We start from the raw sequence: 72,089 nt of genomic DNA on the forward strand, positions 1-72,089 counted from the left end.
TGATTTCAATCAAGTGACGTCATTTACATATAAGTAGAGTAAAAACAATATTCTGAATGTTTATATAAGGTGGTGTTAATATCCCTCTGAGGAATGGGACTAAGAAAGGGTGAACTGTTATTTCTTTATTTTTGGTTTAATAAATTTATTTATTTATTTATTTATTGGCTGTGTTGGGTCTTCATTGCTGCACGAGGGCTTTCTTTAGTTGCGGCGAGTGGGGGCTACTCTTCATTGTGGTTCATGGGCTCCTCATTGCGGTGGTTTCTCTTGTTGAAGAGCACAGGCTCTAGGCGCATGGGCTTCAGTATTTGTGGCACATGGGCTCAATAGTTGTGGCTCACGGACTCTAGAGCACAGGCTCAATAGTTGTGGCGCACAGGCTTAGCTGCTCCGTGGCCTGTGGGATCTTCCTGGGGCAAGGATTGAACTCGTGTCCCCTGCATTGGCAGGCAGATTCTTAACCACTGCACCACCTAGGAAGTCCCTGAACTTTCATTTCTTTATCCTGAGTCCATATTATTTTTAGAATTAAAAAAAAAAAAAAGATCCCAAATGCCATGATTGTACAAATAGAAAACATTGATTTGAGGCTGTGGACTATTCAAGAAACTCTTCCAAATGAGTATTACTCATAATTAGTGTGATGAATGGATTATATTGATTTAGAGCAATACTGATGTGAAGTACATTGTAATTCTGATTTTATGGGACTAAGCTAGAAACTCTTGGTTTTTATGATATTTTAAGATTATCCCATACCAAAGGGGGAAAGGTGGGGGGAGGGATAAATTAAGAATTTGGAATTAACAGATACACACGACTATATATAAAACAGATAATCAACAAGGACCTACTGTAGAGCACAGGCAACTCTACTCAATGTTCTGTAATAACCTATATGGGAAAAGAATCTGAAAAAGAATGGATATATATATATATATATATAACTGAACCACTTTGCTGTACACCTGAAACTAACACAACACTGTAAATCAACTTTACTCTAACATAAAATAAAAATTAAATAAAAAAAAAAAAGGTTATCCCAGTAATTGCTATGGTGAATGCTAATGGCCAAAGACTATCTCTACATCTCAGTTCCTTTTGGATTCATGAACTCATATAGGTTCAAAGTTCAAGTGTGTTGATGAATCCTGACTCACCTGAAATTTGAACAGAAAACACTGGTGATTCAGAGATGGGTCAATACTAAACACCAATTAAGTCTAAATGACTAAAGTATTTTAAATCATAAAGACGACAGCAAACGTCTACGAATAAAGCACTTTTAAAAAACCATTTCTGGGATGGCCATAGGTAAATAGAGAAAAACCTTCTTAACTAAAATGTCATTGGGGGCCGATAAATGATTACTTATACTCTGGTTAATGGATATTTAGCAAGGAACAAGGAGTGTGAGCACCATAACTGTGGCAACCATTCCATTTCAGCTCCATGACTTGCAGATAGGCGGCCCCTACATTGTGACACAGGGGTTGCATGCCTTTACCCTAAATCGAGACAGCTAGAGCACTGCATCCTCCCCTTGAGGCCACCTGTGTGATATAACAGACCCCCAGATCTTGTTTCTGTGGTTCATGGATCTTGATTGTCAACCTAGACAGGGATGACGAGGCCCAAGAAAATGCTCTTCTGATAGGAGACTCGAGAGTGACAAATCACAGAAATGCCACATAGCCTGAAAAAAGTCATCTTGGTTCGGAGACAATAGTGCTTCAAATACTCTATGGATATTTGTCCATGTCTCCTGCATTTAAATTCAGACAATGTGGTCACCATATCCAAAATGGTTTCCAAGGGAAACCTTCAAGGCACTGGATCTAGGCCTAAAGCCCCTACTTCCCAAAGAGACTCTGGACACTCTTAACCTTCTTCAAGCCTGATTTTCATTTTCATGCAGTGGTCAGAGGTCCAACCTTTCAAGTCTATCATGGTCCCATGGATCTGAACCTAAAGCTCAGGACACTGGGACAATTTCATCATTTCTTTAGCAGTTCGAATTCACATAAAGTAATCTTGGGAGCCCTTCTGGTCAGTGAGTCTTCCAATCCTACCATGGCTCCCGTACGCACGTTCTGTACTGAAAGATGTTATCAAAATCTACCATGCCCCTCTGAGTTGGTATAGCAGTCTCACCCCAGAAAAAAACAAAAAACAAAAAACAAAACTGTCCCTCTTGGACATTGCTTGGAAGAATTTTCAACCATGCCAAAGCTGAAGCTGTGAGTGCAAGTGGCAAAGACATGCTAGGTAGTCTGGGAACATGGTTTTGGCCTTGGAGCCTCCATTACAAGGCCTACATGGGCCCAGGCCATAATTTTAAAATAGTGTGGAGATGTGTGGGGGTGAGCAGGGAGGCAGATGGTGGGAGAAGTAGATTACACTGCCAGGAAGAGGCACCTTTTCCTGTTCAAATGGGGTGAATGGGAGCAACTGTGATGCCAAGATATATAAATATGGATTGAAAAATCAGTAGAAATATGTTTCCTTTTTCAAAACTATTGTTCCACCATCTTTCTGTATAACCAATGGCAAGCTCAAAAAATCTCCACGTGTCGCAAATCGTTTCTAATTTCTCTATACTTGGTTGCTTGGATCAACAAAGAGGACATTGAGAAATTTAATTTTCAGCAGGAAACTTCATACATAACAAAAAAATAGTGAGGTGGGGAGCAGAGAGAGGAACACAATGGCGTGGGTGCGTTGACCCCTCGGCATCAAACAATAAAGCAAACAAAGGCCCTTGGAGCTGGTCTGCCTCTGGCAAACAGCCATTGTTGTCTTTGAAACCCTCAGTGACATTGTTGAAATCATCTTCAAAAACAGGAAACTCTGCGATTTTGATTTTCTGGCAACCTCATCCTTTCTTGGGAACTGGCAACCTGACCGTGAGCTATTAACTCTGATTCACACTAAATGATGGAGGCAAAAACACAAATATTTCCTTTTCACTTAAATCTCCGCGTTTTCAGAAACAGCGATGAAGCTAAATCACTTCTGCTCATTAAACATGCCCAAGAAACATTCCTGAAAGGAGGCCCGTATAGAGGCCTGGCATGCCTTTGGCTCTAGTTTCCATTTGTCGCTAGAATGGAGAGGAAAATCCACCTTGATGAAAGTGGAAATTCAGTGGGTGATGAGAGCTGTACTAGGTTATCAATCATTCCAAGAGGCATTTCTGCTTTGTCAGAACAAGACAGCAGATAGGTATAGAAATATAGTGGAATATCTATTTCTTCACCTTTACATCGAGGAAGTTGACCTAGAACGGGGGTTGACAAACTTTCTGCAAAGGGCCTGATGGTAAATATGTTCAGTTTTGTTGGCCAGACGGCCTCTGTTGCAACTACTCCACTCTGCCCTTGTATCACAAGAGGAGCCACAGACAGCACATAAACAAATGGGCATGGCTATGTTCCAATAAAACTTTATTTACAAACATAAGTGGCGGCAGGCTGGATTTGGTCTCTGAGCCATAGCTTGCTGACCCCTGATCTAGATGATTATATTGATACTTCATTCTCTCTGTTAAAGTGTACTTTTGAGAGACAGAAGTTAAAACACCAGCATGCTCTCTTTCTCCCTGGCCCTGACTTCTTTTCCAAACTCTCCTGGCCCTAGAGGAAGGAACTCTCTTTCCCTCTCTTTCTCCATACCATCTACCCATTGCAGTCTGACTACTCCCTACACAGCCCTTCAGAAACTACCAAGCAAAGACCTCTGGTGACCTATGGATGGTCAAAGCTGGGGGTGGCCATCCAAGCCTCAACCTCCTTGACCTCTCTGAGGTCTTTGAATTGACCGACTTCTCCATAACTCTTAGAACTCCATCCTCTCTAGGACTCTGGACGCAGCTCTCTGGCTTGTCCTCCCCCCTCTGGCTGCTGCGTCATGGTCTGTAGTGCTGCTTCCTCTTCCTCCATCCCTGCCAGGGTCAGCCTTAGCCGTTTTCCGACTAATGCTCCCTGACATCTATCAACCATCTCCTCTCTCGTGGTATTGCCTTGAGGTCTCTTAGATAACTGCACCTTCACCTACCCCCATCCCCAAGCTGAGAATCATGGAGTCATCCTTGACCCCTCTCCTTTGACCTGCAAGCTGGTATATTCCCACTTCACATATTGCCTCTTCCCTCCCCACTTCCTGAGTCAGTCCCCTGTCATGGCATGGATGTAAATGCCCTCAGCTGTCAATCACCCTCCACCGAAGGACTCAGTCATTCAGAGGACTGAACGAAACTCTGAAAAACGGAAATCAGAAGCCAGTGAAAAAAACAACTTTTTACTTGAAAAGAGTAGAGTATTGGCGTGTAGGGAGGTGATATCCCAGATCACTGGACAGCTTTCATGGACTGTAGGCACTTGTCCCTTCATGAGCCCTTCCTCAACGAAAATATATTAAAAATTATATTTTATGGCTATGTTGGTATGAAGGCAAGTACAACCCAGGCTGGATTATATTCATTTTTTTCCCTTCGATTTTTAGAAGAAACTGAAATGATTTTATGGGCCCTCAGCTCTGTGCCTAATGGAGAAAATCGCTCCTGGGGATGTTTGTCAGATATTGATAAAAGCACAAAAGTTCTTTTTAAAAAACCTAATCACATTAGATATTTCCTGTTTTAAACTGTTTATCCTTCTTTTAAAGAAAAATGTAATGAATGTCTGCCAACAGGAAAAGAAATGTTGATGTGAATATCGGGATTATATTCATTCACACACTCAGATACTGATATCAGGATGAGAAAATCATTTTTCTAATATTTTAAAATAATTTATTAATGATGGATGTAAATCAACATTCTGATGATGCCATAAGTTATTTTTTTCCAGCTTTATAACTGACAAATAAAAATTGTATATATTAAGGAGCACAATATGATGTTTTTTTTGTTTTTTTTTTATTTTTATTTTTTTTATTTTTTGGGGGGTACACCAGGTTCAATCATCTGTTTTTATACACATATCCCTGTATTCCCTCCCTTCCTTGTGATGTTTTGATATACATATACATTGTGAAATGATTACCACATCAAGCTAATTAATATTTCCATCACCACACATAGTTACCATTGTGGTTTTTTTCCTTTGTTTTTCATGTTGAAAACAACTGAGATCTACCCAGCAGGTTGTAAGTATACAATACAGTATTATTAACTACGGTCACCATGCTGTACATTAAGTCCTCAGAACTTATTCATCCTACATAACTGAAACTCTGTACCATTTGACCAGCATCTCCTCCTCTCTCCTGATACCTAGCCCCTGGCAGCCACCATTCTATTCTACTCTCTGCTTCTATAAATCTAACTTTTTAGATTCCGTATAGAAATGAGATCATACAGTATTTATCTTTCTGTGTCTGGCTTATCTCACTTAACATTACATCCTCTAGTTTCATTCATGTTGTCGCAAATGGCACAATTTCTTTTAAGGCTGAGTAATATTCATACATATATCACATATTGTTTATCCATTCGTCCATTGATGGACATTTAAATTGTTTCCATTTCTTGGCTACTCTGAATAGTGCTGCAATGAACATGGGGTGCAAATATCTCTTCCAGAGCCTGATTTCATTTCCTTTGGCTGGATCATATGTAAGGTCTATGTTTAATTTTTTGAGGAATCTCTCTACTGTTTCCATAATGGCTGCACCAATTTACATTCCCACCAACAGTGCTAAGGGTTCCCTGAGAAAATAAATATTGATATACTGTATTCATGCTTTAATAATAAAATGAAAGCCAGCTATCACCTCTTTCAGCAACCACTAGAGAAGGCATCAATCTCCAACAAAAACTTGAGCTTTTCCATTCTATACATCACTTGAATTTGTTGCATCTTATTCTGATTTATTCAATTACTTCATTGTTTCATCAGCCAACGTTGATTAAGCGCAAACCTTATGCCAGGAACTGTACTAGGTCTGGCAATGCAGCTGTAAGTACTGTACCTTCTATTTTAACTGTGACATTTAACACTGTATTAATAGATCTCCCATTAGATTATTCAGAAGTTGCCATTAGCACAGTCACCTCAATTGTCCATAATAATAAAGACAAGAAGTGGCTCTGATAATGCAGAAGTGATTTAGACTTTGCCTTAAAAGGCATTTTCTGGATTCCTAGTGGGATGGAGGAGGGTGGGATTACAAGGAAGGCGCCTTGCTAATGATTAGGTTTGTAGGGCAACCTCAATTCCATTCGGCGAGAGCAGGGAAGATGCAGGTTTTAGGCCCGAGCTTCTCAAACAAAGGGGTTTTTGAAACACAGGAGATTATTCATTTTATACTAAGACAACACAGACCTATTGGGGATCTGAGGCAACTTGTTGTCTTTAAACCTTGGAGCTCACGCCCTTCATTAAACGTGTGACATGTGGAACGAGTTGAGTTTTTGCATTTAGAATCTCTGTCTCCCAGGAGAAGCAGATGGCCCTGTAAGGAAGGTCTTGGCATAAAGGGTACACATGTCACATGTCAGCTCCCTCATTCGCTGGAGACAATCCCACCTGTAACATCAACAGTTGACTCACATGTACTTTGGAACCAACAGCTGCACAGCTGTCTGTCTTATCTGGGCCAGCGGCACGGCGTGCAGGGAGGAATAACAGCAAAGAAATTAGTTTGACTAAGATGCCTGAGCTAGACACAGCTTACCATAGACCAAGGTGTCTCCATCTCAGCCCCAGTGACATCTGGGCTGGGTCATTCTTTGAGGGGGACTGTCCTGTGCACTTTAGGATGTTTAACAGCATCCCTGTGCCCTACCCACTAGATGCCCCCACTCCCAGAGGTGACACCCAAAGGAGCCTCCAGACACCGCCAGGTGTCCCCTGGAGGGCAAAATCGGCCCCAGTTGGGAACCATTGCCCTGGTGATCTGCTAGATTGTCCTGAGAATCAAATGACAGAGAGTAAGTGAAAGTGAAAGTATCTGGTAGCTCCTAATGCCCCAACCCAGGGGTTCTTGGTGCAGCCGGCCCATTTCTGTCCCTGGGGAGATTTTAACTGTCCTGAGGCCCAGGCCACATGCCAACACAGTTAATCAGAAACTCGGCAGGTAGGGCGGAGCCAGCAGTGTGCCTTGGCATTCCCCCAGTGAGTCCACGGATGCCAGTATGGGCACCCTCTGCTCTAAGCAGATGTGCCATTCTCAGGACCGGGCAGGTTAACTCTGGCATTTGATGGAAAGGCCCAAGCCTGTGTCCCTGTATGGATATACAGCACTTATGCACCTACAGAGGAAGACTGCATTTGCTGATGGTCCATGATAGGCCAGCCATGTGGTGAGTGCTGGAGAAGCAAAGTTGACCAAGACCGTTCTTGTCCTCTAGGGAATTCTAATCTACTAGCTGGAGAGACTCCTGAAAAGCCCATTGAGAAGGGCCCTAATGGAGTTTGCACAGAGGAGCACACAGAAGAGGGGCATCAATGGGGGAGGGGTGTCAGGCAGAGGAGGCATTTATCCTTAAACAGCCAGAGCCTAAAATGTGCGGCTGCATTCCAGTAAAAACTTTTGCCAAGGGGGTGTGATAAATTAGGAGTTTAGGATTCACAGATACACACTACTATATAAAATAGATAAATGACAACAACTTACTGTATAGCACAGGGAACTATTCAGTATCTTCTAATAACCTATAATGGAAAAGAATCAGAAAAAATATACACACACACACTGACTCAGTTATACGTATATATGCAAAACTGAATCAATTTGTGGTATACCTGAAACTAACACAACATTGTAAATCAACTATACCTCAATAAAAAGTTGTCTTGGGGGGAAAAAAAAAAAGAGAGAGAGACGGTAAAAAAAATAATAATAATAATAAAGCAAAATACAACTTTTGCCAAGAGTTTAAGAATTGGAAAAAATGCTGAAATTTAAATGAACATGAAACACTCAAGCACCTAGAGGATTATTGGGAGTGAAACCTCCATCTCCTGCACTACCAGCCTCGTTTCATAAACCAGCAATGTTTGATTGGCCATCCAAGCTTAAATCACTAATTCAGGCTACAGAGCATGGATGTTCCCAGTCTTTAGCCCAATAGGCACATCTAAGACCTCTAGATGTTCTCAAAACAAGTGGTAGATTTTTTCTAACATTTCTTATTAAAAATTTCAAACATAATACCAGGTGGAAAACATTTTGTAGAGACACTCATGTTCCCACCACCTCGAGTCCACCGTTGACATTTTGCTATACTTGCTTATCCATCCATCCGTCTGTCCCTCTGTCCGTCTACTAACCCAAGCTGTACATTTCCTTAAGTTCATTCTCAGTGAGCACAATAAAAGAGCGAACAATTTAAAAAGCCATTCCTAATTTGTCAGCCAGGATTATTATTATTCGTTGGCCAATTCACATAACTGTGTGGAGAACGGTGTTGGGGGTGGGAGGGGTCAGGCCTTGAGTTGTTAGAAACCAAGTCACTAAATTACTATACTTACTCTAATAACTCTTGAGAAATAGCCTTTAAATTTGTTTAAACATTTCCTGTGGTCTTTGCAGATAACCTCCAGTGGGAAAAAAAAAATTGAAGTGACCGTGTTCATCCTAAACACTTTGGTTAGTTCACAAAACCTATGTGAAAAATGCATTTTCAAGTGTTTCAGCTTTCTTAAGCCAGCGTTGCCTCAAATACACTTCCTCCCTTTACAAAGGCTTAAAGATTTGCATATTGAGTTTTTTCTTTCTGAGAGACATCTCACAAATACTCCAGCTGAGAAAAGAGTTAAATTGACCCATTTGAGAGCTGAGAAGAATTTTTTCAGGGTTTTCTAGCCTGGACACTTGGAGCTCTTAAAAAAAGGCTTTGCGCCTGTCAAACACTGCAGAATCCTTTTTTGTTTGTTTCTAGGTGGTTGTGCCAAAGAAGTAGCTCTGTAATCCTCATTTGTCTCCACCTGACATTTCATCCTGCTTTGTGGCAGAAAATTGTTTCTTGATTTGACATTCTTTTAAAGAAAAAATGAGCTGGCATTGAATTCTTAGCTGAATACCACTCGGTGGTGTGTGTGTGTGTTTCCGATTACAGAACAAGCCTGGAATACCACTTTCAGCCAAACTCCTTAATGAGGCATTTGTAAATTGTATTTCTCCAGATGGGCTATAAAATAGTAAGAATGGTTGCACAAAGCACTCAGCAAGATTTGTCTTCTTTCTTAACTGTTACACATCTGTAGCTTGAAATAGAGGGAAACCTGAGGCTATCACGGCTTAAAATTGCCCAAGATGCCTCACTGGCTAATTGGGGCATCAAGTGGATGGTAGGGAAATGAGGCGAGCTGGTGGTGTTTAGTGTCAGGAGACTGGGATTCCCTTTGGCTTACTAAGAACTCCCGGATATAAAGGCGGGCTGACGTGAAGGGGGAAGATGGCTTCCGGCCCAGCGGTGGAAATGATCTTGTTGAGATAAATCTTGACATCAAGGTGTGGAGGTTGAGTTTCAGGCTGGGGCAGAACTTTCCAGGGTGTCACTGTGCCTGTGCCTAAGGCGGGAACCCATGCTGGGGTGGGGTGGGGGTTGGCTGGGATAAGCAAGGGAGAGTCCGAGTGGTAGCAGCGGACAGTGACGAAGGAGGCACAGGCACAGTCTCGGGGACCCACATGGAGATGGGGAAAGAGCTGCAGACATGATCATTTCTGATCTGAGGCTAGGGACCCTCATGTTTCCGAGCCCATCATTTCAGGCACAACAGACACTTTATCCAGTGGAGTATAAAAGGCCTGGATAGATTCAAATTCATCCTTAGTATTGCTGGTCTAGAAGGTGGAAAAGGATTTTGAGAGTTCCTTAGCGGAGGAAATGGGCTTACGTTTGCAGCGAAGGGGCCTCAGGTTGGTTGCTTCTTCCTGCATGACGTGAGACGGTGGGGGGCACCCTTGGCCGCCAGAGCCCTGGGGCTGTGCTCTCAGGGCTCCAGTGAAGCTGAGGGCAAGGGGTCAGCATGGGTGGAGGAAGGGCTCCTCAGTGGAAGAGAAGGTGAAAGGGACATGCCCAGCAGACAGCCAGGGAGACGGGTGTGCTTTGGGTGCCCCTGTTTGTTTCCTGTTCTTTGTTTCCTCCTGAAGCGATGCAGTTCATATGATGGTGAACTCATCACCAGGCTGAAGCAAACCCGAGTTGCAAACAGACAGAGAGCACGTCTCCTAGAACATTCTGCCTGTTCCAAGCCCCTGCGAGCCATTGCTTGGGCAAGTCTTCAATTCTGTAGATTCGCTAGAGAATCATGTCACTTCCGGAGTGAGTGAATGAAGTAGGAAAGGACCAAATGAAGAGCCCTGGGTCTGCGGCAGGTTCTCCATCCTGGTACTCAAGCCCTCCCAAGATTTGTGAATCATTTCTAAAACTAGAGAATTTCTCAAAGCAGAGAATTAATATATCCTTAAAGATACCTTAAAGCAACCAGTCCTCAAATTAGGTGATTATTTTTACCCATCCCATTGTCATGCTGGACATCCTTCATAATCTTTTGACCCCTATTTTCACGAACTTGAACGTCCAGAAATTGTTGCTTAAGACGTCCCTGGAACGTACCTTGATCCTGTGTTTATTATTATTTTTTTTAATTTATTTGGCTGCACTGGGTCTTAGTTGCAGCATGGGGGATCTAGTTGCCTGAACAGGGAGCAAACCCGGACCCCCTGCGTTGGGAGCGCGGAGTCTTAACCACTGGACCACCAGGGAAGTCCCAATAATGTGTTTAAAAAGCCGTCTAACATGAAAAATGCCCACAGAGCAAAGTGGAGGTGAGAAAGGGTAAAGCAGCAGAAAATAGAGAAAGCAAATGAACAACTCTTGAAAGAGACTGGAGAGCCATTGAATAGGCATCATCAAATACACAGCAGTTTCAAAAAGGGAAATTCAGAAGTTGCTGAACCTATTTGCTCAGCTATCGGCAGTACTGGCTGGGAGTGGAGCTTGGTTCAGAGCACTGGGGAATAAAAAGATTCAGTCCCCAAGAAAGCCAAGACTGACAGCTGATAAAAACCAAAACTGTAGGAAGGATCAAAATGAAGTGATCCTGACCAGCAAGCCTGTGCTCTCAAAGGAAAAATTTGCAATCTTGAATTTAATATCATTTTAACCACCAGAGCCAGATTCATCAAGAATGTACATAAAGAACAAAACAAAATCTTATGTTGACTTTTTTTAAAGAATGTTATCCAAGAACGTTTTCTGTTCCCATTCAAGTTAAAAAGCTTTATTGTTGCTATCTGTTCTCTTCTTTATTTCTAAATCCTCGTAGACACATTATTTGTATTGCACGTTTATGTGTTTACTATGGATGTTAAGAAAGACTACCATTCATTCTGTCAGCTTGCTGCTTGAGAAATGGTTCACAATAACAAATCCTTGAGGTTTGAAGAGCAGCTATGGTTAGTTTAAGAGCTCTTGGTCCCACCTGATTTCAGCCTGCAGGGCTCTTCCAAGTTACTGGAGTGTCTATTTCCTTTGTAAATTAAGATGCTTTTCCCTCTGGTGATTATTGGGGCTGACTGGTTTTGCTCTGTACTTCCCTGGAGGACCCTGTCTTTTCTTTGGCTAACCTTCTGTTGCCCTTCCTTATTTGTAGATCACTGAGGGAGACAGGTTTCCTTTGAATGTCATTACACTTTGTAATTAGTCAGGAAGCTAAACAAGAATACCAAAATGTCCCTTTCCCATCACGGAGCCAGCACTGTTTTGCTTTTCTATCCTGAACCCCAAGCAGGGAGTGGCCCGGATATAACAGCCCTTCTAGGCGAAGACTGATTAATTTCACTGGGGAAGTGAAATTCACACAGTGCTCTCAGAAGCTCTTGACCTGTCTGTCTCAGGACTCAGCCAGCTTTTCTTTCCAATTGCCATGTTTAATGCCTTCGTCCTGTATAGCCCTGTCAATCCTCAGCTTCCTCCTCAAAGCAAACCACAGGACTGTGGATTCACTGTAGCGACAGCAATGCTTCTGAGAGGCAAAACTCAGAAACACCCAGGCTCTGGGTCAAACAGACTCAGGTTCAAGGGGAAGCCTGAATAACATACACTTTTCTTTCTTTTTTTTTTTTTTTAAGTCAGGTGGTGAGGTATAACTTACATATGGTAAAACTCACCAAGGCCTGGTATTTGGAATCTCACTTTTCTATAATCCTTAGAGGCAACTGCACCACATTCTGAGTCAGGAAGCATAGACCCTACTCCCAGCCGCCCCACCCCCACCCCCAATAGCTCTCACCTCTGCAAGGTTTCTTTTGTAAAATATAAGAGTTGAACTAGGTGATGGTAAGGCCCCCTCTACATTTTAAGAAGTCGATAGTTTTATGTTTTAAAGGACCCCAAAACCAAACCAAACCAATAAACATGTCTTCCCCAAAGATCTTTTAAGAATCGCATGAGCGACGGTTGCTACTGAAAGAACGAAGCTCCTAGAGCTCAAAGTTTTATTTTTACAGTTGGCTGCTGGGAGACTTACTAAGCATGTCGGAGCAAAGAGTTCCCACCCCGTGCTTTTAAACTAACCCACAGCCCTACTCCCCCACCTCAGTCACCCCAGTCCTCCAGTCAGTAGAGGCGATGGGAACAGGAAATCGAGTTTCTCAGAAAGTTCAGGCTGCCTTGGATGGGTGCCAGATGGCGCTGGAGTCAAAGTGCCGAAGGCAGACAGAAGGTTCTCTTCCTCTGGTTACAGAAACTCTCTCCTTACTTTCCACCCTTAAACCTTCCTAAGCTTAAATGCGAAAACCTTTCTGCAGCTTGGGAAGGAGTCCAGCATCCTTTGGTTATGGACTGGGGGCTCTGTTCCACCCATTTCTGAGCAAAACATTTTGGCTTGGCTGAACCTTGTTTGCTCTGCCTGTCTCTCCTCCCCCAAAACCAAACAAACGCTTAGAATTAGCGAAGCACACACGTTCCCGGGTCCGGGTTCACATCCGGAACTGAAATGGGACACTGACTAACACAGTGCGGCCAACTTTGAATTTTGGGAGAGTGTCCCCCCCCATTTAAAACTCTCTGGCTTGATTCCCACAGTTGGCGGAGGAGACGACCACAGCCCCCATCGCTCCTCTCTCCTCCAGGTGGACACAAAAGCTTAATACCTGTGGGCAGCTCCAATGGAGAAATCACATTCCCTGACTCCTGGCCATTCACGGCTGCCTCGGTTTTGTTGGGTTTGGTTTGGTTTTTAAGTCTTATTGGAAAGCTGATTTCCATGGAATCTTGTGTGACTGACTGAGAAAACCACACCGGAATCTGCATTCAGCCCAGTTTATGGAAGCCGGTCCCAATCTGTGCTGCACCGTTAGCATGGCATCTGATGACCCTTTACCTTCTTCTATTATTTCTAAATTGCACGTGTTAACTTCTAACATACTATAAAATTTTTAATTGTTTATAAAAAAGGAAAATGAGAATCAAAATGATCAGAAGAGTCAATTACTCCTCAGTAAAGCTGAAAAATACAAAATGGCCATCTCCTCTCATTAGAATATAAGGGCATGAGAGCTGGGATTCATGTCTGTTTCCTTTATTACTGTACCAGCAGTGCCTAGAACAGTGCCTGGGACCTAGTGTTGAATTGATTAGACAAGGAGGTTCTTAGATGGAGGTGGCTTTAATGCCCTGGCAGCCTATGTAAACAAACCAAAATCTAAGCCTGTAAAGGCCTCAAGATTACCAAATTGAAACCCAAAGACAACCAATCCCAAACAGCCAACTAGGCTTGAAGCTACAACCAATCAATCATTTCCTTATTTCGCTTCTGCCTTTTCTACATAAAAGTCTCTCCCTGAGCTCCCGTCAGTGGAGGGCTCCTAACCACTTCTGGTTTGATGCTGACCAATTCAAACCGATTTTTGCTCAGACTCAGTTTATCTCAGTTTATCTTTTAACACTAGTAAAGGCTCAATCGATCTTTGCTGAATGATTGAATAAGTGAATTAATTAATAACCTCTCACAGAATCTTCTCAAAGAGATTTTTTTCACCAAATCCTTAAATAAATCAATACAAGTATTTACTGAGTCTATGATGTGAGTCAAACAAAAAAATAGAATAAAGAGAGTAAGAATGTGTCAACTGACTTATCTATCCAGTGAAGTAATAAAACTAAGCTTCAAAAAATAAACTACATGAAACACCACTCAGGAACAAAAAGAAATGCAATATTGACATCTGCAACATCATGGCTCTCAAAATAATTATGCTGAGTAGAAGAGGCTGGGTTTAAAAGAGTATCTACTGTATGATTTAATTTATATAAAATTAGTCTATAATATACAATTAATAGTAACAGAAAATGGGGTCAGTGGTTGCCTAGATACTGAGAGCGGAGGAGAAGGGATTACAAACAGGCATCAGGAAATGTTTAGGGATGATGGAGATGTTCAGTATCTTGATTGTGGAGATGGTTTTACAGGTCTGTGTATAAATCAAAACTTATCATATTGCACATTTTAAATATATGCCATTTAGTATATGTCAATTACTCCTCAATAAAGCTGGAAAATGCAAAAAGAGTTCATTCTAACACACCAATCAAGAACTATCCTGAGTAATTAATTCAACAGAATTAACCCAATAGGCACTCAATGAACTGGTATTAATGAAGTACATTTATGCTTGTCATGATACATCTAGGTTTCTATTTCAGAAGCAAAGGCGCCATCACTATGACCCATAGACCTTTTGCTTTATAACTTGCATCTCCATCTCCACCTCCACCAGAAGAACTGTCTTGCATTTTAACACTCATTCAACAAGTATTTGTTGTACTATTTTGTTCATGAATTCTTTTTCAATCTCCTCTGATCTCTTTTGAACTCTGATCCTGTCTCCCAAGCTGCTAGGTACCCACCTTCCAACTCCCATTCTCCTCTCCAGAAGCTTATCTTAAAATCTAGTGATCTTAAAATATAGGATTTTCTCTTCCAACCTACAAATCATTGATAAAACAATGAAGAATATCAGGACTGGGAAAGAAGATGAAGAATTTCCCAGGTTGTTTCCTAAGAAAGCAATCTCTGTCACTGAAATCCTGGACCTTTGCCTCAAGTTGGAGTCTCACCAGAAGAGGCTCGATTTAAAAAGAATGTCTGATACAGATGGCCAACAAACACATGAAAAGATGCTCAACATCACTAATCATCAGAGAAATGCAAGTCAAAGCCACAATGAGGTATCCCCTCACACCAGTCAGAATGGCCATCATCACAAAATCTGGAAACAACAAATGTTGGAGAGGGTGTGGAGAAAAGGGAACTCTCCTGCATTGTTGGTGGGAATGTAAGCTGGTACAGCCACTATGGAAAACAGTTTGGAGGTTCCTTAAAAAACTACAAATAGAACTACCATATGATCCAGTAATCCCACTCCTGGGCATATACTCAAAGAAAACCATAATCCCAAAAGAAACATGTACCATAATGTTTATTGCAGCACTTTTTACAATAGCCAGGACATGGAAGCAACCTAAATGCCCATCAACAAACGAATGGATAAAGAAGATGTGGCATATATATACAATGGAATATTACTCAGCTACAAAAAGGGATGAGATGGAGCTATATGTCATGAGGTGGATAGACCTAGAGTCTGTCATACAGAGTGAAGTAAGTCAGAAAGAGAAAGACAAATATTCTATGCTAACTCACATATACGGAATCTAAAAATGGTACTGATGAACTCAGTGACAGGAACAAGGACACAGATGCAGAGAATGGACTGGAGAACTCGAGGTTTGGGGGTGGGCGGGGGGTGAAGGGGAAGCTGAGACGAAGCGAGAGAATAGCACAGACATATATATAGTACCAACTGTTAAATAGACAGCCAGTGGGAAGTTGTATAACAAAGGGAGTCCAATTCGAGGATGGAAGATGCCTTAGAGGACTGGGATGGGGAGGGTGGGGGGCATCGAGGGAGGTTGGGGGGGGAGTTGAGGGAGGGAGGGAATACGGGGATATGTGTATAAAAACAGATGATTGAACTTGGTGTACCCCCCAAAAATAAATAAATAAATAAATAAATAAAAATAAAAGTAACACACTAACAAAAAAAATAAAAAATAAAAAGAATGTCTGTTCCCAACTGGTTCTCCTCTTGTTTTGCACTCAACCAATAAACTTGCATCAGCTCAGGGAGAAGGGATATGGCTTAAGTAGGAATAACCACTTAAAGTGAAAAGAAACATGAGATGTTGATCTTTGCGTGACACAAACCTCCATCACTTTTCTGCTGGACATTCTTTCTTGCTAAGCTTCCCCACTTTTACAGATGGTGCAGTCAGTTGTGTCTAGGCCGTTCCCATACGCACTAAGGTTTACTAGTTCATGTACATGCCCTGGTCATCTCATGACCTGGCATACCAGTGAGCTGGTTTCTTTTTCAGATACTCTTGCACCACATTTTCATCTCCCCCACATCCTCACTTTTAAAAAATTCTATGTGAAATCATCTTTCCCCAGTGGGGTTAGTTAAGGGGTGACTGCTAAGGAACAACAAATGCTCTAGACTCTAGAGTCCCGGGTCCTGGGTTTGAGTCCTGGCCTTGTAACATTTGAGACTTCAGGGTTTCTGATGACTCTTAGAGCCTCAGTTTATTTATCTGTAAAATGAGGCTGTAATACTAACCTGCATTTTATTAAACTACAAGGATTTTATTGCTACCAACCCATGTTTTACTAAAACAGTAAGAATGAATTGCACCCTACACTGAGTAAAGTCTAACTAATGGGTTCCTTTCAGTCTCGCTGGTGGTGTGAATTCAGACATTTGCCTTCCGGAAAATCCTAAATTCTTAACTGCATCAGTAGTTTGTTTTTGTTTGTTTTCTTGGGGTTTCCCCCCCTTCTTTCCACTTGGACAGTTACTAAGCCTAAGGGGGTCTTGGTTGGAGAGAGATATAAATCTCAGCTGTTAATGGCTTTTACTGCTACTGATCTAATTACACAAAGGCCTCTGGGGCCTGCCAGGCACTTCATTACTTGTATCTAAGACAGTGGGGAAGTCTGGTGGTTTCCTTGGAAATACCCAAGTTCAGAGATTTAGGTCATGGGTTTTCTGCAACTTTCCTATAGGGAATCAAACTTGTGTCCAAGTGATTGAAGATCTTGCCTTCAAGTCTGCTTTTGCCTCGCTCTAATCAGTTATTAGTAGCCTAATTAGTGCTTTATGGCTGTGGTCCAGATTAAATTGCTTTGTGGATAAAATGATTTCTTATATATATTTTTTAAATTTATTTTTTAACTGAAGTCTAGTTGAATTACAATGTGTTAATTACTGCTGTACAGCAAAGCGACTCAGTTATACATATATATACATTCTTCTTCATATTCTTTTCCATTATGGTTTATTCAGAGTATTGAATATACTTCCCTGTGCTCTACAGTAGAATCTTGCTGTTTACCCATTCTCTATATAATAGCTTATATCTGCTAACCCCAACCTCCCACTCCATCCCTCCCCTACCACCCCTCCCACTTGGCAACCGCCAGTCTATTCTCTATGTGCCTATATGTATTCTTACATCAAAATCAATCAATCTCTCTTTCTTTGCCTTTTTTTTTTTTTAATAAAATGGCCCACATTCATAATCTCCAGGAGATGGTAAGGGTGACTCTTATGACCTGCTGTACTGTATAATCTGTGCACCTTTGCACTGTTGAAAAAGAAGATTCTTGTAATGAGGTGGATAGACCTAGAGTCTGTCATACAGAGTGAAGTAAGTCAGAAAGAGAAAGACAAATATTCTATGCTAACTCATATATCCGGAATCTAAAAGTGGTACTGATGAACTCAGTGACAAGACAAGAACAAGGACGCAGATGCAGAGAATGGACTGGAGAACTCGAGGTTTGCGGGGGTGGGGGGTGAAGGGGAAGCTGAGACGAAGTGAGAGAGTAGCATAGACATATATATACTACCAACTGTAAAATAGCCAGTGGGAAGCTGCTGTATAACAAAGGGAGTGCAACTCAAGGATGGATGATGCCTTAGAGGACTGGGACGGGGAGGGTGGGGGGGAGTCGAGGGAGGGTGGGGGGGGGAGTCAAGGGAGGGAGGGAATATGGGGATATGTGTATAAAAACAGATGATTGAACTTGGCGTACCTCAAAAAAATAAAGAAAGAAAGAAAGAAAAGAAAAAAAAATTAAAAATTAAAAAAAGAAGATTCTTGAAAAGGCCAAAGTGAGAGGCTGGAACCAACTTCCTTTCCGGCCAACCCAGGCTCTTTCCTAACTTCGGCCAGTCAAGACCCTTTTCTGGCTCCCAGACCCACTCCTAGCACCCATGGTTTCATGTCAGTAAGGTTTTCTTTTTACAAACATAGAATTTTAAATTACGAGGGTGAGTCAAAAATTATCCGCACTCTGGCTGTAGAATTTATTTTAACTTTTAGAAAAGACAAATACATCATTTTTGGACATAATCTCCTTGCTTTTCAATACACTTTGTCCATCTGTCCACAAGTTTTCATATTCCCTCATTAAAAAATGTTTTAGGCTGAGCTGCAAGCCACAAATGCACCACTGTCTTCACTTCTTTATCAGAAGTGAATCTTCATCCTCGTAGGGCTGCTTTCAGGGGACCAAACAGGTGAAAGTCCGACGGAGCAAGATCGGGACTACAGGGAGGATGCTTTAACATCTCAAAACGAAGTGTTTGCAGAGTGTCAACAGTGTGGGCAGAAGTGTGCTGACGTGCATTGTCATGTAAGATCACAGTGCCCTTGGATAGCAGTCCTCTGTGTTTAATCCGAAGTTCTGGCTTCAGCACAAATTTTTCAAAACCTAAGTCTGTCATGGATTATTTCATAGGCAGAGCCATGGCTGATTTGCAAATGATTTGCCACATAATCCACTGTCACTCATCTATTTGACAGAATCATTTCACATGTACACTTAGTGTTGCCATCAGCCATGGACGTGGACAGGCATCTGGCTCCTTCTTGATGGCTAACACTTGTGTGACCTTCCTTGAACTTGTCTATCCATTCATACACACTTGGTGACAAAACATTTTCTCCATACTGCGCACAGTCTTTGATAAATAACGGCACCAGGTACACCCTCAGACCACAAAAAGCGAATCACTGCATGCTGCTCTTCTTTCGTGCACATCACAAGTGGGGCATCCATTTTTGTTTGCGCCACAGTTACAAATGAACTGGTGTAACACGTTCACACCTGCACAGCAGTGACTGGGGAGACAGTAGCCTTGAATGGAAATCGCTGATAAGATAGTGCGGCCAACAGAAGTTTTAATATAACCGGAGTGCAGATAATTATTGACTCACCCTCATATTTTTGCAATCTAATCAAACCTTCATAAACAACCATTCATGTACAAGTTCTGAAAGTCTTCTTTGGCAGCAGAAGTATACTCAACCACTTTATATTTGCAAACGCCCACCAGTGGACGCAAGAGCCGAGCTCAGAGAGATGGGAAGGAATGGAAAACTCATTAGCTGCCTATTGAATTCAAAGGAAAACACGCATTTCCCCCAGATGTGCAGGGCTGAGGAATGCTATTCCTTTTCATGTGTCAGCACCCAATGCTCTTGCTTATTATAAGACTGGAAACACACAGGGTATCCTCTTATTCTCTGGAGGGGAGGAAAAGAGAACAGGTGGGATGAAAGGTGGGAGAGGAAAAAGGAAGGACCCCCTACAGTGCACTGGAAGGGACCCGCGGCATCCCTTGAAGATAAGGTCCCACACTGAGAATGATGAGTGTGAAGCTGGGAATCTGCTGACTTGGTAAACAGCTGACTCATCCCCCCTGAATTGGGTAGATTTGATAATTGCTCTTGTCTAGTTGCCCAGCACTGTTTAGCGAATCATGGAGACCCATGGGGCATTATCACTCACTTCCTGTTACCCCACAGGAATCTTCACACTCTCTCTCTGTATGTGACCCACAGGCCCATTCTTTATCAGTGAAGGGGTGAGAAAGCTGTTTGACAGAAACACTCCAGACTCCCCTTTCCTCTGATTTTCTACAATTCCAACATCTCAGATAGGCTGTGGCATGGAGCCAGGGAACACAGCATGGATGAGCCCACAGAGCAACCCGGAAGGAGAAGAGAGAGGGGTTGTTGGGAAAAGAGGAAAATCCTGCCTGGGCAGGCTGAGCTCTGTCTACACAACAAAGTGACTGGCTAAAAAGGGAAAGAGGCATTCAGTTAAAAGCTTGTTACTCCCAGTGTTCACTGCAGCACTATTCACAATAGCCAAGACATGGAAGCAACCTAAATGTCTATCAACAGACGAATGGATGAAGAAGAGGTGGTACATATATACAATGGAATACTACTCAGCCATAAAAAACAACAAAATAATGCCATTTGCAGCAACATGGATGGACCTAGAGATGATCATACTCAGTGAAGTCAGAGAAAGACAAATATCATATGATATCATTTATATGTGAATCTAAAAAGAAAGATACAAATGAACTTGTTTACAAAAGAGAAATAGACCCACAGACATAGAAAACAAACTTATGGTTACCAAAGGGGAAAGAGGGGGAGGGATAAATTAGGAGTTGGGGATTAACAGATATACACTACTATATATAAAACAGATAAACAACAAGGATCTACTGTATAGCACAGGGAGCTATACTCAATATTTTATAATAACCTATTAGGGAAAAGAATCTGAAAAAGTGTATATATGTGTGTGTATATATACACACACATATACATATATACACACACACATATATGCATATCTGAATCACTGTACTGTACACCTGAAACTAATACAACATTGTAAATCAACTATACAGCAGTAAAACAAAACCACCCAAAAAAGCCTGTTACTGTGTTTACTTCACACCAAATCCCTGATTTGAATGGCTTCCATTCCCTTCTATGGACCAGTTTTTGACTGAATCGATCCATTCTGGTTTGTTGCAGAAACAACTTCATAGCAGAATTTGTGTAAGGAGTCAGACTGTGGAAATTTGATCCCCAAGCCATTATGGAATCATGAGATGAGAAGAACGAGAGTTGCAACAGTTTATAGCAGGTCTAAAGCAAAACTGGAAAGAATCAACACTGAAAATAGGAGCCTTAACTGGTACCCAAGTCTCAGTTTATCCTGATCTTACTCAGGTTAAAATGTAGATTGAACTCACAATTTGAGAATCCCTGGGAACCAGTCCTGTTCCAAGGAATTTTCCACTTCAGGTAAACAAGCTGTCGTTCAGGGAGGGTTGGGGGCTGTTGTTTCCTTTCAAGTTACTCTTGATCTTTTATCAAGGCCAAGAGCAGAGCAGTGGTGACCCTAAAGCAAAGCAAACACAAGAGCGTGATACTGGAACATGTTCCCACCCAGCAGCCCAGGCCTGCAGTCAGTATCTGTGGTCCTCAATCCCCACCCTCCCTTGCTAATCCATCACCTCTACCGGCTCCTAGATTGAATCTCCTAATCTAGACGTCCAGCCCAAGGCCTCTTTCCCAAACTTATCAGAAGGATGACATCTCAAAAATGATCCTATATATGGATCCTATTATACTGTAACATTCTTATTATGAAGCATCAGATCACCCCACTCCCTGCCATTAGCCATCCATTGGCTGAGAATCAGTTGGTGCCAGGACAAGGCCCGTGGGCTTCTTCCCCATTGTTCGCACCCCGTGGCCACCCAGCCATCCACATAGGTCTTCTCTCCTCCCCTGCAGTGCAGTGAGCAGTCTCTTGCCCTCCTCCCACTTCCAGGGCCCTTGCACTTGCTGCCCTTCAGTCTGGCAGTCTGGGACACTTTGGCCCCCAATTTTTCTCATGGCTGGCTCACTCCGGTCATTTTGTCCCAGCATAGGCTCTCCTTCTCGAAGCAAGGCTTTCCCAGACCACTCAAGACAAATCTACCACTCCTCCAATTCCTTCCTTCTCCATCTATTTATCACATTTATTGATATTATCTTCATTCCCTGGTTGACCTGCTGATTGTCTGTCTTAGAATTTATTCTCCCAAGGGCACAGATCTTGCCTGGTTTTTCAAGCTATATTTATTGAACAAATAAATATCAACACACACAGGCCAGCCATCTCCCACTGACTCCCCACCCAGGATTTAACTTGTAGGTTTTCCACTTCTAGAAACTTCCATACCCACTCCATTCCCTCCCCCCCCCCACACACATACACACACCTCTCTCACACCACCTCACCCTACCCCACCGTCCCACTCTCTAGGAGTCCTGGATATATCTAGCTTCACACTTAGCACAAGGAATTGCAGTCTCTCTCCCAAATTCCTCGAGCTTCCTTTGAATGTCTGATGCATATGTGAATCTCTGGCATATGCTAGGCCCACGTGCTCAATAAATACTTGTTGGATGTATACATAAACTAATGAATTAACCAAAGGGGCTTATGAGCACAGCTGGTGGCTTATTTTTATATAGGGTTTTACTGGGAATCAGCAAACTTTTTCCGGGCAGGCCTAGATGGTGAATATTGTAGGGTTTGCAGGCCATACAATCTCTGCTGCAGCTACTGCACTCTGCCCTTGCAGCAGGAAAGCAGCCATAGGCAATATGTAAATGAATGAGCAGGGTTGTGGGCCAAGAAATCTTCATTTACAAAAATAGGTGGTGGGTCGGATTTAGCACCTCCCTGGCTAAGACCCTTAAACGTATTGCCTTGTTTCGCCCTAAAACACCTTGAGGTAGATATTATAATTCTTTCCTTCTTGGAGAGGAAGAAATTGAGACTCAGAGGGGTTGAATAACTTGCTCCAAGTGGTAGAGCGGACCTGTCCTCTCCAGAGCGAAAAGACTCAAGAAATAATCTAGAAAGAAGGAGGTGCTCATTATCTGGAGAACACTGAGGAATCAAAGATGATCAGCAAAGTGCTTTCTTAAGAACAATTAGGATCAACAGGAAAGTTTAAAATGAAAGATTGTGGGGTTTTTTTCTTTTTTTTCTTTTGGATATTTAGAGATCTGGGACATTCAAATGATTTGAAGGAAAAAACCATTTCTGACATGATGTAGATTTGGAGACAGTCTTGGGCTCTTGCCTGGCACAAAATGCTAAGATGTCCTGAGCTGTCTGTGCCCGGAAGCCTGGAGGGGCTGGGGGGTTCAGGGAAAGGCAGTGGCCAGCTCATATTGAGAGCCTGCCCTGCACACTTCAGTGTCACCTGATTCTCAGCATTCCCCTGCATTCGCATCAGCATGGGGACCCTTCATTAGCAAGAAAAGGGAACCAGTGCAGACCTCTGTGTGGGCCACAACAACCTGCCTGTGGGAGCATATTAATTTGGATCTGCCAGAGAAAGTGACTGGATTTGACCTTAAAGAGATTTCCGTCACGATTCTTTTCTACCGTTTTTTGGCATCCTATAAAAATTATAAAATATGAAAATAAAAACATGAAAAGTCTCTTAATCTTAAAACATAAAACATAAAGAAGTCAAGTTTGGATTTATACATTCAGTTGGGTATAACTTTAGAATCCTCTCCCTTGGAACACAGAAATAAACACTGTCTACCTAAGCCAGGGCATGAGATGGTAACAATTCTGTAGGGTCCACTTTGACATTGGTTCCTATCTATTGACTAGAGGGAAGGAAGGGAGGGAAAGAGAAAGAGCTTGGTTCTGCTACCCATGGTTCTGTGGCCTCAGGCAAGTTGCTTGACCTTTCTGTGCCTCAGTTTCCACTTTGTAAAATGGATACAATGATACTTCGACTTCAAAAGGCTTTTATGAGGACTAAACAGAACCTGTAATCCGAGATGTCCTTCTTATATGAGAGGCAGTTCTCCTGGTCATTACAAACCGTTGATGAGAGTAATTGTGAAATCATAAAATTGTTAGAGTTACAATGGACCTCAGATTCTAATACCTTTTTTTAAAAATAAGGAAACTGGGCCCAGAACACATTAGTGACACATAGCATTTAGACACAAAGCTGAACTGCCTTTACATAGACCAAAACCTTTAAGATGTTTAAAAAAATGTTTTCAGGGACTTACCTGGTGGCACAGTGGTTAAGAATCTGCCTGCCAATCCAGGGGACACGGGTTAGAGCTCTGGTCTGGGAAAATCCCACATGCCTTGGAGCAACTAAGCCCGTGTGCCACAACTACTGAGCCCATATGCAACAACTACTGAAGCCTGCATGCCTAGAGCCTGTGCTCCACAAGAGAAGCCACCGTACTGAGAAGCCCGTGCACCACAACGAAGAGTACCTCCCACTTGCCACAACTCGAGAAAGCCCACGCACAACAATGAAGACCCAACACGGCCAAAAATAAATAAATCTTTAAAAAAATGTTTTCAACTCTGTATTGAAACTCCCGTACTTTTGATTAATTCAGTAACATAAAAATATGCCTTACATGTGTAACTTTTTACATATAGCTTCTCTACACATGTTTCCAGTAAAATGGTACATATTTGAGTGAAAAGATCAGTTGGTGTTTTAGAGTTTATTGTAGAGCATTCCAGCTTGTCACTAGACCAAGACGGATGGATTAAAAATGATCCCTTGGAAAAATCTCATCCAACTGATTATTGCTGTGTGATTATAAGTTTGTACAATCTTTCTGAAGGTTTCTCCCCCCTCCTCAATATCTATTAAATTAAAAGTGAGTAAACTTTTTGAACGAGTGGTTTCACTCCTTGTAATATATCCTACAGAATTCCTTGCATAAGTGTACATAATCCAGTACAAGAATGTTTACTGTAGCATTATCAGCTTTCCATAACATTAAAATATCCTTCAAGACACCGCATTTTAAAACGATGCTTACTCTCCCATTTTGTTATACTATCATTTATCTGAGTAATGTCCTTTGCTTGGGTATTCAAGTTATTTCAAACTTTCTCTTGCTACAATTGGATACTACGAATAATATTCTCGTGGGGAATCTTCATGCAGAACAGCTTCTCTGAAGGGAGAAAGATGGTGAGGAGATGAATATCTTATGCTAGAACACACACCACATCACTCAGAGAATGAAAGAGACAACACAATTAGTGAGTTCATTGAAACCCACTGCCCACTGCATGGTGTCCCCTGATAACAGAGAGGGTAGCCCCAGGGCATGGAAAGCCACTCCTCGGGAAGACAGCAAGCATCCCAGGATTGGCTGGGAGTCCCTCCAGCGCTGATCTGCCAGAGGCTGATTCTGTGGTGATCTGTGGAGAGAAAAGTGTGGCCCCGGCTCTGATTTTTAAACTACCCAGCGATGAGCACATACGGAGAATTTACTGTGCAGAAACCCCCTATGTTCTTTGTTCAGGGTACAGGAGAAGGAAACAGAGTCAGGGTGAGGGGAAAGAGCAGAGAGATCTCCTCTTGGTAATTGTCACACAACATCCCAACTGAACGATTCTAAAGAGGTGAGTGGAGATGAGCACGGCAAATCAAAGGAAGCCTCTCTTTCCACCTTGTGAACAAGTTCATGTTCCTTAGAATTGAATCCATGAGTCGACCTTGGTAATGGTGGTGCTGGGAACTGAACCACGTGTAGCAAAATAAATGTACAATTCATTCAGAACAGACACAAATGAATTGAATGTAATCACTGACATTGTAGTGTAAGTTATTTTTAGGGGGAAAGATGATCATTTTGACCTACACTGTATCAACTGCCCCCTCACTGTGCCATTAACAGCTATGTCAGCCCCCATAGCCCCACTGGGGGAAACGGATACAGGTTATTGGAAGACCAAAGTGTGCGGAAAAGGTCAAAATTTTGGACAATATTGACTAGGTAGTTAACTACTTTATTGAGTCAACAATTCATTCATTGGAGAGAGTTTATACTATCTCTGTGCCAGTTTAGAGGTAAAACAGAGAGAGGTGAAGAAAGAATTTTTAAACTCAATGTCATTCTTTACATCAATCATAAAAATAACAATTTTCAACAGAAATTATACGGTACTCCAGTTTTTAGCAGAAAGGACTGACAGCAGGTGCTTTCGGATAGTGAATTTCTCCTTCCTCTTCTGTTTTTGTTTGGTTGTCGTGGACATCTGTTTGGGGGGCAATTCTGAGTGTATTTGCTACAAGGAGCTGTGTCTGACTTCTTAGCCCAATGTTCTTCCAAGTAGCAAGGGCGGGGAAGGGTGGCTCTACTGAATGTGAATTAGGCAAAAGCACATTCCTTAAAATGAGATTCCACCACAAAGAGATTTATTGGAGACGGACTCCAAACACAGGGTAAGGCATCAGGTGGCATATTTTCATTGTGTTCAAATGAGTCTTCAAATTTGAAAGCCTACCTCACGCCTTATCATTTTGGAAAACACGCCATGAATGACTTTTGGACCCATCCAAGGGAGGCTAGAGGGAGATGAAAACAGTGAAAACTGGTATCTAATGGTCTGAGACGGCTCACAGAGGAGTGAGTTATTCAGAAAACAAAGCATATTTTCTGAGCAAGTAGTGCTTCCTGCACTTGACTCTGAAGCAGCTACTTCATCTTTCCAGATCTGAGTTTCCTCATTAAAATGGAAGACAAAAATTCCTGCCTTCAGGATGGCTGTGTGTGTGGCCAGTGTCAGCTCCGTGATGGCTGCCCAGTAGGGGGAACCTACTTCTTCCTGCTCCCTCTCTGTGCCTCTTCCAGGCCCAGCTCCTAGCAGCCCCCAAATGGCTTTGCTCCTGTCTGTGTTGCCCCGAAAGCCCTCCTCAGTGTGGTCAATGGGAAACTTGGGGAAGCCGCTCAGTGTGTGCCTCAGTGCAAACACACCTCGCTGGCTTATTAGATCACTCTGATAATGGGCCAGAGTGCTTCCTTATGTCTTTAGTTGTACATCAGTTAGTTGTGAGTTTGGTGTGTTTGTGAGAGGAGGTGAGCTCAAGCTCCTTCTACTCCACCATCTGGCTCCGGGATCAGGAAATAATATTACTGAACTGAGATGGAGAGTGGACCTCACTTAGTGGGTGAAAGGCTATGAATGGTTGGGGAGAGCCATTCCAAGAAGATGCGGCTATGGCTTTCCCCCTGGAAATTGCCGAGAACTACAGAACAATGGTTCCAAGGTATCTGGAATCTGTCAAAGACCAGTCACTATGAATGATCTGACAAGAGTGATATTTACTTCTACCATGAGCTTGTGCCAGAGAGAAGGCCCCGAAGGTTTAAATTCCAGGCTGTGAAAGGCAAGTATAATGTGCAATTAATTGAGGCAATAGATGCAACTTTCCCTCAATAAATGGACCTCTTATATCTTCAGCATGAACTTCATCCAGAAGCAATGCAGACATGGGAAGATGCCATGCTAGTTGCCCCCACCTGGGCCCTACATCCCATCATACCAGGTGAGGATCCTGCCTTCCCTATGTTTCCCAGGCAAGATGCCCAAAGGTGAAACTGTCCTACATTCCTCTGCAAAAAGAACTTGGTAGCCACATTCCCTGGAGTCTACAAAGGAGGCAACATGGAATAAGTTGCTGGCCTCCAAAGCCTGCCCCAAATGCTGCAACCCTCCAAACCTGAAGTTAAAGGGAACAAGGCAGGTCTGTTCTCTTTTTGCCTTTTTTTTACTTCCTTATCCACTGTGTCCCAGCGTGAAAACCCAGCCTGTGGTTTCCCTTCCAGTATGGTCAGTGGGCAGAGCGCTAAGGACAGGGCTTTGTGATGGAGCCAAAGTCTGGGGGAAGGGTCCAGAATGCCACCCGCTGTGATGAAAACAGCCAGAGGTCACAATAGTCAGGGGCCACTCTTGAGAATGGTGCATTTTGCAATGGGGGAAAAGAACTTGTCTCTTCAAGACATTTCCGTTGGAAGAGAATAAGCCACCTCATCACTGAATCAATCAAATGTCAAGAAATACTTCTAGTAAAGATTCTCAACTGTTTCAAGGATTTGCGATTTGAGAGATATCCTTGGGAATACAAGCTTACATCTGATGCCTGCCTTGGAGCACTTAGATTCCAACGGAGAAATAAGAAACCAAATCCTGAAGTTTACAGAGGAAAGGAGCTAGCAGGGCAGACTTTGATTGCTAGGAGAGTGGTCCCCCCAGTATTTTGTATGGCCCGGTGGTTAAGGGAGTTGAAAACCTGAAATTTCATCCACAGTCCATACCTTCCAAGTATGGAGTTAAAAACTGTCAAGCCATGCAACTTTCCTGGTCCAGATTTTTAAACGTCTAACATAAGCAAGACATCTGAAGTTCCTCCAAATAATTTTGTTTGAGAAAAACCTTGTGACTCTTAGTTGTGTCAGCTCAAAGGAGAGAGATTTCCAAGAAAATGAGAGGAACTCTCAGAGGTACGGATATGAGGGAAGGAGATGGGCAAGTCCTACAGACCAGGGTGGATGATGGTGGGGAAGCAGATTGGAAAAGATGCTGGGCAGAGATGGTGCAGAGCCCTGAACTCGGGAAACAAATGATACCGTGTCTCGGCGATGTGCAGCGTTTCCTGGGCTTCCAGTGCTTTCCTTCCCTGTAGTGACTCACCTGTTTCTGTAGCTTTTATTCTGCCATCGTGAATATACATCCATTCTGTCTAATCAAAATAGCTACCATTGATCAAGCAATTTATAGCGTCGGGCACCATTCTATGGGTCTTCCTTAACTCTCACAAGGACCACATGGTGTATGTTGTACTCATTCTCTCATTCAAGATGAGAAAACCGAGGCACAGTGATGTTAATTAACTTAGTCAAAGTCACACAGCTAGTAAGTGGTCCAACCCGAATTTGAACCCGCACTGTGTGATGATAGAGCCCCACCTCTATCCTCTAACCTGAAAGATCCCTTTGCTGAAAAAAAAATCTAGATTTTCAAGTATTCATCCAATGAGATATCCAGGAAGTCTATGGTTTGTCACAGTAGCCCTCGCTCTCAGAAGGATACAATATAGGCAGGTGCAAATGTCTCCCATCAGGCTTGAGATGTTTCCCAATTCCTTGGCTGACCTGCCAGGCAAATCTGCTGCAGAAACAGTTTTCATGGCATTTGTGACAAAGTTACACGATAAGAAGGACAGAAATCAAATTCCTTCTTTTCATGGGCCACACTGGCTTTTGTAGCTCCTGGCTGTGCAGTGACAACTAATATCACACCACGGGGCTGCCCTGGTGGGAAGCCCTTTTCAGCCCTTATAATCCCAAGACAAGCAAAGAGAATTCACGAAAACAAAGGAGATGCTGCATATTCGATCATATTATACATAAAAGATATTTCTGCAATTTAAATTTAAAAAGCTTGATCGTGTCTGCAAGAGCCAGTGCAAGTATCCCATTCTTCTTCCCACATCTGTGTCACTGTGCCATAGAGGTCATTCACTTGTGTAACGTGGAGGAACCAAGAGTGCCGCTTCCTCATTGTCGCACAAGGTACTGCAGCCCCTCAGCTGTTATGAAACAGCGCTGAGCTTCACAACAGGAAGTACAATCCATGGCCAGTAAATAAAGCCCTTCCTTCCCTTTTAGCAGGCCTCAGAACTTCCTTATCCTCAGTTCCAAATCCTTTTACAGATGTTGACTTAGGAGTTCAGATTTTCCTCTCCCTCTCTGAGCTCCTCTAGGGGCCAAACAGTATGAATCGGGCTTCTGTCATTTACCCCTCCTTTTAGGTGAGAAGTAGCACAGGGACAAGCAATATTATCTGCATTGTTCCCACGGAAAGCCTGACATCATAGAGAAAAAGCCCACTTGACCGTACCCGTCTTTCTTCTGTAAATATTTTGAGTAGGACTTTATCAACAGCACTTTGCCCTTGAGTTGGAATTTCCCTTTTAATTACCCCCGGCACGCCCTGTTCAAAATCAAACCAGAGAGCCTGAAGCAGGCAGGAGTATTTTGTGTATAAATCTTTGCAAACATAATAGAAAGTGTTAAAAGAGCTCTGTAAATAGCTGTTCCAGCTCAGCAACCACAATTCATGCCAGGCAAGCAGGGAAAAAAATACTAATGTGTCTGTGATTATACATGAGAAGAAGGGAAGAGGTTCCTGAAAAAGCGTGCAGCTAATGAACATTTCATCCCTATATCCAAGAATGTGCCACTGCTCCAGAGTTTCTATGGATACGTGCATTGGTTTCCTATCGCTGCTATAACAAGTGACCACGAACTTAGCGGCTTAAAATAACACAAGTTTTTTTTATCACACAGTTCTATAGATCAGAAGTCTGGCATGGATCTCACTGAGCTAAGATCAAGGTGTTGGCCATGCTGTGTTACATTCTGGAGGCTCTCCGTGAGAATCCACTTCCTTGCCTCTTCCAGCTTCTAAAGCTGCTTGCACTCCTTGGCTGGCGGCCCCCTTCCTCTGTCTTTAAAGCTGACCCTCCCAGGCCAAGTCCTTTTCATGCTGCCACCTCTCTAGTTCTCTCTTCCATAGTCACATCTTCCTTTTTCACTTTTAAGGACCCTTGTGATTACATTGGACCACCCAAGTACTCCAGCACTGTCATCCCATTTTAAGTTCATCTGATTAGCAACCTTAATTCCACCTGAGACTAAATTCCCCTTTGCCTTGTCACATACCATGCTCACAGATTCCAGGGTTTAGGACATGGACATCTTTGCAGAGCCAGTATTTTCTCTATCACAACAGGCAGTATTTTTTTTTAATATATTTTTTTCTTAGTAGCATAACACTTATTCTCTTTTTATTGTGACAAGACCCTCCTATTTCTAGGAATTCAAAAATAGGAAAGTGTTCTTTGAAGATACACGAAGTAATGAAAATAATAGCCACTCAATTACTCATTATATCAGGTAATATACTTACTCTACATTCGTTTGTTTTCTGAATTCTTACTAGAGCCCTGTAAAAGAGACAGTGCAGATGATAATATTCTCATGTACAGTTGAAAAATATCTGAGGTTCAGAAAGATTCAGGTTCCCTCAGCTATTGAAGTCACACTGGCTTCCAATCAGCCATGAAAGACACTTTTCCCTGCCTGGAGATTGAGAAATCTCCAGGCCCTCACCCAGGGAGGCCTGCCCCACCCCCACCTCCATCCCCACCCTGGGAGCCACACCCTCTTCTCTCATCTTTAAGTTAAGCCCACCTGCTTAACAGTCTCAGGAAGAAAATCCAGGGCTGTGATAGCTGGGTTGCCCCACAGCCTCATCCTTGAGACACTGCAATGGACTGAGATTTGGTAACAAAAAAAAAAAGGGCGTTTGCCTTCACTATTTGCTTCCCCAAGGCTGGGAGGCTGTTACAGGCTGGACCTGATATTGACCAGGAAACTACTCTTTGTTTCCCTGGGTGGCTTATCCAGCTCATAGAAAACATTCTAGTAACTGATAAGAGAAGTGCACTTCTACTTGCCACTCCTCTAGGTCAAGTTCAAACAAAAAAGACCGGTGAGAATTCCCAGAGTGAAGTCCAACCTTCTGGGCCATTGCTTGGCGGCTCAGAGCATTCCATTTGTCCTTACTGAGAGCGTTAGGGAGAGTCCAACTGTCCTGAGGGGAATAATCATCGTCTCCAGTGGTGACAAGTCTTAACTATAGAAGTAGTAAGGCAGCCTACAAGATTTTGGCAAATGCCGAGAAAGCCAAAGTCAGCTATCTACCACCCACTCAATACCCCATCCTCACATCCCCCACCAGGTCCTACTGAATACAGACCAAGTGGTCCAAAGTCTCAGATTGAGATGAAGCCCCATGTAGCTATGAAACCTTAGGTGCACCAGAACTGCTTTTGCCTCTCCAAGAATAATGGGAACTGTTTAGCCTTTGTCCACTTAGAGATGTGAATTTAATTTTTTCTTATTATCACTGTTACCATTTTCCTCTGAGAAGAAACTGAGCTCACAAAAAGACTTGGGGGGGCTTAGTTCTCCCCAGCTCAGCCAGATCACAGTTTGGGGGGGGGTGGGCGGGGCTGGCTTTTCCCTCCTGAGCTGCCCTCTGGGGCCCCAGGACACACGTTCACACATCCAGGGTCAGTCCAAGCAGTGGGCAAAAGACTTGCGATGGCGAATAGCAAGTAGGTGCAAATGTAAAGAGTCATAGAAGATGGGTTTTCCAAGAACCCTGCTCTCTACAGACTGGCTCTGCCATCTGTCCCAAACCAGGTACCTGTTCACACTCGCCCTTTCCTTCAGAATGGCTCAAGCAAAGGATCTTAACAATGGTGGTAGACCCTCATAGAGGAAAAGCCCCAGCATGGGACACACTTTTTGCTATTTTTATTTCCCAGCCAAGGATGCAAGCTTTCATTTGCAGACGCAGACTGAGTCACCCTTGCAGCCGAGATTAGCACGCAGGAGTCTCAGCTTGCAATCTGGCGGGGAGACACTTCCAACATTATTTATGCAACGGTAACCCTTGCTCACTTCTCCCCTCTCTGAGTTTCAGACTCATGTACCCCTTTTTCTCCTGGCATAAACTGTGTGGCCTGCATCAGTTCTACAATCAAGCGACTTTACCACGCAGCCCCAGCAGCGAGCCGAGCTAATCCTGGTTCTGAGACATCTGTTTTTTGCCCAGATAATTATGTGCCTAACATTGTAATTCAGGCTTGGCACTGGTGTTTCATAATGTTTTCTTTTTTTAAGCTGGATCCTTCCAAGGGAGGGGAGTAGGGCAATAGGGAAGGGAAGAAAGGAAAATGCCAGCTTTGACTCTGAGGTTTCTTTTGCAGCTGTGCTCAGCAAACTGGAGCAGGGGCGCCAGGATGGTCGCTCCTCAAAGTGTGGTCCGTGAACCAGCACATCAGCATCACCGGGCTGCTTGTTGGCAATGCAGAATCTCGGTCCCCAGCTAGACATCTTGAATCGGAATCTGCATTTTCACAAGCTTCCCAGCCGACTCTCATGCACATTAAAATAGGCAGTGTCCTCAGTGCTTAAGGACCACACAGTTGGTGGGGTCAACTCTAGACCACTCCAAAGTCACCAACTGGTAAATTAATCCTTTGTACATTTTTGGTACCATTACTGCTGGCATAAGTTGGTATAGGAATAGTGTTGGACAGTTTCTTTTGTACTCATAAGAAAATCAATACAAATTGATTGCCAAGGGAATAAACGATAGACTTCAAAATCTGATGGCAGCAACTCATTTCCAACTGGGGGCAGGCCGAGGAGGGAGGCAAAGGGGAAGAGCATTGGTCTTGGGTCACGAGAGCTGGGTCTTACTCCCAGGGGGGCACTGGCCAGCTGGGGGCCCTTGGGCCCTCTCTCAGTGCCGCTGTTTCTTCATCTGTGCAGAGGAAGGATGGTGATTAGACTTAATGATTTTTGCGATCATAATCTACCTCAAATAGCACAGATCCCCATGCTCCCATGCTCTCTCCATCTGCTTTATGTTACTTTTCTCCAAAGCGTTTATCAATATGCCTCGCATAGTGTGTGTGTGTGTGTGTGTGTGTGTGTGTGTTTGCAGTGTCTCCTCACTAGAATGCAAGCTCCTCTGGGATAGGACTTCTGTATTTTGGTCACTGTTTAACTCCAAAAGTTGGAAAAGCCCCAAGTATACAGCAAGCTGTAGGAATCAACCTTTCGCATCTCTAATGCGTCAAGACGAATCATGAATATTTGTTATTAAATGGTTCCCCAAACTTTCTAAGCCCAAGAGAAAAACCAACATTACTTTCAGTTCTTATTTCATGATTCTCTAGCGACATCTCTTCACCCAGCTCTACACACCATCACACTATGTTACTTTCTATATGAGGTCTAACTCCCCTTGAACCTTACACATCTGTACGTCATGTTTTCTTTAGGTATTTTGCAAAACAGATGATGTTTTAAAAATTCATTTAACACACTAGTCAGAATGGCCATCATTAAAAGGTCTACAAATAACAAATGCTGGAGAGGGTGTGGAGAAAAGGGAACTCTCCTACACTGTTGGTGGGAATGTAAGTTGGTGCATCCACTATGGAAAACAGTATGGAGATTCCTGACAAAACTAAAAATAGAGCTACCATATGATCCTGCAATCCCACTCCTGGGCAAATATCAGGAGAAAACCATAATTTGAAAGGATATATGCACCACTATGTTCACTGCAGCCCTATTTACAATAGCCAAGACATGGAAGCAACCTAAATGTCCATCAATAGGTGAATGGATAAAGATGTGGTATGTATATAAGATGGAATATTACTCAGCCATAAAAAAGAATGAAATAATGCCATTTGCAGCAACATGGATGGACCTAGAGGTGGTCATACTAAGTGAAGTAAGCCAAAGACAAATATCATATGACATCACTTATATGTAGAATCTTCGAAAAATGATACATGGGACCTCCCTGGTGGTCCAGTGGTAAAGAATATGCCTTGCAATGCAGCGGACGCAGGTTCGATCCCTGGTCAGGGAACTAAGATCCTACATGCTGCGGAGCAACTAAGCCCACATGCCACAACTACTGAGCTTGCACGCCTCAACTAGAGAAGCCTGCGTGCAGAAAACTACAGAGCCCACGCACCCTGGAGCCTGCGCACCACAACTAGAGAAGAGAAAACCTGCATGCCACAACTAGAGAGAAGCCTGTGTGCCACAACAAAAGATCCTATGTGCCACAACTAAGACTCAATGCAGCCAAAAATAAATGAATCTTTAAAAATGATACAAATGAACTTATATACAAAATAGAAAGAGACCCACAGATGTAGAAAACAAACTTATGGTTACCAAAGGGGAAGTGGGGGAGGGGTAAATTGGGAGTTTGGGATTAACAGATACACACCACTATATATAAAATAGGTAACCAACAAAGACCTACTGTACAGCACAGGGAACTACACTCAATATTTTGTAATAACCTATAAGGGAAAAGAATCTGAAAAAGAATGTGTGTGTGTGTGTGTGTGTGTGTGTATAACTGAGTCACTTTGCTGTACACTTGAAACTAACACAACATTGTAAATCAACTACACTTCAATTAAAAAAATTTTGTTGAATGTATCATATCCCCTCTCCTTATTTATCACTCACTGAGAATCACTCTTCTCTTCGGGGTCCAGTATTTCAACAGGAAAGCTAATTTTCCATTCCCACCAAAAATCCAAGGAAAGCTTGGAAAGGCACTCATGGGCAGATCTGTAACATCTTTCAAAAAGCCAGTTACAAACGCTCCAGGCCTACAAGATGTTGTCTTTTATAAACTCTTCATTTTTCTAAGACGTAAAAATATCAGAGGACTGGCTGGAGATGAATGGTGACGACTATGGAAATTCAGGAATGGCCAAAAAAGGAAAAATTTCCCTGTAGTAGTGTCATATGTTTGTCCTCATTAGTTCTTCCTCTTTAAACCCTTAGCATTTCTCTCCATCTTCTCTTCACACTCCCAAGCACATTTCAGACCTCCCTCCCTCCCTGCTGGGTTTGTGTATTTCATTTATGAGCTGGTGTGACAAAATCCTGTGGAAAATCGTGCAGATAATCACTTGCCTGGAACACATTTGTCAGCCTGGACTCAAATGAAATTAAAAGTTGCCAAACGTACAATTTGCAGGCCGTGTGCTCAGACCCCTTAATGACAGGGATCTCTGCCTTGGCTGGAGGCTGTAGGAAGCAATGGAGATACACCATCGTCCATCATTCTTGGTCCCAGCATGGTCACACAGCCCAACTCAAGTGTTATCCCACAGAGCTACTTGGAGGATGCTACTGCATGTAACATCAGTCCTGACAGTTTTCCCTTTTAGCACAGCTTTTTTACTTGTTTGTTTTGTTTCTTGCTTTGAGATCTTGAGATCCAGAACTCATCCTGATACATGCAAGTGTGGCAGCATTAGAAGTAGGTAGGTTGTAAATGCCCATCAACAGGTGAATGGATAGAAAAGATGCAGTACATATATACAAGGGAATATTATTCGGCCATAAAAAAGAATGAAATAATGCCATCTGCAGCAACATGGATGGACCTAGAGATGATCATACTAAATGACGTACGCCAGAGACAAATATCATATGATATCGCTTATATGTGGAATCTAAAATAAAAAGATGCAAGTGAACTTATTTATAAAACAGAAAGAGGCCCACAGACATAGAGAACCAACTTACAGTTACCAAAGGGGAAAAGGAGGGCAGGGATAAAACAGGAGTTGGGAATAACAGACACACACTACTATATATAAAATAGATAACCAACAAGGACCTACCGTATAGCACAGGGAACTATATTCAATATTTTATGATAACCTATAAGGGAAAAGAATCTGGAAAAGGATATATATATATATGTACATATGTATAACTGAATCACTTTGCTGTACACTTGAAACTAACACAACATTGTAAATCAACTACACTTCATTTTTTAAAAAGGTACAAAAAAGAAAGGGAATATGACAAAGCAAAAAAAAAAAAAAGGTAGATTTGCCAAGAGCGTACGTGGATACACATGCCACCATGTTCTATTTCTCTTTGTTCAACAATGCCTCCACTTATTCTTATTTTTTCTTTTCTGGCTTTTGAGCAGTGATGTGCTTTGTTCCAAAAGAGAACCACCATAGAAAGGAGTTGCGCATTGCTCATCCAACCTCGGGGCTCTCTTTTTGTAGGAGTCTTCTGCCCACTCACTGTTTCATATGCGAAAGTATTTAAATTCAAAACTCACTAAGTCAGAACTGAAACTATGTGGGTTTCAGGTCTCCTTTTCCATTTGCCCTTCTTTAAAAACCAGGGAACCCTATGTGGACATGTGTGTGCATGCCAGCAACCAGGAGCGAGGGGACTCTGGGATACTGTGCTGGAACCCGTGATGACGTGGCTTACCTAGTCATCATAGACCTTTAGGGATTGAAAGACCCTGATGCAATTCCATCATTTTACAAATGAGAAAATCAAAGCCAGAGAGAGTGACCTGCCCAAAGTCACATGGCTAATTAGACGCCAAGAGCAGACCCATACATCTTGGCTGCAGTTGGGTGCCCGAATCTAGATCTATTTGGCCTACTCTTCCTCAACAAGATCAGAAAACCAAGTAATTAAAACAAAACAAAAACCTGGAGCCAATGGCAAGTGCCTGCACATTATTTAATATAAAAAAGCATCTCCATTTATTTTTGGAGAAGGCAACATAAGCCAGTTCTTAGCAGTCCTCATACAGACAGATCTGTGTGATTCCCAACCAATCCTATGCAACCACAGTTCAGATGACTTATGTTCAACATCCAGCAACCTAATGAAGTAAAGTACTGATGAGCTTTGGGAGCTGAGTTAACTGGGACACTTTTTGGTAGACGTAAGTTTCTGAGGTTGTTGCCAGTTAGATGAAGAAGTCGGTAAAAACCAGCCCATGAGGAAGGCGTCGGTGACTCTAGTGGGTCAGGATTTTCAAAACATTCATACCAGCCACATGTTAAGAGCCAAACAGCAGTCATGAAGGAATCCAAACGGAAGCTTCTGTGCTAAGAATGAATAGAGCCTTTTCAACAATTTTTAGGACAACTTATTGACAAGATGCTTGTAAAAACTATGATGAAAAGACATTAGAAACAAATGATTTTCAAGCAAGGCTACAGTACTGGTGGAAAAAGTGGTTAATGGGGCCTTTTTTTTTTTTTCACATGACCATTCCAGCAGTCCATGGGTCAAGCCTGGACCCTTTATCCATCCAGCTAAGTAGCCCTGATGGTCCTTTCAGGAGGGAACAGATCTCTACAATCTTTACGCTTATCAGAAAACTGAAAGACTCTGCAACGGTAAGAAAAGAAAGCAAAACAAGTTTCAAAGGAAAAAGTCTGCGAAGATGGAAACTGTTAATTCACAAACGTTTGGTCAGATTCTTACTAGATGGAGGTCAGAGGTCCTTCACTTTGTACTAAAACATAAAATGAGTTGCAGCAACCAGAGATTTGTTTGAAAGGTCAGTGCAGTGCCTCTCCCCAGGCAGAAGAGGACCAAGCAATGCACGAACAGCTGGTCTCTGCCTGTGAGAGGAAAAGACGGCTTAATTCCCATCCCCTAAAATGAGACGCTTAGAAGCAATTAGAAAACAAGGCCAGGAAGCATCCAAATGGCTGAGTGAAAACAAGCAGAGATTCTCTACTCTGGATCTCAGACTCCTGCCGGATCACAGTTATAACAGGGACTGAGAGATTCAATATCAAATACGAATTTTCCCACTCAAATGAGTGCAACGCCCTAGCGAGAAGATTCTTCTTTTCAAATCAATTTCAAAATTCTAAAAAGTAACCACAGTATCTTGTGGCAGGCCACAAAAAATTGAGGATGCCAAAAAGAGGTCGCTTTTTTTTTTTTTAAAGTTCTGAACTGCTGAGAGAGCAATAGAGATGGAAAATAGAAATGAAATATATCAATAGAAATGAAAAATATATATGGACAAGGAGAGATCAAGGGATTTTCATAGAGGAGAAAGATGATGAAAGTCCTGGAAAAGGAGAATTTTAATTCTTCAGCTAATTTCTTTGTGATCTCCCCCATCACAAAGGTAGAAGGTCCTACTGGTTTTATAAGGACGGTTTGGTTAGCAGAATGTGTGAATAAGCCTAAGGCTTGGAGGAAGAATCATCAAAATCTCTGAAAAGGGTATTTGTTTCCAACCCAAAGGGAAAAAAATCTGAAGCTTTTTTTTTTTTTTTTAACTGTACTGAATGATTTACTCACATACTGCATATATATGCAGAATGACACGAGAGAAATTGCTTTGCAACTTTGGGGCCTTAATTTTCCGGTTCTGAAATGACCAAAACATTGTCACAGTCATTCCAGAGACAGAGAAGTACAATGTAATGAAATGAATCGTTACATTTTATGGTTCTTTGGAACGTTTAGCTTTAAGAGGCCATAGAAATGCAAATGATTAACAGGAAGTCAGGGAGGACTTGGGCAGCCAAGCCACTGAGATAGCAGACGGCAGGTTTTCTCACTAAATTTCCAAACACAGGGAAAAAGGAAAAGAAAGGCTTTAGAGATGCACGGTCTTGTAAACTTCTCCTCAGTGTAATCTCAGGAGTACAAACAGTACTACTGACCCAGGAACTCGTGATTCAAATCTAACATTATCCTAAATAGAAGAATTCGAAAGATAGGTTATTATAGATTAGAAAAATAGAAGGATAAGGAAGCAGAAGACTCCTGCGTGCAGCAAACACGAACCCTACCATTTCTGGTGTCTGGAACACAAAAGTGAATAAAATGCCCCCTCCTTCTCCCTCAGAGCTCACACCCAGCTCTCATTTGAAAATCTTTAAGGTTTATTAATAATGCGAAAAAGAAAACCCTCAAAATCAGGGAAAGGAAATCCAAAAGCATTTTCTATTTTCTTGTGCGATGCTAGATTTTTTCTCCAGCTTTACTAAGACATAAAAGCTAGATTTTTTTAAAAGTCACTCTATTTTATGTTGTCTTAAAAAAAAAATCACATGCTGGTATGAGTACAAGAGAGAATTCTAAAAATGTTAGTTTGTGTATTTAACCTCATATTCCATTAAAGAGCTAGAACAAATGGATTCAAATCAGTGATATTTGAGCTGAAGGCTTGAAGTTCATTATCGGCCTGTCTAAAAATGATTTGCTCACTCTCTAGGGTTCCTGATTTTTATTTGCATGTGTTTCTGCCCAGCGGCTGAAAGGTTGGCAAGAGGAAACACTGCTGCAGGGCCCCAGCCCCTCTCACTCTTGAGAAACGGCTGAGCTGGCTCCTAGGACCGGCTCATGCTTCTAGAATATTGTGGGCTTGTCATCATAGCCACAACAGCACTGCTGTTTCAAATGCCAGATTCAATGTCATTTTTTTGTTGTTTTTATTCCATAGCCAAAGAACAGACAGCCAAACACAGGCACTTTTTGCCTGCTATTTTCAAGCCTTTCTTAGCAAGTCCCTGGAAGAATGTATGGACAGGCATTCCTGCTCCATCTGGGAAAAAAAAAAACCCAGCAGTGCAGAAGAGTAGAAAAGGTTTCACTTCCTTTTTAACCTTTACTGAGCAGGAAAGAGCAACTTGAAAATGGTATCTCTGGGGAGGAGAGAGTCACTTCCTGGCCACCTTTGTCAAGAGAGACCCTACCACGCGACCCATCTGCAGCCAGTATAGAGAAGCACGGTTTATTGTACCTTTCATGGAAACACACAAGTAATGTGGAGTGTTGACTTAGCATCCTTTCCCCCCACATTCCAGGGACTCTGATAGCCAAAAAGATGGTGCAGCCTTCGGTAAAATGTACCTCTCTGTAAGGTATTCGATATGCTCTAAGGAGTCCACCCACGGGCCAGCTGCTTAAGTGGTTCCAACAGGCCAGAAACATGAGACTAAAACTGCATCCGCACCCTGTGCATTATTCCTCTTAACAATAATGCTGTTATTGCGGGTGGTGGAAATAATACATACACAGATAGTTGATCATTACTTTCAGAAAAATGTCTAGAAGGAAAAGAAGGCACTCATAAAACAGGAGTCATCAAATTTGAGAAGCTAATAACATGAGATATTCACTCTCAGATTTTCTGAGTATAATTTGCAATACCCACTGGCAATATGAACCCCTAGTCACATCCACTGCTTCTCTGCTTTTGATAAATGCAATGGCTTCCTAGTTTTTAAAGAGAAAAATCTTAGGTGTAATGCTGAGCTTCAGATAATAAAGGTATTTTATCCTGTTTTGTCACTGACTAAAAAGAAAGTGAGATGAATGGGGAAAAATACAGCTGGGGATTGCTGAATGAGAAACGCACGCTGGAGGAAATGTGTGGGTGAAACTGAACACTTGGTTCAGAGGTGAAAACTGCATCTGACTGGCTGCTTGCAATTTTGCCTTCCAGATGGCTGTTGGACTGGCTGTCTTTCCCTCCAAGAGACACGGAAGAGATTGACAGAAAGCTGGCTTGCTCCTACGAGAAGACTTTGGTTTGGCTGCTGGTAAACTGGAAATCAAGTTAACCGCATCTGCTGAATGACCAGTCAATTCAACCTCACTCTTGTTCTTTTCTAGAATTAGGCAACCCGTTAAATGGTTTTGACTAGCTTTTCCAGAAGATGAGTGAGGCGTATAGATGTCAGTACAACTTTGAACAATGCTTGTCACAAGATTTCTAGTCCCTGGGATAGGACTGCAAATCTCTTATGACCCAAGTCCCTCTGTGTTTCATTTGTGTGTCTTTCAGTGTCTTACACATTAATAGATGCTTCCTAAGTGTACGCTGAATGAATGAAATCTGCTCATGGCCCACCCTTCCCACCCCCTCCAAATACATACATATAAATAAGCAAATAAATCAAAAGGATAAACAATGAGTCCATGTAAAGCCAGACAATTTGTGTCAAATACCCGGATGCTTGGAAACTCCTGGATGGTTGCCTCTATTATTCTATATTCCTCCAATGTTTTAATAATAAAAATAGATTATATGAACCTGGTGTACCCCCAAAAAAAATAAAATTAAAAAAAAAAAAAATAGATTATATACAGAGATAGATTCTGAAGTAAGGCAAGAAATGATCTACCAATCCTATAGTCCCTTTGTTCCTGCAGTCGAAAATAATTCCTATTTCATGAAAAATTTAGCAAGATCTGGATCCGCCCCTTAGGATGGTTTGCTAGTACTTGACAATGAGACTCAGAATGGTGCTGTATGTTGATGTCATTTTCCTCCCTCTCTCCTCCTCTCTTTTCTATAAAAGGTTACAATAGTTAGCTCTTTGGTTCACTCTGACAGGAACTCCGAAGATCCCAGATGGCTGAGTTACTGGATCTATAGCACAGCCCCAGCTCCCAGGAATTTTCCTTTCCCAGTCTGCCCAGACACCGCCCACAGCCACACCAGCCACTCTGAAGAGCATTCCTTGGCCAGCAGGCCCTCTCCTCTCCCTGTTACCAGGTCAGAAGCCATTCTGGAGAATAAGAAGCCAATGTAAGGAGAAGACAAAAGCATGCTCTGTGTGGTTTCTGTCTGCCCATTGATTGTTCGCATATAGGAAGTCTGTAATCAAGGGAATCTGCTTGTCTTTACTTCCAAGGACACAAGAAAATTTAGAGTGGTGGTTTTTTTGCGGGGGGGGGGTGTCTTTTTACTTGGGGGGTTTTGTTTTGTCCCTCCTTCCCTTCAGAGAAGAAAGGCTTAATACAGGCCTTTAGCTTGAGACGAGGAGATAGGTGCTAATTACTGTTCAGTACAGAAACTACAGGTCCTGGGTTGGATATTTGCATTTCTCCATGTGTTGCACAATACTTTATCAAGATCTTTGGCAAATGTTCTTACACTCTGACTTTCTCTATTGGTTTCATATTAACAGACCTTACCTTAGATCAGGGAAGAAGGCAGGGGCCACTTGGGCGGATTAAATGTTTGTCGGGTTCAAATAGTTCTGTGGATAACAATAAAGAGAAAAAATAATTTTGTTAAGCAAGTGATTTGACTTTTAAAAGAAGATAATCACATCAAGTAATCCACAGGCAATTATTAAGCATGTACTTTTGTCCAAATTTAAATTCAACCAATATTTATTCGGTACAGGTGCTTTCACAGACTTATCTCACTTTGTGTTCAAGCACCATTTACTGAACTAGCTTGTTCTCAGTAAGCACTTTCTATTATAAAACCAGGATTAATTTGCATTCCTAATTCCTTCGTCTCATCTTGCTTTCTTGAAGATCCTGTGATGCACATTCTGGCAATGTCCAATATAATTTTTCTGTTGGATGAATAAAATGTCTGTATGTATGAAAATGAATATCTAATGAAAATATATAACACCTATTCACCACTTGCTATTTGCCAGTCACTGTGCCAGAACCTTTATAAGTATAATCTTATTTAACTCTGGCCCAGCCCTAAGTGGTAGGTGCTAGAATGCTAAAATGATGCTAGAATGATCTCCAATTTACAGTTGGGAGCACTGAGGCATGGAGAAGTTAAATTACTTGTACACTCACACAGCTAGTTAGTGGAAGAGCTAAGATTCAAAGTTAGCGCCCTCTGACTCTTGGAGCCATGCTTTCCTTGCCCTGTGTGAGAGCCAAAATTCCAAGATGACATCTGTGATCTCAGCCCCCTGGTGTTATGCCATGATTAGGTTATGTTATATGACAAAGGTGATGGATGTCACTCCCTTGATTGTGTGACATCATACGGCAAGGAAGAAGGGACTTGGCAAATGTAACTGAGGTCCCAAATCAGTGAACTCTAAGTAATCAAAAGGGTGATTATCCTGGATGGGCCTGACTTAATCAGTTGGGCAGCCTTTAAAAGAGGGCTTAGGCCTTCTCTGAGTCAGAGACTCGTTCCTGATGACTTTGAAGAAGCAAGCCACCATGTGTTTGAAAGCTTCAAGGAAGGGGACCCAAGCTTCCAGATGAGACTGCAGCCCCAGCTGACACCTTGATTGCACCTTTGTGAGACCCCGAGCCAAACATTCCCAGACTCCTGATGGATAAAAACTGTGAGATGGTAAATCTGCTGCTTTCAGCCATTAAATTTGTGGTAATTTGTTACGCAAGAGTAGAAAATTAAGCCAACAAGTATGTAAACTATCTGATAACACAAATGAAACTATCAATAAAAAGTTAGGGACTTCCCTGGTGGTCTAGTGGTTAGGACGCCACACTTCCACTGCAGGGCACATGGGTTCTATCCCTGGTTGGGGAGCTAAGATCCCTCATGCCTCACGGCATGGCCAAAAAAAATGTTTGATAACCTATAAGGGAAAAGGAATCTAAAAAAGAATATATATACATATATGTATAACTGAATCACTTTGCTGTACACCTGAAGCACAGCATTGTAGATCAAGTATATTTCAATAAAAATTTTAAAAAAATGTTCGAGCACACAAATACGTAAAGAATGTATTATGTACTTATAAATTATATGCGCGAGATTACCCCCAAATAAAACATTAGATACCCACATACACACACAAACCAGAAATTACAAAGTATAACCATTGTTCTTAGTCATGGCTGTCCTCCACCACTGATAAGGTTATAACAAATACTAAAATTCTAATCTCTGTTATCCCCTCACAAATGGACTAAAATCTGTCCAAGATAAGAGAAAGAGGCAGAGTTTTAAGAACCTGACTATAGCACTTCTAGGAGGCCATTCACAGAAGGATGCAGATTCAGCCTTTTCATGGGCCCCCCCAAAGTATGTGTGCTTTGAGAGCCTAAACACTCAAAGGTCGTCCTCATTGCTGACTACACCGACAAAAGTCAGAGCTGAGCGACCCTTATCCAGCAGTCAATCAGCAGGGGTTTGTGATGGCCTCGCTGCACAGCTCTGCTCTCAGGAAGGGAAGCATGCTATTCCAGAAAAGGCACATTTTGGCAATAGATAAAACATGCCCTGGATCCTTGTGCTCTATTCGTCAAACTTTCCCACTATGCAAAACTTAGATTTTTTATTTTTCTTGTTTACTTTCATCTCCAGATTTGAATTTCTCCCACTTATGCAAGATGCTTCACTAGAAATTACATCACGTGAGAAATTTGGTTTCCATCCCACGCCAGTTCATTGCAGTGATTTTTCTATGTCTACCCACTTCATGCTGGGCCTCAGTTCTCCTTCTAAAAATAGCTTTGTCTGGAATAGGAAGCAGCAAACTTCTTCTGAAATGGGCCACACAGTAAACATTTTCTGTTGTGTAGGCCATGTAGTCTCTGTCAGAGCTACCCAGCTCTGCCATTGAACATGAAAGCCGCAAATGAATGAGGGTGTCAAACTTTATTTATGAAACCTGAAATGTGAATTTCATATAGCTTTTACAGGCCAAGAAAGAGTATTCTTCTTTTGATTTGTTTTCTAGTCATTTACAAATGTAAATACTAGCCTTCGCATTCAGGCTGTGGAAAAACCGGTAGCTGGCCATATCTGGCCCTCAGGCCAGTTTGCTGACTCTGGTACGTAAAGAGATATTATCAGAGTTAATGAAGTAATCATTACAGAAGATTTTTCTCTTTTTGGAATGAAAATTTTACAGATGAAAATGTAGCAGTAAGTATATAGATATGTATTAAATTAGCAAAGATGTCCTTATAGTGGTCAGGTTTACAAATCATGCCTGATTTTCAAAAGGAGGCTGATATTACTTTCGCTAATGGAACTTGTTGTGCATTTCATTCTACACAAGAAACTCAGTAAACCAGGATGTACCTGTGGTTCTTACAACTAAAGACCCAGGTAGTAGGTTAAATTACCATGGAGTCCTTTGCACTCTTTGACACACACACGTCAGCATGTATGAAAAATGGGCCATGCGATGGCAGAATCCTTAAATGTGATTGGTGGTGATCAGCTAAAATAATCAAACCGGAAGTGACCCAGCCAAATCCAGATCTCTGCTACCTTCAGATAATTATGGACAAACTTCAAATGTCCAGTTTTCCTATGTTCTCATTCATCAAATTGAAATACATAATTTTAGTCTCAGATACAGCTGACTGTAGTGTCATGCTGGCATTATGTTATAAAACAATCAAATATAACTTTAAAGATGTAAAAGACTGGATTAGAGAGTTTTCATATTCTTAGAAAAAGCATCTCTTTAGCCAATGGGAAATATGGCAAGTGGCAATCCTATTTTCCAGAGTTCAAACTTTTAGGCACCGAATTCCTATATATATATATATACACACATATCATTTTGCCTTTTTACAAACCTTAAAAGGAAGAAGGAAGGAAAGAAAGAAGGAAGGGAGGGAGGAAGGAAGGGAGGAAAAGTATGAACCATTTTTCTAGAACCGGATAGAAAACTATTCTCATGATTGTGTGTTGTCCTGTTAGGCTATCAGAGTTTTGCTGGACTATACCAATTTCATGCCACTGTACCCTCTACAGTGTAATATGTTGATGGATAATGAAAAATCACGAGTATCCACTTGGGTGGTCTGGCAAAACTCAGTTTAAAGTAAATATAAGCTCTCTGGAGATATCTACCATGAGGAATGTTCTTTTTAAAGCTCATTGTTTGTTTTAATCCAATGGAAAAAAAAGATAAAAACTGAGGATTAAGATCTATAAAGAGAAAGTACAAATATTAAGACTGGCAAATGGAAAAAGGCAGTCAGGGGATGGACTGAAAGCCAAGTTCAATTTTCAGATTGTCCTGTCAAAAGTGTCATTAAAGTGAGGGATTAAGGCCCACTTGAGCATAATATCTTAAACTCAGTAAGTCTTAGTGAAAAATCTAAATGTCCTTAGAGTGTTTTCAAATACAGCTTTCTGTTTATATGACTATATATACACACATTTGAAACATATAGAAAAGTACAAAGAAGAATATACAATTAATAACCAAATCCACTGCCTATAACTAATGCCTTCTGTTGTTAAGGAAAGCTTGTATTATTTAGGGAGAGGGGGGTATTATTTTCATAATTACAACAAAAATTTCAAACTTTTTTTAACTATAATAGTCAAATAAGATTAATAACACAACTATAACTTATAACTATAGAACTATGGAAACTCTAATCTAGAAAGGTCATGGGAGTTCCCCGGTGGCGCAGTGGTTAAGAATTCGCCTGCCAATACAGGGGACATGGGTTCAAGCCCTGGTCTGGGAAAATCCCACATGCCACGGAGCAACTAAGCCCATGTGCCACAACTACTGCAACCCGCGTGCCTAGAATCCGTGCTCTGCAACAAAGAGAAGCCACCACAATAAGAAGCCCACGTGCTGCAACTAAGAGTAGCCCCTGCTCGCCGCAACTAGAGAAAGCCCTCGCAGCAATGAAGACCCAATGCAGCCAAAAATAAATACAAAAATTTATTTAAAAAAAAAAAAAAGAAAGAAAGAAAGGTCATGACATGACTGAGACCACCCAGATTCTCTTATGCCCAATCAGGTTAAGAAATGTGTTCTTCTGCCCCTTCAGCTTAGCTCTTAAAGGGCAAAATACTTCAGGCAGTAATACTAGGCAAGAACCAAAATTTGTCCTCAGCCCTGGAAGACCTGTCATTTACAAAATACCAGCTTCTTTGTAAGATGAGACCTTGATGCTGAAAAGAATTAGTGTTCCTTAAGTTTCATAGCTCTCTAATTAAAGAAGAGTTTTAGACTTACCCCCCGGAGGTTTTAATGTTGTTACTTTAATTTATAGCTGTTCTTTAATTTTAATAGTCAAATGAAAGTTTTAATTATAATCAACCAGGTCTTCATATGGAAAGATCGCACTGCTGGCTCATCTTCAAAAGAACATGTGTTTTCAGTTATCTTCGGTGGGCAGGGAGTCGGGGGAACCACAGTGAATATTTACCCACCCCGATTCAAACAGTGTACGTTTGCCCAAGATCTCTCTAGACAAAGCTAGGACTGAGGCTACAGCTACAGAATCACACAGAATTAAGCACCACGTCAAATCTAGAGCCTTGATTTCAGCCGCTTTATACAGCAAGCAGCCTGCCATAAACTGTTACAAACAGAATACTTCATTATGTTAACAGATGGTCTGTGTACTAACAAGATATGAGGAGTACTGAATTATTAAAACCAATCTAGGTTGAATACTTGGTACCCAATTAAAAGATGTTATCTTTTGTTGCTGTGTTCACTCACCTTCAATAAATTTTACATGGTTTGTCACAACTAAGAAACTAACAAGGGTACATTACTGTTAACTAAACACAAGACTTCACTGCAATTTCACCTGTTTTTCCATTCAGTGTCCTCTTTCTGTTCCAGAATTCAATCCAGGATTCCACATAGCATTTAGTCATCATGCCTTCTTAGTCTCCTCCAGGCCGACAGTTTCTGCATCCTTCCATATTTTTTCATGACCTTGATAATTTCCAGTAATGTCAGCCAGGAATTTTATAGACTGTCCCTTGATTTGGGTTTGCGTGATGTTTTTCTCATTACGCTGGAATTATGCATTTTTGAAAAGTGGCAAAGTTCCCTTCTCTTCACAACACACGGGAAGGTACCTGGTATCTACATGACATTACTGGCAATATTATCCTTCATCACTTGGTTAAGGTGCTGTCTGCCAGGTTTCTCCACTATAATACTGCTGTTTTTTCCCTTCCCTGTCTATATTCTTTGGAAGGAGTCACTAAATCTAGCCCAGTGTGGGTGGGGGATGGGGAGGGATTAATCTCTCCCTCTTGGAGGGAGACTATCTACATACATCACTTGGAATTAGTCTGTAAGGAAGATGTGTCTCTTCTCCCCTATGATGTTATCTTTTCATGTACAAAGCATGGTGACCAGGTAAATTTTCATTCAGAGCAAACTTCTTTTGAAACTCAACAGTTCATTAGAGAGCCACTATAATGAAAGTCAATTATTGCCAGACACTGAATGCTATGTTTTTAGGAAAATTTCACCTCCCCAATCTAGATGAAATGAGACATTTCACTGTCTAATTAACAGTGAACTTGAGGTAGAATAAGAAGTGGAAGAGTAGGGCAAAAAGGAGTGAAGAGGGTGGAAAGGAGAAGAAGAAGGGTCAGGCCAGCTCAAGTGCCCACCCACTGGTGTAATGAGTTATTCCCCACCAGGAGACTTGCCCACTCAGCCGGAGGGAATTCCTCCCAGGTCACTAGCTGTTCAGGTCAACTTACCTAGAGACAGGTTTTTGCCTGGTTATTGGTCCACTAATCAACAGCCATTATGCTTTAAGCGTTTGATGCAAATGTAAGCATCTCTGACTTGTGACAAAAAGGGTTTTACTTGGGAGCAATCTAACACTATGGATAAACTCTACCCAAAATGATTAAGCGGTTTAAATAATTATAATCAATTACATGTATTTTTGCAAAATTTTAGCTTTGTTCACCAGGCCTTTTCATTGATTAGAAAAATGTTCTCTGGCATACGACAGGTCAACATCTTGGTTCTGTTGCCAGATTCCCTTTTTTCCCCTCTTTCTCATTTTGTTGTTCTCCTTTTCTTATGTATTTTTCCAGGGGATTTTACAAATTTCTTAATAGATTTTTCACCCGTGCTTTACTATCCTGGGGGTCTCTCCGCAGATCCTGTTGGAAGACATGGGTCTCTTGCCTTTAGAACTCTTCTCACTTTTGGCACCTGCAGTCAGTTACACCCCCCCCACCCCATCCCCCTCCCCCACGTGGGAAGTGGTTCTAGATTTCTCTTTTAAACCAGTACGTGCTGTGGTCATGGTCAGAGGAAATCCTGTCATCTGGTGAGGAAAGACTAGTGTCTTGGCTGAATCCCACCTGGTGAACCATCTGGCCGAAAAGGAAACAAATCAGTCTCTGGGTGGATGCCTGCTTTTCTCCCTTTAAAGCCTCCTATGTGGCCTACCTTATAGGATCCAAGGAGCCACACACCGAACGTTTATGGTCAGCAATGTGTTAATTATGAAGACTTTGATTCTGTTAGATCAGAAAACATCTTCATCCTCTCAACATGGAAAGTGGTGAAGAAGTTGATTGACTATTTGTAGTCAGGGCAAAGTAAGTAGAGAGAGAAACAAATAAGGAGATAGAGCAAGACAGAGGATGCAGAGATAAACTGCGGCCAATGGATAATATTCACAATGGAAAACAATGCTCTAACCAATGAACAAGTTGTGGATCTAGATGCCAAAGTGCAGGAAGTGTGGCCCACATAATGAGCTGCACCATTCAGTAAACAACAGCAAAATCCAGACTGTGAGAAACTTTATAAGTCAAATACCCCAGGTACTTCAACAGAAAAATTGTAAGGAAAAGGTAGGGCTGGGGGGCGGGGGGCGCTGGGGGAGCTGTAGATGAAAAGACACAAGTTTTAAAAAAAGACTCAGACTAAATTTGTGTTAAGCTAGAGTACAGCACCTAGGGGCACACACCCAAATGATGTAAACCATAAAAAAATGAAAGAAAATTACTAGTATAAATGTAGAGGAGGGGTTCATCTGGGGGTGTTGAGACTAGAATGGAACCCAGATAGGGCTCCTGGGGTAGGTGGCCAAGTTCTATTTCTTGACCTGAGTTTCCATGATAAGAGTTGGATATTTGCCTCCTAATAACGCATTAAACTATACATTTGTGTGTTTTTTTTGTAGTTTACTTTTTCAATTTTACAATAAAAGGTTAAGATGTCTCTAATTAGTTACCAATAAGCAAAACATGCGAGATTGCACATTTAAAAATCCCTATGTCTGCCTTCTCTTGAAAAATCAGAAGATTTGGCAACACAACCCGTGTTTCCTTATGGTAACTGACTGCAGCTGAGAAGGGGCTGCCTCCTTTCTCGACAGAGCGTGACCTCTCCAGTTATTTACATGACCCGCTGGGCACCTATACACACATGAATTTGTGACCCCAGGGGTGGGGGAAACTAGCTCTTCCCTACACCTGTCACTGGCAAGATTCCTCTATGTTGTGCATAAATTCAATAGAAAACAATTCAACTCACATTTCACAAGCACGTACTCCACAGAGCTCCATGCTAGGATCTCTTCTGTTCCTCTCCAGCCCAGGAGACTCCAATCTGGGGAGGGAAGTCGAGATTTAGGTAATCACCCTATTCCAGTGAGGTGTAGACGCTAAGTCTTCACCGAAAATGAAGGGGGGTTGCACAGAATGCAGTGGGAATTGCAGGAGGGCAGAATGGATCTGAGGGAGGATCTAGGGAGACTTCTTGGAGGATGTGAAAGGACTTGGGCCTTGGAAGAGGACTGGGATGAGAATGGGGCAGGTAGGGAAGAAAGAGCTTGAAAGAGGGAAAAGTCTGCACCCAGAGACATGGCTGGAGGTTTGTAGAGCAATGTTTGGATTAGATTCCCAGTGCTGGTGAGAGATGGATGTGAGTGGTGAGTCACAAGATACAGTTGACTTGCCAAGTGACTTGAGCGATAATGATGCCACTGACCAAGAGGGGAGGACAAGTTTTGCAGACAGGATGACTTTAAGCAATGATCACGTGGCGATGTCTAGCCAGATGGAACCTGAGAGTCAGATGGAGTCCAAAAGAGTCGTAGAGTCATCAGGTTAGAGAAACTTACTAGGTAAAGCCATGGGGAAAGGAAGAGCGTAGACGAGGAAGGATGCAGATGAGGAAGAGTGTAAGGTCAAGGTTGGCTCCTTGCACAAACCAATATTTAAGGGATAGAAGAAGGAGTATAGCCAGAGAAAAAAATGAATGAAGAGAAGCAGGAAAATTCAGGACCCGGGGAGACACTGGAATGACAACCCAAAAAGCGATAAGTGGATGAGAGTTGAAATTTTCCAGCATGAGGGAGGACAGAGCTTGTCTACTTGGCCATTTAGATTAAAAAGGGAAAGGCATTCATGAGAAATAACCTTTTTTTTTTTTTCCTAACTAAGCAACATCATTTATTGTCATGCCAATTTTCTTTAAAAAATAACCGTGCTGATATTTGTTGCATCTTTACATTTCCTATGTTTATATTTTTGATTCATGTCAATGAATTATCTTTTACATTCTATGTGAATAGAGGTGTAAAGCCCTCAAGAAGAGATGATCAGTAGCCATCATTTTCTTTTTTCATTGAAGTATAGTTGATTTACAATGTTGCATATGCCATCATTTTATAATATTTCCACCATAAAGATATCTGTAACATAATCAACCTCAAGAGCATAGACTGTAGTAAAATGTAGTAAAATAATTAGGCAGTGACGAGTTATGAGAATCTATTACCTTTACTTTCAATATCATTTATTTTCTTGTAAGTTATCATTTAATTTTTAATAGTGGCTGTGTTTAATAACCAGCTCTCAAGTTTCTAAAAAATTTAACATCTGGAATGGCTCACAAAAAACTGGTAACATGGGCTCGAAGTTAGGAGAACTTTTTCATTCAGTCTATTCTATACTGTGTGATCTATTTTAAACAAACAGATGTGTATTATTCTATAATAATTTTTAAAGTTTAAGAATACCATATTAAATACCAGTTGTGTAAAGAGAGGAAAGTTAAAAATATATATTTGCTTTCATGTATACATTGAAGGCTGAACAAGAAACGAGGAAAGAGAGCAAGGGGAATCTGTTGAAGGGGAATATACTTCTCATATTGCTTTAAGATTTGAACCAGATAAATATTCTGTGTTCACACAATTTTAATAACTAAAAATACTTGTAGCAGTGAGGGAGGAATGGATTGGGAGTTTGGGTTTAGCACATGCAAACTATTATGTAGAAAATGGATAAACAATCAGGTCCTCCTGTAGAGCACAGCAATTGTATTCAGTATCCTGGGGTAAACCATAATGGAAAAGAATATGAAAAAGAATGTACAGATATGTATAACTGAGTCACTTTGCTGTACAGAGGAAACTACCACAACATTGTATATCAAGGTATACTTCAGTAAAATAAAATTTTAAAATAAACACTAAAAATAAAATACTTTTAAAAGGTCAACTTCTATCCCCCTACCCCCCACCCCAAAATGAGAGAAAACTTGTACTATTTATGATTACATACTGGAGACTCTGCCTCTCTTGAGGATATGATATCAGAGACTTTTCCCTGGTTTCCATGACAAATATGTGGGCAAGGCATCTTGAAAATGAACCTGGGAGTAAGTCACTGTCCAGGTATGCAGCTGCGTCAGCACCGGCCTCATGACTCAGATAGGCAGGGCGCCTCGGTTATAAGCAAACAGCAGTATTCAGGCGAAGACATTTTTTCCAGGTAGAAAGTGGAAGAGGGCCAGACATTCTTGAAGCTCTAACCATTATTCCTCTCGGGCTACTGTTGGGAAGGTGTGTTTGACTAATCAGCAGGTGATGTTTGCTCAAGGCTTGCTGAAAGGCAGGCGCCCGACTGAATTCAAAGCCACAATTGTGAAGCCACTTCTTGGCTCTCAAAGAGCAGAAACCTTCTTCCCGCGGTGCAGATGCAGAAGTGAAGGTGCTGAAGGCTGCGCCCAATGATTCCAGTGGTGCATAGTTTTCCTTCATCATGCCAACATTTATTGTCCATCAGGAACCCGAATAGCATCTGCCTCTCCCGTCCTTCAACAAGCCTTCGCTAGAGCCACTAATGACGAGCAACTTCTCTGCCGATCATGGGAACTCCATGAGATTTCTGGTTGATCAAAATTAATGTTAAAGATCTAGTTTGAACCGAATGGAAACGCGATTTACACATATGCATCTGTATTCTTTTCAACAGCTGTGACACGTGAGAATGTTGAATGCAAACAGGCCGTAAGCTGACTCTTAAGATGAAATGACAGCACAGGCCTGCATCAGCCATATTTTTTTTCTTAATTTTAATTTTAGGGAGTTCCTGGGTGGTCTAGTAGTTAGGATTCGGTGCTTTCACTGCAGAGGCCCAGGTTCAATCCCTCGTCAGGGAACTGAGATCCCACAAGCCACGAGGTACTGCCCCCAAAACAATTTTTTAAAATTTTACACTGGAGTATAGTTGATTTACATGCATCAGCCGTATCTCGACAGGCCTTTGAAAAGATCCCCTATAACACGGCATCTCTACAATGTTGAGTCTACTCAAGCAGAACAAGCCCACAGGCCTACATACATAAGTTTCTTTTATTTTTCATATTGTTGGCATATAAATTTCAAAATGGCATTCATTGGTTTAGACGTCTAAGGTAGAACACATAAAAACCATATTCACATTAGAAGGAATGATAGGGTTAGAAATTCACCTTCTTGCTGACATCATAGATATCAGTGATTAAGGCAAGCATCACCAATAAATGCCAAAACCATGTGGCAAAGTTTAAGATACAGGAGACATGAGCCTCAAAGTATCTCCCCACAGGCTATTAATGACAAAGGGAAAATGCTAGTTTCACAGTAAAGAAAGCTGGTGGCAACCCCAGCAATACTGTTACTGAGTCCTAGCACTCTCTGCTCACCGCACGACAGACCAATGAATCAAAGACGAGGTGCTGAGGCAAGGAATACGACTTTATTTGGAAAGCCGGCAGACAGAGAAGATGGCAGACTGTAGTTTCAAAATAACAGTCTTATGGGGTTTGGATGCCAGTTTCTTTTATAGCACAGAGAGGGGGGGAGGAGATGAGGAAGTAAAGTAAAAAGGCATAAGTTTTGCAAATGTCCCCTGGAATGGCCAGCCTCAGGGAGGGAATGTGTTAATTTCTTCTTGCTTGCAGCCAGCCACAGGTAAACAGTGTCAGGATGTTTCCCTGAACAAAGGCACTTTGGTTTAACATTCAGGCAGAGGGGCAGGGTTCCCTGAGGGCAGGCCATTATGTACAGACAGTATATCCTTTCAGTGAACAAAGCCAATGGGAAGCAAAGGTTGAAGTACAAGAAACAGATCCAACATGTAGTCAGATTTGGCTCTTACGTGTTACAGTGGGACAACTGGACATCAGGTGTCTGCTCTGTGAGGCACCTAGAAGGACACGACATCCCTTACTGGGTGCTCCTACCAAAAATGATCTGATTCTAGGCGTGAAAAAACATGAGGCAAACCCAATTGAGAGAAAGTTGACAAACCAGCTGGTCGGTATGCTTCTGAAATGTGCGAGACAAAGAACAGCTGAAGGATTGTTTCAGATTAAAAAAACAGGAGAACTAAATGGATCCAGTGAGGAGGAAGAAAACGGTCGTCAAAGACATTAATGAAGCAACTGGCAAAATTTAAATATGGACTTTAGCTTCCATGATAATAGTGCACTGATGGTCTATTTCCTGAATTCGATCTTAGTACTGTGGTTCTGTAGAATGTCCTTATTCTAAAGGCCACCATCTCTTGAGCACCTATAAGGTACAAGGTGCGCGTATTTCTTTCGACCCTCAGGGGAAGCCCACATGTTGGGACCATTCCCCTCCCCCATTTTGCAGAGGAGAAAAGCGAAGCTCAGAGAAGTTATGAAGCATATACAAGGTTGCACAGCTAATAGGGAGCTGACCAGGAACAAGTGACAAGTTCAGTGGCAACAGCATGGAAAAGTGTATCATGTGTCTGTTAGCACCTGGGAGCCTGGGCCAAAGAATGGAAAACAGAGGCTCTTGGAGGTGCGTCAGGAATGGGGTGTACTGGGTGACATGGCAGGGCCTGGGAAGGTGAGGCTTTTAAATCAATGTAAAGCGACTGACTAGGAGTGGGAGCTAGAGTGAGAAAAGACAGGAATCAAAGCCATGAGGAGGCAGGAGGCTGGGGGATGGATGTCTTGATAAATTTGCCTCTGACTCACACTGAGAAAACATCTTACATCACAGGCCAGTTAAACATACATACACACTCTCACATAACTGAAACAAAGTTTGATCAAACAATAACCTACCTTCACCATGCAGGAGAGCCTCGTCCTTCCTGTTCTGTTTCTCTTTAGTGATTTGTTTTGGCTTGTTCATTTTTTTTTCTTTGCTTTGTTTTTCATGCTGACAAGAATCAACTAAACTGCTTTCCTGAAACTGGAAGGGGCTGGGGTGGCCTGTGGTTTGAAAACCAGGCTCTAGGGTGTGGCCCAAGCTTGGGGGGCGCTGGAGTGGAGGAGTCAAGGTTAGAATGGCAGTCAACTCTCTGGTTTGGAGGCCTCCTTCTTGGCTTTCTTTCCTTAGCTAAGCCTAAACCCCTCACAGCTTTGTTTGCCTGGTCCTGTGACCCAAAGCCTTAACCACGCCCACACCCTAATGAAGCCCTAATTGGAAACACCTGTAGTACCAAGCATGGCAGCAGGGGCCCAAGTCACAACTGGCCTTGGTCAAGTCAAATATCTGAGAAATTCTAAATATACGTAGACATCAACATACACAGCCGTTAGCTTCCAGGAGAGGAAGAAAGAAAATACATCATAGCTGTTTCAAGGGAATACAGTCAAAAGTGTCGCCTTCCTTGGGGCAGGTGGTCCTTAATGCCTGGGTTAGCGTCAATTGACCTCACCTCTTTCCAATCTGAAGAATTAATTCTTTGCAACTTGGATTGAGGACTTAGATGGAATTTTTGGTATCCATCTCTCCTGCTGGGAAACTTCATAACCTATTTCAGGAAAGCAGGCCTGATTAGATGAAGGTTGAAAATATTAGTTGCTAATATGTTTGTTCTTGGTACATGTATATTCACACATTTCTGTTAAAACACAGGGCTTTTAAAGAGAAAGTCAGTGGAATATTTGAGAAATACTTTAGGCATATCCGTACGGCTTCAAGAATTCGTTTGGATATAAGAACTCATGGTGCTTTTGTCTTCTGGCTCAAGTTCAACAATTTTTGAAATGACAAGTTCAGGGTTACATATTACAATCCTTTCTTCAAATAACCCAGTTTATATTCTTTTTACTTTGTTGTTTTCCTTTTAATTTTCATGACTGGCCTCTGTAACTACTTCTACTAGTATATATACTTATTTTCCCAGACGGTATTTTGCACTTGCCTGGTGGACATTTCCACTTACTGGACCAGCACCATTGTTTTCTCCTATGACCACCTGTGTTCCTCATCTCTGTCATCACAGTAAACATACAACCCATCCCAAACCTTTGATGTTCCTTCCATTCCGTTCCCCTTGGTCCCCATTCACTCCCAGCTCCTAGAAGTTTTTCCTTATGACTCCTCATATCATGGAGTAACTTTCTGATGAATAGGAAACAAACTGCAATTATCCTCTCTCCTTTCGGTGGAAATAAACAGATGACAGTCGATATATGTAATGTCATGTATATATAAATAGTATATATATTTACTCTCATGAAATATTTTTGTTTCTAGATTGGGAAAACACTATCACAACGTTTCTGCATAGCCAAAGGGTATCGGCCACTTACAGAGTTCAGTGTGGCAATGAGGAAAGGCATGATTTCCTGTGGTTTGACAATAATGGACAGGAATAGCTCCAACTGCTTTGAATAGATCATGAACATAACCTGTTCCTCTCCGTTGAGGCTCAAAGCTCTGGAGTCCTACTAAACAGAAGTGACCCGGGCGTCCATCAGCCAGCTGCTAGGCTTACAGATATCCTCATGTGGCCGTCATTCTGCGACATTCTTTGAGGGATTTCAAAAGTTGAATGTGTTTTTGGCCCTGACAATCTTAGTCAAATTGGAGAAAGAAGGTTGACAGAGGAAGGATAAGGATTTAGCAATAAGAAACGTTTCTCTGGACGTAGAAAACCAACTATGGTTACCAAAGGAGAAAGCTGGGGGGAAGGGAGGGGATAAAGTAGGAGTTTGGGATTAAGAGATACATACTACTACATATAAACACATAATCAATAAGGACCTACTGTGTAGCACAGGGAACCATACTCAATGTTTTGTAACAACTTCTAATGGAAGAGAATCTGAAAAAGAATACATATACGCCCACGCTCGTGCACGCATGCGTGCACACACACACACACACACACACACACACACACACACACACATATGCAATTGAATCACTTTGCGGTACACCCAAAACTAACACAATGTTGTAAATCAACTATACCTCAATAAAATAAAGTTTAAAAAAAAAAAAAGAAGTGTCTCTCTGGAAATTCAGCATTTAAATCATAAAATCCTAGAAAAAAAAAAGATTTTAAAATAATATCCAGTCAGTCCATTCCTAAATCTTGGGCATTTCTCATAAAGGGTTGTGAAAACATAAGAGGCAAGAGTTACTACGCCCAGTCTTTCTATGCTGATAAAATATTTGATTGTGATGCAAAGAATCAGGTGGTTTCCATCAAATGTCACTCACCATTGAGCTTGCGAAGGGATTTGAATGGAATCATTATAGAGACAGTCAGAAAAAAGTCCACACCACAGCACAAGAAGAGATCTTCACGCTCATTTGAAAATACAAAGCCCTTAGGTTCAGCATTCACCCTAAAAATGGAAAAGAATAACTCGTTGGCATTTTCCACTCAGATTTAGATGAAAAGGGTATCTTGAGCCTAGGCAAGATGCACAAGGGCAGGGACTACATTTTATTTTTGACTATCTCTGTGGCAAATAAAATACCTGGCATGTACTAGGCAGGCAATAAACATTGGTGGAGTGAAAGAATGACCCAGTGCTCTGGCTTAATAATATGTAGTTAGCTATAAGTGTTAATTCAAAATCAGCACAACAAGGGTGGTGGCAAACTAGCATTCAAAGCTCTTTAAATATATTTGTAAAAGAATTCTTAAATTTCACAAACGGAGATTCCACATTACCTGTGAATTTCCTTTCATTATATTTAGGTGGTTATTAGTAATAAGTATTGAGAAGAATGTCCCTGTATAGTCTCCTTGATTAAAAAAAAATATGTATATATACTAAATATATATGTATTTACATTACGTTACTGAGCATGATACTCAAAGGTGTGTTCAATAACATGTTAAATGAAGTCTCCATCAGTTAAGAGGGGAAAAGGGTCTGTTGAAGCCCTAATATTTGTCCACTACTATGTGAGGCATATTATTGGACATAGAAGAAAAAATACACAAATGTGAACATAGACTGCACAGACCCTACCCACAAAAGCCTCAGAAGCCAAGAGCTGGGCTGGTACCAGGATGAGAATGGGATTGGAAAGATCAAAAACTATACAAGTATCCAAGAAAAAAATAAGCCAGGTAAATATAGGTCTTAGAAACTTATTTTCTTCTTAGCTTACTTCGTGGCACATTTGTGTCTTAAATTTGTAATTTAGGCCCTTCTCCTTACATGCAAATAAAATATAGTTGAACTTCAAATTGATGTGTTTCATTCTCTTAGATTGGTGTGTAAGCCACTCTTACAAAGTGAGAAACTGGGGGGGTCGGGGTACTGGGGAGGCTAATTTTCTTATTCTCCTGCCAGGCCAGGTGAAGGCTACTAGGGTAAACAAGTGTGAAACACTTTCAACGCTATGAAACGTTTCAGTTTTCATTATTGAACTAAAAAAAGGCACAAGATTTTTTATTTTCTGGCCATAATGTTGTTTCCAAAATGTGCTGTTCTTTCTAGTAAGCACAAAAATTGGCCCCATACGGTTAGAAAGAACAGAAAATTCTTTTATTTCGGCATCTTGAGGAGTTAGATGCTTCTTTAGGGAAATAAAGAGATCTTCGTGGTGCACTTAAAGGAGACGATATCTAACTCACAGCGGTGTGGGGAAGATGCAGTGATTATCAGTAGTGGAAGAGGCCCTGCACGGGAGAGGGGCTCCACGTTTAAGACTAGCATGCCTCCCCCCAGTCCCCTATATACACAATCCTCAAAGATACAGCCCCAAAGCTATGCTGCTCTCCTGAAATAAAGCAGCTTGAACATTCCAACCATTGGAAGACTGAAAAGTGTGGCTGTGATCGATCGTTGAGGAACCTGTGAGATTTAGACATGAATAAGACTGTCCCGAGCCTCTGTGAGCCTCTTTTACTTCCTCCCTTTTTGCTTGATTCCTCCTGCTCAAAGTTTGCAGAAGTTCCAGCCCAGACAGGACTGTGTGACCTTCAGCTCCCTTTGACTTGTTTCTTCCTGGGGGTTTACTGGGGGAGAGGGTTGAAGATGTGGTGGCTAGGGTTTCCTACAATTGGAACCGTGACCCTCAGGTACCCTTCATGTTTATGAAAAACACTGTCCACTCCAAGCCCCTCAATAGCAGGGATATAAATTCAAAAATACCCCAGCCCTCTGGGCAAGATCCTCTCTTGGGAAGCAAAAAGAGTTCTCTTCCCCAATCAAAAAAAAAAAAAAAGAAAGAAAAAAGCAGCCTCTTCTCCCCACCCCCCCGCCCCCACCTCCATGTGCAGCAGCTAAGTGCACAGTGTCATACATGCAGAAGCTTGTGAATTTCCCCATCCCACACACCAAGCAGCCAAAATTCAATCCTTACCAGATTTTTCATTTTACTTTTTTTTTGGGGGGGGGGCTACATTTGAGCTTTGTCCTCCCAGGAAGAAAGGTCTTCTCTCCCATTACTTGATGTCATGACACCCGTTTCCCCTTAATGCTCATTTTTATTTTAAAACTGAGGGACACTTCAGTTGTGTGCATTTCTTACAATCTGATTTCGCCTCGGCATTGTTCAGAAGATGCACATGGCCAACACCTTGGTTTATCTTTGTGCCTTGGACATCTTCATTTTGCCCACACCCTTCCTTACAGGCAGGAGGAGAAAATGCAGGGCTGGAAGGCCAGGCTCCATCTTGAGAAGGCTCCCAGACCTTTGTGTGCTCACTGCTCTTTTCTCGATGGATCCAGCAGCCTGAGGCTCCTCAGTTTTTGCAGCCGCCAGTACACATCCCTTCCCTTGCAATGCAGATAAAGGCTTCTAGGTGATGGTCTCCTTGATTTGTCTAAACCGCAGGTAAATGGTTTCCTGTGTATTTCTCAAAATAAGTGTTGAGCAAAGGAAATGAAATCAACCGGTTTAATAAACACCAATTTGCCCTCCACTCCTCTTCCTTAAAAATGGGTATTTTCATAACTCAGTTGGAAGGGGGCTGTTGGACATTTGCATTGTAAATCTCAGCTTTATTGAGCTATTAGATCAACTATCATTAAAGTTTCCACTTAATAAATTTAACTTATTCTTGCAAAAATATTTGCACCCTTCCTTATATAAAGGAGAAATCAATTAAAAATGTTAAGAAAAACATCCCTTTCACTTTAAAAACCTGGTACCCTTATCTTCCTCTTTCTGCACATTAAACTCCCCCCAAACAGGGGCTTGGCTTTTACCCATCAGCTAAAATCAGCATTTCAAATGATTGAGAAGTTATCAAGGACTCAAAAATGGTAAGCCCTGGAGGTGAGCCAATTAAATCCTATCAGGTTTTATCAGTACAAATTTCATCGTTGTCTGGCTGGTGTCCTTTAAAACCCCAAACTTTTTTCATTATCCAAACTGAGAATGAAGTCATGTTAATAAGTGCACTTATTTTATAAAAGCAATTTTAAATACTGAATTTGAGTTGGAACCAGCCGTTATTGACAAAGAGGATGCACATCTTCAATCCTTTTATAAAGCTGTTAAAACTGTCATCTTTCCGTATTTGACAGGACTGGTAATTGTCTAACTTAAGTTTGACACCTGAAACACAGTGTGCTGTGAATTACCACCATCTTCATTTCCTTGATCAGGTGCAATAAATTCAGTGGCGGCTTACTAACCCTTCACAAAAGCTAAGCACTGCAGATATATTTTTATAAAAGTTTTCACTCAACTCTAGATACCAGGAACTCACTAAGCTTAAGAAAATGATCTCCCAATTACCTAGTGGAGAGGAGGTATTTCACATACCTGAATGAAACCCGTTTGTGTCATTTTACCCAAATTACCAGATGTTGGTCATCTCCCGCTTCCCGGGGTCACCCACTTTTGGCCCTTTTGCAAAGGTTTCATCTGAATAAGCTGCTCCTTTCAGAGACCAAACCGTCACACCAGCCAGGTTTTAAAACTTTTTATTTGCATATTAAAAAAATTGTGCATTCCAATAATTAAAATCATTTGAACAAAAAAAAAATGGCACTCTGATTAAACTGCATTTTACAGCCCGCAGGACTCCTTGGACCAGCTTGCTTTTACTCTAGATTTCACTGTCGTCCCACCCAGCTTCCTCCTTCACCAACATGCAAGTTCTTTTCCTTCCCTGCCAGCCAGACAGGCGGATGGAGAGAGGCAGGCGCGGCCTTCGTTGTCAGTAGTTCTCCATTCTTTGATGTGAAAAGGGGCAGCACAGTCATTTAAACTTGATCCAACCTCTTTGCATCTTACAAAGTTAAACAGCTAAAAGAAGTAAAATAAGAAGGCAATGCTTGTGGAATGTACAGTGCATATTGGCGGCGCACGCCTCATTACGACTCGCCTGCTTGCTTCTCCTGTTCAATCGCTGTGACCGGAAAAAAAAAAAAAGAAAGAAAAAAGATGGAGGGAGCTGAAGAGGCGAATTCAGTACAGCCTAGCATAGGATTACAGTACTTCCGTTTAAAAACACCTCTCCTTATCAAATTCTAAAAGTAAAAATAAGCATTCCACCATAAAATTATTTCTATGAAGTAGAACATTTGAACAGATAAAGGTATTTGCATATTAATATGGTACATTAAACACTCAATTATTAAATTATTTAAGCCCTGTGTTTGTTGGCTGCAATTTTAAATTAACCTTTCCAAGCCACACGAATCAAAAACCTGTCGGCTCCTCCCCCGCACTCCCTGCCCCCCCCACCCCAATTCTTCTCTCAGCCCCTCCCATCCTCTCCTACCCACCCCGCCACTCCCGCTCGGGCTTTTCTAAAGAAGGGGAGTGGGAGAGAGGCTTACTTTCTTTTGAAGGCAGTGGATTTTTCTCTTGCGTTTCTGTTTTCTTCAATTTCGACTTATCGAATTTCTCAATCTCAGCCATATCGGGTTTGTCAGACATGGTTGCAGAGGAAGCTGCAGGTACAAAGCCAACAGGGAGGTTGAGGGCGAGCCGCCTACCCTCGTCTCCCCCGACTCAGAAATGCGCCTCTGCCCTCTCTCCTGCCTGAAAACCCACTGTGCCTCCTTCCGCTTTCATTCGGGGCTAAAGATCTTCCTCTTTCTACAGAAAAAGAGGCCCCCACCCCCGCCTTTAGGCTTTCCAAACGCGGGCAAACTGGGAAGATCGCTCCCATTAGGAGACCGAATCTTTCGGAACACTGAAATTCACCACTGTGGGTTAACTGCAGCGTTTCAACATTAGAGAAAACTGAAGCCATTTCAAGTTTAAGGGGAAGAAAACCGAGTAAAATGTCTTAACACGTAGCCAAGGTTGCACAAAATGTTTCCGTTTTCTGTACGTGGCCTCTTCCCCAAAGACGCGAGCCGTCCTGCTCTCGTCTCTCCTCACAAAGGCGGCAGCTGCTGCCGGGCGCCACCGACCACCGCCCTACCCGCTTCCTCCCTCTGGCTCAACAATGCCGCCAGCCGCACACAAAGCTGCTCCCCACACCCTCTAGATCAGTCCCGCTCTGCGTTTAGGAGCAATTCGGCAGCTCTGCACACATCCCCCTGCAAGAAGGACGTTTTCAACATTTCATAATACAGCCCAGCCGCCTTCACCCTGAACAGATACAGCCCACAAAGCCATCGGAGGCGAAAGAAAAAATGTGATTGTGAGGCTCCGGGCTTGGGTGGGTGTGATGTTGGAACAAAGGATCTTTCTGTTTCTGATTCATCACCGCCTAAGAGGCAATGCAGAATGGGGGGGGAAGGAAAGAAAAAAACGGTCCCCTCCAAGCTGCAATAGCAAAACCCGTTTTTTAAAAAAATTTTTGTAAGAAAATGGCCGCGTTCCCCACCCCGTTACGCAGCGTCTGGAAGGGTCTGGCACCCCGCAAGCTCCCCAGGGGCAGCCTCTCCCGGGAGGACCGCTCGCGCTCGGTCTCAGGGATGCGGGCGCGGGGCGGGAAGGGAGCGGAGGGCAGGAGGCAGGGGCCCCGGGGCTCACCGGAGCGAGCTGCGAGCGAGCAAAGTCGGATCCGTGCAGTGGTCGCCGCCGAATGCCGGGCGGGGCGCGGCGGGCGCCGCTATATGCGCGCTCCTATGTAAATGAGGTGATGTCACCCCCGGGCGCGTTTAACTCCTTCGCGCCGCGTCTCCGAAACGGCGTCCGGGGCCGGCCTGCCGGTGGGGGCCCCCGCCCCGCGTCCACGCGTGCACCTAACCGCGACCAGGGCGGAAAAATAAAACGCGCAGAAGCCCACCCTGCAACACTTCCTTCATAATGCATCTCCCCCCCCACCCCGCCTTTTATGTCTATTGTATCCTCACGGATTTTTGCAACAGCCGCGCAAACCTGCTCTTGGGACCGGAGCGTGATAACTAAGGGCCTGGGTGGTACCTAGGGGGACAGGCATTCCTTTACTGCGAAGATGCCATTGTCCGTTGCAGACATCCCCAAGCCAGGGTGCGGTGTCCCGCGCCCCAGGGCCTCGCCCACTGCAGCGGTTCGATTCCTGTGACTCAGCTTGCAGGCTGGTGGAAGCCCTACGCCCCACCCTGGCCCTCTTTGTCTCCTCGCTTGCATTCTCGTAGACTTGGGTGGGAAATAAAGCACCCTTAAGTGATTTTTTTAAATTTTCTCAGTGTAATATGCATATTTTTTTCAATGCTGTAATTGTGGTGAGCACCCAAATCAAATAACTGGAACATGTGCTGGTTGGTGGTGAATTTATCGGGAGTTTATCGAGTACATCGCCTCCCTCTTAGAAAAATAAGTCAAGTTCAAGCTCTGCTAGTGACTTGCTGCTGGACAAGGAGGAAGTTCCTTTACTTTCCTGTTCCTTATTTTCCTAAATTATGAAAGTGATTGCTAAGGAGGCCCGGGTGGAAGGTCAAAGACTGCAATCCCATTATCTCTGAAATCCGAAGATTACATTTAAAAATCGAAGTCTGTATGGAGTCTTTTGAGCAGGATTCCATTTTGAAGTGCGCTTCTGAGTTGCATCCGGAAATCTGGGAGCTCTAGGTAGAGAGGAGCAGCTTTCAAAATGGCACCTGGCTCTGTGAATACTAGGGACCCCTCCCCTTGCGGTTGAAATTAGTTACAAATACCTTGGCGGGGGCGGGGGGGGGGGGGGGGCGGAGAGCTGCACACGGCCTGTGAAGGGGAAAAGAGCCAGGTTGCGATGGTTTTCAGATAAAGCAGTATGCACAATACTCCTTCTCCCTCCCTGCAGTCCTCAGAAAATGTTTCCAGAAACCTCTTGCTAATCTTGTTTATGGCAGAGGCTTTTGTCTCACTGGGGATTAGAGTCCATTGTGATATAGACCCTTAAAAGCCACTGCAGGAGCACCTCGGACTTCCCCATTTCTTCCTGCACTAGACTTCCTTCTTCGTGGGGAGGGAGGGAGAGAGGGCAGGCATGGGCGGGTGACCGTCTGGTTCCCCAGTTCATGCTGTGCTGGGTGGCTGTCATTCTACTCCCCACTGAGGGCACTGGATCTTTTCATGCAGGCACAGGATGTCACCTCTCTGGTCACACATCCCCCTGACCCTCCCCGAGTTGACTGGCCCAAAAGTGCACTTCATCGTGGAAACTCAGGAAAGAGCGTGCACGGTGGGTTTTTGGCCCTTTTCAGCCAGCTGCTGCTTCGTGAGGACACCATTTCTGTCCTCACGGTGCTGGAAGTCCATTCCCCTTCACCCAGCTGCTGTCAAAAATCACTTCTTTCCTCCCTCAGCCTCAGGATGACAAAGGGACGCCACTAAAGCTCCCTGCTTCTCTCCAAGGCCTTTTCCTCAGAAAGGCTTAGGCCTCACAGAGCACTGTCTCGGAAGGCAGTGGAGGAGTAGAAATTTGTAAACGCCTGGAGCATTTTTCTAGTTAGGTAACAAGCAGCCTTCCTTCTGCCTCTTTAGATATGGATAGAGAGGAGGGGAAAGACAGGGAGGCAACATGCTGAAAGGAAGAGGCTGCCATGTTAGGCTTAACTTGCTGACTTGCGGGGGGCGGGGGTTCTAGAAAGAATAGAAGGGGCAGCAGGCCGATGGAAGCAAATGCAAACTCAAGGAATATTCCCGAGAGTTGTGTGACCCTGGCCTGTGAATTAATGTTTCTGTTTTCTCATCTGTGAAATGGGATCGTTCAGTATTTAACCCCCTAGGGTTGTTAGGAGGCCAAAATGCTTCAGACACTGTGTGACGCTGTTGGTATTGTTTTGCTTTGTATTATTATTATTATTTAGGAGGAAAGTTGAGAAAAAATGTTTAATGATTGAAGTTAATTGAACATTTTACGTTTTTATATTAGTTCTCTCTCTTATACGGTACCAGTTTACTGAGATTTTCATGAGTTCTTTTGCTAATTTTTCAGCCAATAAAAAATAATTCCAGTCAGGCATTGTAATAGGGGCTTTACGTTTGTTTTTGCCTTTCATGCCCAGGGCCCTTCTATGAGGAGAGGTTTGCAGGTGGGGAAGCTGAGGCCTAGAGATCCAGCGTTGTGATAACTTGGCCAGTAGCCACTCTGTATTACTGACGCTGAGAAAATTCTTCACCCCCGGGCCCCAGGTCTGCGCCTGCGACTCACCAGGAAGAGGGTGAGGCAGGCTGCCTTGTTTCCCACAATGCCTGCTACATGGTAGTTTTTCAGTGAACAGTGAAGGATGGCATGGAACTGACTTGCTTTGGTGACAAAGGTCCTTGCACCTGGCTCCGCCCCACTCTTCACCTGTGACTGTAGCCACTGTGCTTTCTTCTCTTCAGTTCTTTCAGTATTGATGTTTCAGAAGACAGGGATGATTCCTCCCTCCCAGAAGCTACCGGTTAGCATGTGCTGGGCCACCACTAGAGGTGGGAGTTCTCAATCCCAAGAAAAGACAGAGGCTCGGAGGGACAAACGGACGGTAGGGTGTGCTCAGGGCCTAGGGCTCTCCAGCAAAAGCTGAGTAGACAGCCCACCTGGGCCAGCCCCTGCCTTCCTCACCTCGGGGGTCACAGGCCCTGTGAAAACTGTGCCAAGAGAGCCTGCATTGGAAGGTGGCCACCTCTAAGCCCGTGCCCAGTGGAACCAGGAAGCGGTGTCAGGGCACACTGTGTTTTATGTTGCTTTCCGGGGCAGGCTGGGGACAGATTTGCAGCTATTTCCAGAGCTGGGGAAACAGCCCTGGAAATCTGAGTTCAGGAAAATTCATCCTATTATTTTTAACCTGTTACATTTTGCACAGAGCACTGACCAGAGAAGAGGAGGAGAAACAGGGACAAAGCAAGGCTCCCAACTCTTTGCTTTCTCAGGCCCAGGTCCCTTTGTCCACGTTTCAGGGCCTCCTGCCATCTGCCCCCACCTGCCTCAAGCCACTTTCCCCTGTGACCCCGCAAGCTCCATCTGTTCATCTAAATCCCCTTAAAGACCCAGCCCAATGCCCCGCTTCATGACCGGGAGGTGATATTTAGTGGCCTAGCTGTACATTGACTCTGTTAAAGCCGTTTGTGTACAACATCTGATTCAGTTCTCACCCTGTGCAGTGGCTACTAATATCCTCATTTTACTGCTGAAGAAACTGAGACTCAGAGAATTTAAGCAACTTGCTCGACATCTATCTACCAAGGTCTATCTGTCAAGTCTCCATCCTCCCATAGAGGCCCACCTCTACCAGGATTCCCATCCTGGGCAGCTCCACGTTGTACTCCACGTGACGGAACAGAAGGTTCCCTCTGCTAGGGGGCTAAAAAGGAGGGGACGTTACCAGGAGTGCAGAGGAGAGTCCAAGAACACTCGAGAATGTCAGACCCTAGGATGCTAACTTTCCTGTCCACTTTGTTGATTCGATGCAATCTTAGAGCCAAGGGGAACTTTACCGGGGAATCTCATTCAACCCCGTTCCCTTCTGTGGCTTGAATTCGCCTCTACAACATCCCCTCCAAGTGGTTACTCAGCCTCCTCACAGCAAGGGCAACAATAAGAAGGCAGAGAAGCTTCGAGTACATGCGAGGGGCAAGGAGTAGCTTCGCTTCGTCTGGGGCTTGCACTGAATGAGTGAAACTGACAGGAAATAATGTGGAGAGACAGGCAGGGGCCAGTTGTTATAATAACGACAGGAACCACAACAACAGAACCAACAGCAGCAGCAATCATGACCATCATAACAGCAAAGGTTTTTTGAGGGCTTACCATAAACGGGGGGGCCTTCCATGTGTAAGCTCCCCAAATCCTTGCACACATCTCTGACAGAGGCACCCAATGGTTTCCCATTTTGCAGAAGAGGGAGTCTTGGAGGGATCAGTAAGTTACCCCAAAGCACACAGTGAAAGCCTGAGGCGGGGTCTGAACTCAGACCGGCTGGCTCAGAAGCTGCTTCCTTTAACACTACACTTTTCTACCCTGAGGCCTAAAGGTCTAAAGACTGTCTTCTGCAGGCCACATCAGGGTAACGTTATATTCCATCACAAGAAACCATGCAAAGTTTCCATCATGAAAACTTTTAAACATAGATATCATAGTAATGGATAATATCAATTAAAAATTTGCCTCTTTCAATTTTCAAATGATTTCATTACAGAAACCCAATCTGCTCTTTGCCTCCTCCTACATAGCCCGGCACACTCAGCCATAAAGGGGATTCTTTATCTTGAACATTGGCGGTTTCACACAGCTTTTCACTACTTTAATATTTTTCCCAGCAGTCATTCATATTACAATGGTTAAAAAAAAATTAGTAGGTCCAATGACATATGGAAAGGGGAGGCATTACATATGCCCAACAGCCTTCTATGTTAAGAATGAAACATTTATTCCACTGTGAAGCAGAATTATCATTAGCAAGTAATAAGTGTTCATATATTTTCCTGTGCTTCTGTGGTAGACATCAAAGCTTTTTTATAGAATATAGTACCCAGGTCATCAGCAGAAGGTGGTTAATGGCTTCATGGGGAGAAAAATGAAGCTCGGGTGGGCAATGGACAAGGGGCCTAAATTTGGGGGGATGCCTCACGTGGGTCCTAATCAGCCTTCTTGGCTGACCCTGCCCCTTTCCCCTCCCCGAGGCTGGTTTCTTGGGCCTGTGAGCTGTGCCACTGCGCAAAGGCCCGCACTCACAGAGGCCCTGTGCTTGGCTTAACGCGCTGCCGCCGCCATCTTGAAATTCTTCATTTTCAACAAAGGGCCCCATGTTTTCATTTTGCGCTGCATCCCCAAATTATGAAGTCAGTCCTGCGCCTCTCATTCTCATTCCCTCTGTGCCCCCAGTGCCCCTGGCTTTTCCTGGGACCCAGGAATGGGTCCATTAATTCATCCGTCTCTTCCTCTGCCTAGAACGCCTTCTCTCATCATTCCTACCCAGCTGCCCACGTGTGGAAAGGTTGAGTGGGTGCACGGGACAGTTCAGCCTCTCCACGCTCTGCTAAGCTTCCATCTGAGCCTAGTTGCCCTTGGAGCTGGTAACCGGGGACAGTCACCACCTTTTCCTAGGGCCTGTGCCGGGTGCACACACACCAGCTCTCTTCCCTTCCTTTCTGCCACAGTATTTTTTCCTGTCTGAGGGGTGCCTGCAGTGATCAGCTTATTTGCGCATCAGAACTGACTGGCATGTACCAAGGCCAATGAAGGAGCAAGCCTTTACCAGCACCTCCACCCACTTCCCCAGTTCGCTCTCATGCCTGCCCTCACCGGAGCCTTCCCAGGGAAAGAATCCCATAGGCATAATTTACACCAAAGCAAGAAGAAGAGGAGGATGTCATCTTTTCACACAAAGGCCAAACATGCAACAAATGAAAGCACCAGGAAAAAGAGAGTTGAGTTCTAGGTTTATACTGTGCAGTTTATAGCCGGGAATGAATTGTCTGAATCGGTCAAGATGATATGGGCAGTTGGGACTCACAGACGCTACAATGCCCAAATCTCACTTTAGTGAATACATTTTACTAACGATTTAAAAGCTAATCCTATTCTTCACAAAGTTACACCCTGAATATGCATATGACCCAGCAATTCCACTCCTAGCTATATGCCCAGAGGAATCAAAAGCATGTACTCTAACACTTGTACTCTTGTTCATAGCAGCACTATTCCAATAGCCAAAAAGTGGAAACGATCCAGATGTCCCTCTGTGGGTGAATGCATAAACGAAATGTGCTCTAGCCATACAATGGAATATTATTTAGCCATAAAGAGGAATGAAGCACTATGCATGCTGCCACATGGAAGGATCTTGAAAACCTGCTAAGTAAAGAAGCCAGATACGAAAGACCAAGTATTCTGGATTCCATTTATGTGAATCATCCAAAATAAGCAAATCCATAGAGAGAGAAAGGAGATTAGAGGTTGCCAAGGAATGGGAGAGGGAGGACAAAGGAGTGATGACTTCACATATCCAAGGTTTCCTTTTAGGGTGATGAAAATGTTTGAGAACTAGTTAGAGGTGCTGACTGCACCACACTGTGAATGTACTAAATGGCACTGAAGTGCTCACTTTAAAATGGTTAATTTTATGTTATATGAATTTTAACTCAATTTTTAAAATGAAGAAAAGAAAAGAAAAGTGAATCATAGTCCCATTTCCTCACACCCCAGGGTCTGGTTATGAGGAAATGGGAGGGGAGTCAGGGTGGAGTGAGCGTCGGGGTTCTTAACTCTTTTTGTGCCAGGGCGATTTGAGAAAGCCTCTAGACCCTTTCCCAGAATTACATAAATGCAGAAAATAAAAAACCTGGGATCACAAATGAAAGCAATGCGATTTCCATACAGTTACCAAAAGAGCTGTAAACATTGTGCTGTGGTAACATACACGCTTCTTTATGCATTAAATAACACAATCTACGAGGAGGTCTCATACCCAGCATAAATTCTAAACTGTGATGAGTGTGTAGTGCAAAACGTGAACACATACAAGAATATCCGTGACTTCTGTTGTTGATGCAATCACAGGAACTGCTAGTAACATAGGTTCCTTGCTGTTACGACTGAACGTTTGTCTGAATGAAGGCCGGTGTCTATAAGCCAGGAAGCGGGTCCTCACCAGACACTGAATCTGCCAGCACCTTGATCTTGGACTTCCCAGCCTCTGAAACTATGAGAAATAAATGTCTGTTGTTGAAGTCGCCCAATCTATGGTACTTTGTTACAGCAGCCTGTGCTAAGAGATGTGCCTACGTGCATACTTGAGGCAAATGCTAACACTCGGGTAGAGGTTAATGAAAATGAAGATGTAATTTTGGTCTAAGTTCACGGATTCTCTCCAAAGATCACTTGAATGACTGTGGACCCCCGTTTGTCTAAAAGAGAGGTCTCTTGAACTAGAGAAAATCACCAACAGGGTTTCTGAGAGAGAATGGAAAAGATGGTGTGGCTACCAATAAACCAGATAAACCACTGAAGAATTCTGCTTTGGAAATTTAATTTACTATTTCCCCCTGCATGCTGTCTGCATGGCCTAAATTCCACAGTCGAGAGCAGCAGATTGCCTAAAAAGGTTTAGGCACCAGCTCAGAGGAACCAGCAAATTGGACAACAGTGGAGAAAAAAATTAAATTAAAAAGATCAGCTTACAGCTTACATTCTGGGCTTCAGTCATTCTTCTGTAATACCGCTCACATTTATCTAGTGTTCTGAACTTTATCAATGCATTTTCTCGTTTGGGGTGTCATTTTATCCTTCAAGCATCCTTATGCAGATAAAGGGGCTAGGTGCTAGTAGCAATCTTTCGCAGAGGATGACACTCAGCACAGAGAGGTTTAGCGACCTGCCCAAGGGTATTCAGCTGGTTAACAAAGCCAAGACCAAAAACTCAAACTCCTCACTTGCAACTGTGGGCCCTTAGTCCTTTAGGCATGATTTTAGAGCTCAGATACTGCATACTTCAGGAGAAAGGTTCTAGATCTAGGATGAGAAGGAGCCACATTCAGTCATTTATGGAACTCAGTCATCTAAGGGCAGTGTTTTAACAGCTGTAGAATGACTGCCTGGGAATGGACCCACGCTAAGCAAACAATAGCACACCGGATTTTGTTGCAGTGGTGATAGTGGTGTGTTTTGTTTGTTCGTTTTTTTGTCCTCCAAGAATCCATTTCTCAGATTTGAACCTGCACGCGCATGCTTGGCTTCTAAAGACCTAAAATTCCTCATTCATGAAAATGGCTAGCCCGACATGTTCACACACACACTCTCTCCCCTTATTTTACTACTTATGGTCCTTGGCGCAAAGATTAAGCATACATTTGGACTTCAGTCTATTTTCCTATCTACATCCAGACAGGGACATAATTTTAGTTTGGGCCAGGAGGAGATATTTTAATGTCTGAGTTTTCTATTTTGTACTCTATGGCTATGTTTGCAGAAATGCCTTACTTTTTTAGCTAAAATACTTGATCTGGTTTTGCATAAGAAAGAATGTGGCTGGCCTTGGTCCCTGGTTCCTGGTTCCTGGGAGGGAGCCTCTAAACTTTTGGAATTTCCCAAGCGTTTGGAGTGTCTTTGTTACTCCTGATGGGCCCCTTGGACCATACCTGATTGTTTATGATAATGAGGTGACTTATAGAAAAGTTGCCAAAACACAATGAAGATTCATCAATTGGTAATGTTTTGCCACATTTGCTTTATCATTCTCTGACTCTCTGACTACCTATTATTTATCTTCTAAACCCTTTGCAAATCTGACACCTTTTACCCCTAAATAGTGTGCATTTACTAAGAGCAAGGACCTCCTCCAGCATAGCCACTGTACAGTTATCAGTGCTAGGAAAGTTCACATCGCTCCAACACTGTTATCTCAGCTACAGACCTAAATCACATTTTGCCTATTAGCCTGATAATATCCTCATAACAATTTATTTTTTCTGATCCAGGTTTCAATCCAGGAGCATGTATCACATTGAGTTGTCATGTCCCATTAGTGTCTTGTAATTTAGAACTTCCTCAGCCTCTCTTGGTGCTCCATGACACGAA

The 72,089-nt window shown here is 42.7% G+C and overlaps 1 protein-coding gene and 1 long non-coding RNA gene across 2 annotated transcripts; both read right to left on the reverse strand.

Annotated features, from left to right (window-relative positions):
* Positions 1 to 21,215: 21,215 nt before the first annotated feature.
* On the reverse strand, positions 21,216 to 55,317 carry LOC130842137 (uncharacterized). Its single transcript, XR_009050363.1, has 4 exons — positions 55,075 to 55,317; positions 50,236 to 50,310; positions 42,173 to 42,237; positions 21,216 to 21,302 (listed from the first exon to the last, which is right to left on the reverse strand). It is a non-coding gene; the product is annotated as an uncharacterized LOC130842137 (long non-coding RNA).
* Positions 55,318 to 61,130: 5,813 nt separating this feature from the next.
* Positions 61,131 to 63,315, reverse strand: TMSB4X (thymosin beta 4 X-linked). Its single transcript, XM_057719216.1, has 3 exons — positions 63,158 to 63,315; positions 62,008 to 62,121; positions 61,131 to 61,574 (listed from the first exon to the last, which is right to left on the reverse strand). Exons 2-3 carry the CDS (start codon positions 62,105 to 62,107, stop codon positions 61,540 to 61,542), a joined length of 135 nt encoding a protein of 44 aa, XP_057575199.1. The 5' UTR covers positions 62,108 to 62,121; positions 63,158 to 63,315; the 3' UTR covers positions 61,131 to 61,539.
* Positions 63,316 to 72,089: the final 8,774 nt, after the last annotated feature.

This window comes from Hippopotamus amphibius, chromosome X, assembly GCF_030028045.1.
Source record: "Hippopotamus amphibius kiboko isolate mHipAmp2 chromosome X, mHipAmp2.hap2, whole genome shotgun sequence".
Taxonomy (NCBI): Eukaryota; Metazoa; Chordata; class Mammalia; order Artiodactyla; family Hippopotamidae; genus Hippopotamus; species Hippopotamus amphibius.

Excerpts from the sequence above, each read along its gene's own strand:
- TMSB4X (XM_057719216.1), bottom strand. The coding sequence starts at position 62,107 with ATGTCTGACAAACCCGATATGGCTGAGATTGAGAAATTCGATAAGTCG. Across the intron at positions 61,575-62,007 it reads TCCACTGCCTTCAAAAGAAA|CGATTGAACAGGAGAAGCAA; the intron begins GTAAGCCTCTCT and ends TTCCGGTCACAG.